The 52,874-nt window shown below is 42.4% G+C and overlaps 1 protein-coding gene across 3 annotated transcripts; it reads left to right on the forward strand.

Annotated features, from left to right (window-relative positions):
- The first annotated feature begins 3,764 nt into the window (after nucleotides 1–3,764).
- SSR1 (signal sequence receptor subunit 1) lies at nucleotides 3,765–44,412 on the forward strand. 3 transcript variants are annotated; one of them, XM_045497481.1, is made up of 10 exons: nucleotides 3,895–4,071; nucleotides 6,765–6,877; nucleotides 10,782–10,869; nucleotides 12,152–12,414; nucleotides 14,091–14,167; nucleotides 14,945–15,023; nucleotides 17,998–18,091; nucleotides 18,377–18,391; nucleotides 28,391–28,454; nucleotides 43,586–44,412. In XM_045497481.1, exons 1-10 carry the CDS (start codon nucleotides 3,993–3,995, stop codon nucleotides 43,608–43,610), a joined length of 897 nt encoding a protein of 298 aa, XP_045353437.1. In that variant the 5' UTR covers nucleotides 3,895–3,992; the 3' UTR covers nucleotides 43,611–44,412. The 3 variants fall into 3 exon arrangements, with proteins under 3 accessions (XP_045353439.1, XP_045353437.1, XP_045353438.1); XM_045497482.1 differs by lacking the exon at nucleotides 18,377–18,391; XM_045497483.1 differs by lacking the exons at nucleotides 18,377–18,391; nucleotides 43,586–44,412 and having other exon boundaries at nucleotides 3,765–4,071; nucleotides 28,391–30,765.
- Nucleotides 44,413–52,874: the final 8,462 nt, after the last annotated feature.

Here is a 52,874-nt window from a genome sequence, read left to right on the forward strand (position 1 = left end):
GCAGACACAGAATCTGAAGCAGGCTCCAGGCTCTGGGCTGTCAGCACAGAGCCCGATGTTGGGCTCAAACCCACAAACTGTGAGATCACGACCTGAGCCGAAGTCAGACGCTTAACTAACTGAGCCACCCAGGTGCCACAGAGCCACAACTCCTACGAAAGCTTTCCTTATTTTCTGTTTCTTTTTCCTGTCACGTCCCCTTTTCATAAGGAATTTCTTTCAGAGGTAAAGTATAGCACAAAAAGCCCAATTCTTTTCTTTAGCCCTTGCTAGGTGAAGTCTTTGCTTGCATGTAATGAACACAACATTTTTTTTGCTTGATGTTTTTTCATTTCCTATTAAGCCTACAATTAAACTTCAGTTGCAAATTTGTGGACAACAGATGTCACTGGTAACAATATAACAAATTCAACAAATATTTTCTGTGTTATCACAGAGTGTACTCTTCTGTAACCGTGACGCCTAGGCACACTGATCCCTGGCCTCAAGATGTTTAAAGACAAGACACATAATAAATTATATATTGTGTTGAAGGTAGTAAGCACTGTGAGTGAAGAATAGAGAGAAGGAAATAGGCAGTGGGGGAGAGGGGGAGGGAAGGCTGGAGGGTTGCGATTTTAAATTAGGAGGTGAAGGTAGGCCCTCGAGGTAACAGCTGAGCAAGAGTTTAAGGGACAGGAGGAAGTTCCTCAGCTATGTGGTAACCTGGAGAAATATAACAAAGAACAAAAACTGGTGCTTAATGAGCCCATTTGCCAAAGAGGCTGAAGGAACACTTCAGTAATCAGAGGAAGAGAAGGCTCTGCTTTTGCAAATTCTAAGGGAATACAATGACCAAAGGAGAAAATCAACTGTGGATCTGCCTGAGCTGTAGGAAGAGAATAACCAGGATGTGGTATATTCCTGGAAAATGAGTATCTTCAGACAGATAGGTGCAGAGGTGAGAGAAAAAGAGAACGTGGGGAAATATTTGGAAAGACCTAAATAAATTAGTAGATACTCTCTTTCTTTCTTTCTTTTTTTTTTTAATTAAGATTTTTAAAGTAATCTCAGTACCCAATATGGGGCTCAAACTCACAATCCCAAGATCAAGAGTCACACATGCTCTACTGACTGACCCAGCCAGGTGCCCTTAAATTAGGAGATAGATTCTTAATTCCATAAATCAAGGATTGGAACCAGCTAAGGGGAGAACTCTGGGTGGGCACTATGGGAAATCTGCTTATTATTGGGAGAACGTAGATCATAACACAGGATTTGTAAGCACCAAGATCAGGGTAAGTATTTTACTTCCCTGATCCACAGGCAACTACTTTTTATTTTTGATGTTTATTTATTTATTTTGTGAGATATAGAGAGCTCGCAGGGGAGGGGCAGAGAGAGGGAGACAGAGAATTCCAAGCAGGCTCCGCACCCTCAGCTTGGAGTCCAAGGCGGGGCTGGAACTCACAAACTGTGAGACTATAACCTGAACAGAAACCAAGAGTTGGATGCTCAACACTGAGCCACTCAGGCACCCCACCTACTGTTTATTTTAATACCAACTGGGCAGTCACACAGGTTTCTTTGTTTTCTGTTTGTATGTTTTTATTTTTCCTAAATTCTGCATGTAAGTCACTTCCAGGATAGGCACACTTTGTCTCTGATGAGTATTAGGTAGCTGGCTGCCTGAAGTTCAAGTCCCAAATAAAACCAATTAGTAATCATTTAATACCTGGTGTGGCAGTCCTAGTTTAAGACTGAACTAGATTATCCCCACCAGTTCAGGCTACTGTCTAAACACGTCCTGAGAACTGGAGACAGACCTACTAGGAATCTCGTTTGAGTTGTAATGAGAATCCTCCCCATGGGAAATCAGTCCTGTGAAGGGAAATGAGAGTCAGTGAGACATCCTTGGTCCAGTGAGGAGACAAGAGGTGATTTTGAGTACTGTACATAATGCCTATACCTTCTGTTATACGGCTCACATTGGATTCATTCTGGTACGAGGAGAGAGCAGCAAGTTAAATAGAAGGATTGTCAGAAACCTGTCACACATCAGGAACTCAGAAAAGGCCTGATTTGAAACTCAGGGAACAGAAGCTGCCTCACGGTTGGGAAGGACAGTCTTCCCGCGCCAGTAGAGTACTCACAAGGTTCAGCCATAAAGTGTTGACAGTGGCCTTGGTGGCGTTGGCAGAGTGGCAGCTTTGGCAGCCAAGCACAGAAATGGAGGCAGCAGCAGAGTGGGAGAATGCCCTCTCAGGGAGTGCCTCACTTCTGCCAGGTGCCTTAGCCATGTTAAAAAACCAAAATTGAACCAAGTAAATGTGAAGATCTAACTGGCTCTTTTAAGCGACTCATGAATTGGGCAGCATTTCACCTAGCAAGTAGAGGGCAGCTCCAAGGAGTTGTACAAAAGGGAAGGTTTTTATAGGAAGGAGGGTGGGGCCAGAAGTTATTAGCAAAAGAAAAGAAAGGGTTGTTTCAGGCCTGGTCACCTGCCCTTAGGGGGAAGGACAGGGTGTCTTATTAGGTTGATTACCTTACCTTCTTTTGGGAGATAGAAAAGGGCCCATGTGACTAGATGCCTCATTGATGCTGATCAGAAAATTCGTGACTGACTGGTTATGACTCTATTTCTGGGGGAAGTTGACACCGCAATTAAGTAGCATATCAAGTCCAGATTTGGTGTTTTGGCCTAAATGATGCCATTTTGGGCCTGTGATTTTCTTTGTAACAGCAGTGGCGGCAGTGGCACTGGTGGCCTGGTGGAGTGGAGTGGGGCTGAGCTGCTTGAGCTCAGCACAGTCAGGCTGTGATTTTAGTAGACAGAATTAATGGCAACAGCAGCCACAAACTGCTTTTACAGGGGCCCCAGGGCAAAGAGGCCTTGAGCAGAGCCAATGCAGGAGCAGAACAGCAGATGGTCCTAGGCCATGGAGCAGGAATCTGGACTCAGCCTGCCAGGTTCAAATCTTGCATCTGCCATTGACCAGCCTTTAAGCTCTGGGTAAATTACTAACCCTTCTGTGTCTCCATTTTCTTCTCAGTGAATAATATCCAGCTCATGGGGATTTTTAGAGATTACTGAGATTATAATGAAAGCACAGCTCTAGGAAATAGTGATTGGAAATAATAAGCAGGCAATAAAGGTTAACTTATTTGTTTCATCATCTATAGGACATCTCACACGGATTCCATCCAGTAATACTTCATATTCACATTGTTTAATTGCATGAAATACCAGATTATTGGTAACAACCCAACTAGATGAGGAAACTGAAGGACACTGAACAGCCATTGCTGCCTCTATTTTATATTTACCAAATGTTTACCATATGCCAGGCACTGTTGTAGGTGATTTATAATTCTGGAATGCCAAGTAAGAATTTAAGAACTGTCAAAAAAAAAAAAAAAAGAATTTAAGAACTGTCACTATTTAACCATAGATGAGGATGTGGGCAGAGAGGGGGCAAGATCTTTCAGTGTATATTTTAATACTTTTTGTTTTTTTTTTTTTTTAACAATTATATATTACAGAACATATTTCTGCTTTTCAGTGCCACATACGGGCACTTCATGTTTCTTGTAGCACTGTAATTTAAAATTATACGAAGACTATCGCGCGCTGGGCACCAGGCGGAACGTCACCCAAACGAAGTAACTACTTGCGACGCTAATTAATTGGGACCAACGGACAAGCAGGGTGGAGCGAGCAACAAACCACTGGTGGCCAGCCCGCGTCTAACGCGGGAGGCGGACTTTCTCGGGAACGTCACAGGCCGCCGGCAACCCGTCATGTGACTCCTGGGGCTGCCCGTGCTCCCCACCTTTCCGAGCCAAGAAGCCACGTTGGCGGCGTTCCTGGGCCAGAGGAGGGGGCGTGGCGAGGGCCCTTGCGTGATACGTGCCCCGCCCCCTGCCGGAGCCCGGATGAAGAGTAACGCCATTACCGCCGGAGCCGCGGAGAGCACTGGCGGGCGGTGACTGGTTACCGGACCGGCCGCGCCATGAGAGTCCTCTCCCGCCTGCTTCTGCTTCTCTTGCTTGTGTTTCCCGCCACCCTCTTGCTCCGAGGCGGCCCTGGAGGTGAGGCGAGGGAGTAGGTGGCGGGTCTTGGCCGGGAAGGAGACGAGACGCCACCGACCGCAAGTTTGAAGCTGGAGGCGGCAGCGGCTCCTGGGTCCGGCGTGCGTCCCGCCACCCTCTCCCTACCCCTTCCCCGACCCCCGGCCGGTAGTAGGGGGTCTCAGCGCGCGCGGGCTGAGTCCCGCTGGGGCCTCCGCCTCTTGCGTGCGGAGCGCGGGGCAGTGCCGGGCGACCTTGCTTGGTGGCCGCCCGCAGCCTTGGGCTTCTCCTCTGGCCCGGGACCTGCGCCTGCAGCTGTGGCCGGAGTTGGTGGGTCCTCGGCTTGGGGGAAGGAGGCGAAGGGGCAGTGGGCACAGCTGCACCCCGAGCGCGCTCTGCAGCCCGTTGTATTTCTTCTGGCCGCCTCCGCTCCACCCCCATCCGCTCTGGGCTGACGTGTCTTTAGCTTCCACGCTGGGAGCCCTCCATTCATTTGCTGAAACCCTTGGTCTCTACACACCTAAACTCTTAGAGCATCTTTTTTTCTGGCCATCTCCCTGTTTATCAGCACTCGGTCCGTCCGTGTTACCAGGAGTCTTCATTTCAGAAGAACTCCACATGTTCGCCTTCATTGTCCACCCCTTACTCCCAGGCCGAACGAGGAATTCCTATTACTTGAGCCCTCGGTTTTCTTCTCCTATCGTTTTTCTGTTAACTGTTTTTTGTTCTGTGGGAAACAGCGCTTTGCTCTTGGGGTGGGGGGTGGGGAATCTAATTCGACACGATACGTTTATTTCGGCTTATTCTTTCCAACAGTTAACCTGGTGTGGAAATAACTTAGCAGAACATTAATGATGTGGAAACTTGGCTTTTTGCCCTGGTTCTATCAGGAACTTCAGTTTTCTAATCTGTAAAATTCAGTCTGACTAAAAGATTACTAGAATTTCTTTCATTCTGTAAGTTCAAGCAAGCTGTGTGGCAAAATGAATGATAGTGCCAGGTACCCATGAGTGGTTTTGCAAAGAACAGTGAGGTGACTGGCTTCTATTTAGTGGATAGAAAACCAAGTGAGAGAATTACCCAAACCTGTTAATGAAATCATTTGCGGGTTTAAAGAGGGATTCTTTTCCTTTATGAGTGGCTTGCTGGTCTGTACTCACTTGGCTTTTTAAGGAAAATTAGGCGATTGTACTTGATTAGAATCTAGGTGTATTTTTTCAGATTTTAAAACATTTTCATCTTTAAGAAACATCAATTCAGTATCTAAAGCCAACTGGATATCTTTAAGCATTTTTTGTGAGGAATGGTCTTTCAAAGGATGTTTTCTCTCCATTTTTCCAATTGAAAATTGCTAGACTTTTAGGCACAAGATTGTTACTGGTTAACATTAATATCTACTGAAATGTAGGGTGCAAATTCATTATGTATATTGAGAAGTCTTGAAATTTAAGTACAGCTTAAAATTGTGTGAGCATAGGTATTTTTCTTACTGGTTTTAGAAAATGACTTGTAAATTATGAATGCACTATTTGAGTCTTTCTTCAGCAAACAGTAGAAGCTATTTTTCACAATGTGTTCGCAATGTGTGGATCAGTGTTCTTTAATATTTTAAATAAATCTTAACCAGTAAGAACTAAAGGAAGTGGAAAAAACTTAAAATGCATAGTCCTTAGTAAGTACTGTTTTTCTTGGGTATTGCAGCATCTACATATGCTTCCTTTCCCACATTTTTCCCTCTACTGAACTGCCACATCATCATTTTTTTTCTGAGGAAAGTTGGAAGAATCACTAGGACTTGGGAATTCTTTTTTGAGGTCTTGCCTGATATAGATTTAATGTGACTTATTTAGAGAACGTTTGTCTATAAAATTATAATTTCTTGGCCTTACAGTTATGCTTAATTTTTAAGTGTAGGGAAAATAAAAAAGTAGTTGAACATGTTTGAAGGTATATGCAGAAATAAATGCATGCTTTCAGGGCTATGAGCCCTGAAGTTATCAGTGCAGTTTTCATTAAATCATATGCATTTGATGCAAGCTAGTTTTTACCATGGATGCCATACAAATGTATGTTCCTTGAAATTACATGCTATCAAGTTCTAAAAGTTAGAACTCTAGTCAAGTTTAATAACAAATGTTTCTTGCCTAGTTATTGAGAGTGCTATTTTCCTTCAGACCTGAGCAGGGTTTTTGTTTGTATGGTTAATGACAGGGATTAAATTTTGGAGCTTTTTACATTTATCTTTGTATGTACGTATGTACGTATGTATTTATGAGAGCACTAGCGGGGGAGAGGATCAGAGGGAGAAGGAATCTCAGGCTTGATCCCATGACCCTGGGATCCTGACCTGATCTGAAATCAAGAGAGGCTCAACCGACTGAGCCACTCAGCCTCCTGGAGCTTCCTTAAAACAAACTTGCTTCAAGTTTTTTATTTGAGCCTCCAGCCATCTTTAGTTTCACCTTCATTTTCCTAACAATTAGATGCTTTTTAAAATTAAACAGCATTTCCCATTAAAATTAACATATAGTTGGTAAGACAGTCAATAAGATAAAATCATGAATCATCTAGATGCATTGTAATTTGTCATCATTCAAGTGAACTGAGAGATTGAGTTACTCCAAGGGGGAAAGTGTGTTGCCTATACCTGGGATTAAAAAACATTGGTTTGCCAGGGGTAAAGGTTAACTGTTTGTTTTGTATTTTATTGTTAGGCTCATTAGCTGAGGCTCAAGATCTTACAGAAGATGAAGAAACGGTAGAAGATTCAATAATTGAAGATGAAGATGATGAAGCAGAGGTGGAAGAAGATGAACCCACAGATTTGGTTAGTGTTCTATACAGTGTAACTCATGTATATGTCATTTCTAGAATTTATCCTTTTATAGACAAATTTGATATTAACATTCTTGCTTTTAGAGGCTTGTAAATGTGATCAAAGTGGATTGAAGTTGGGAGAATGGGGCCAGTCATTGAGGATGGATTATAAATATTTTCTTGCACAAGGAAGGAGACATGAAACAAAGAACAATTAAAGATCATATGATTGTGAGTCTATGAGGGTAATGGTATAGTGGGAATAGCACTGGACCAGTGTTGATAGATTTGGGATGCATAGTACTTAGCTTTTGGACCTTGAGTAGCTTTTCTCTCTGGATTTCATTTGCCTCTTCTTTCCTTCATTCAGTAAGCAACTATTTACTGAGTCCCTACTATGTGCTAGGCACTGTTCTTGGTGTGAGGATAGACCAGATATTTTCTCTGCTATCGTGGAGTTTCTGTTTTTGGGGCGGTATGTGTGTATTTTGCTGGCAGGAAGTGAGGAGCGGGCAGTAAACAGTATATAAAATGTGTCCTGTGAAGAGGAAGGGGTTTAGAGAAGATGTCTTGAAAGTCCTCTAGTTCTGAGACTTACTCTAAAATTATAGTATGGCAGTAAGAATGTTAGGCTAAAATCAAGATTATTGCTGCATGCTTCTAGCTAATTTCATTTCCTCTCTTGGACTACTATAATTTATCCTACACGTTTTTTTTTTCCTTTACTACTTTTAAACCCCAAAATTGGTCCTCTTCACAGTCTTAGCAACACATTGCCTTCAGTGTCAGAAAGCGAAGGCTATCAGGTGCAAACGCTGTCAAATTTTCTACTTCTAAATATGTTACTCACTTGTTCTTTCTACATTTTCCTTAAAAATTAGTTGTCTTTACTGTCTTCTAAGGCTAGCCCTACCACCTGTGTTCTTGTCCCCCTGTCGTCCTGTGGGATTTTGTATTATTCTGTAATTTCACATGTTGATCCTATTTAGTGACTTGATTCTTTCAAACTGTATATGCATATACAGTACTTACATACTCCACTTTGTATTCTCCACTTTAAGTTGCTACACATTTTATCTTTACCAGCACATTTCTTGAGAGAGTAAATGTATAGTTTTACTATGTATCTAGTAAAACTGTTCTTGCTAAGTCACTACTGACCTAATTGTGAAATTCCTGGTCTGTTTTTCATTGTTTTCCTGTTCAAACTCTTAGCATTTGCAGAGTAGAGTATCCCTTTCTTCAGTCCCTTCATGTTGGCTTCTGTGGTACCGTCCCCCTTTAGTTTCCTCTGCCCATCTTCTGCTGCTTGGTCTTTCCACTATCTTCTCTCCCCTGCTTATCCCCATAATGTTAATGAAACCTGTGGTTTCAGGGCTCCTGGGTGGCTCAGTTGGTTGAGTGTCCAACTTCAGCCTAGGTCATGATCTCATGGTTTGTGGGTTCGAGCCCTATGTAGGGCTCTGCACTGATAGCTTGGACCCTAGAGCCTGTTTCGCATTCTGCCTCCCTGTCTCTCTGCCCCTCCCCACTTGTGCGTGCACTCTCAAAAATAAATAAATAAACATTAAAAAAAACCCCTGTGGTTTCAACCAACACCATCTTTAACTGACAACCTTCAGACCTTGTCTCTAACCACTTACCTTACTGAACTCCATACCTTTATTTCCAGCTCTTTGCCAGTTAGCGCCATCTGGATATTCCATTAGTACCTCAAATTTTATTTATTTATTTATTTTTTAAAATATTTATTTATTTATTTTTGAGAGAGAGAGAGAGAGAGAGACAGAGAGACAGAGTGTGAGTAAGGGTAGGGGCAGAGAGAGGGAGACACAGAATCTGAAGCCGGCTCCAGGCTCTGAGCTGATAGTACAGAGCCCAATGCAGGGCTCCAACCCACAAACCGTGAAATTGTGACCTGAGCCGAAGTCGGAAGCCCAATCAGCTAGCCACCAGTGCGCCCCTTAGTACCTCAGATTTTATATGTCCAAAATGGAATTCAGCTTTTAGCATTCATCCCACCTCCATAAATTATTTACTGTTTTGATATGGCTCAGTGATTCAAGCTCTTGCCTTATTACTTCCATTTCTTTTTATCCCACAACCCATTAAATCATACCGTCAGGGTGATTTGTCTTAACTTTCTCTAGCATACCCTTTCCTCCTTAATACAGTTTTAGGGTTCCTGCCTTCTTGTCTCTGGTCTCTTTTCTCAAAGGTGGAAATTCACTAACTCTTACTAAATTAGTGGTATCATTAAGGATACTTAAAATATAACATTATACAATTGCATAGTCATCAAACAAATTTTTGAGTGCCTTCTCTTGAGTACTAGCTGGCTGTGGAGAATTTTTTTTAAAGTGTAAGACAGTCTTTGCCCTTGACGTCTGTCTATTGGGGGAGGGAGTGTTTTACTTTTATAAATGGAAGGCAAAATGCCAGTAAACAGTGGTGCCCTTAAGCATCTCAATTTATTAAGGGCCTGAATATTTCAAATATATGAATATCTTTGTAATTCTCATTGATGCTTGGAGAAGGACTGCACTGAGGATTAAAATTGTAAATTAAAATTAGTTCATATTTTCTATCACCTTTGTTGAGACCTAATTTACGTATCATGGTAGTCTCTTTTAAACATGCAATTCAGTGATCTTTAGTAAATACTAAGATGAGCAGTTCTGAGTTTTAGGACATTTCCATCATCCCAATATGATCCTTCTTTTCCTTTCCTTTTCCCTTTTCCTTTTTCCCTTTTCCCTTTTCCCTTTTTCCTTTCCTTTCCTTTCCTTTCCTTTCCTTTCCTTTCCTTTCCTTTCCTTTCCTTTCCTTTTCTTTTCCCTTTTCCTTTCTTTTCTTTTCTTTACCATTTTTACCAAGTTGTGTGATGTCTTCTCAGAGGAAAATTGTTCTCTTAATCAGGATAGAAATCACTGCAAGGGTGAGGACAGGGTGCTCGAGAACAGAAGTTTGACAAAAGGGCTACAGGCCAAGTCTAGTGGTCTTTATTCTTTTACATAATTGTCTGTGGCTGCGTTTATGCTGCAGCCTCAGAGTTGAGTAGTTGCCCGAGGGACCTCATGGTTCTCAAAAGCCAAAAATACTTGATATCTGGGTCCATGGGTTGGTGCCACTTTCAGAGTATTGTTTCCTCCACCCATGTTGTGGGAGGATGGGGCAGGTAGCTGGGGAAGACTAAGTTTGAGACTTTTTCCTATAAGGTAGTATTCCTGGTATTTAAATTAAGGGGGAAAATGAATACTATTTGTTTTAACTAGAATGTAAAATGTTCCTTTGACAGACACATTTTAAGCTTTTTTCAAACTTTACAAAGTTTACCAACCCATGCTTTAGAACCTTGAAGCTTGAAGTGTGGTTTGAGTACTTGCAGCCTTGGCATTTCCTGGGTGCTTTTAGAAATACAGAATTTCTGGGGTGCCTGGGTGGCTCAGTCAGTTAAGAGTATGACTTTGGCTCAGGTCATGATCTCGCAGTTTGAGCTCAAGCCCTACAAGCTGTGCTGACAGCTCTGAGCCTGGAGCTTGCTTCTGTTTCTGTGTCTTCCTCTCTCTGCCCCTCCCCTGCTTATGCTCTGTCTCTGAAAAATAAATAAATTTAAAAAATTTTTTTGGGGGAAAAAAAAAAAAAAAGAAATACTGAATTTCCAGCTTTCCCTAGAGTTATATCAGATCTGCGTAAAATCTCCAGGGGATTGGTATGCACTTTACTTTTTGAGATGTAAATTTTATTTTAACTGATGAGATACACTGAAATTCATTCACTACTAATCCCAAGAAAGCCTCGGAGAAGCAGTCTTTTGTGCTAAATCTAGTGAAGTCATTTTTTTAAAGTCATTATTTAATTTTTTAATGATGTATTTTTACCCCAGAATTACTTTTTAATGTTGTTTTTCTTAGGCTGAAGATAAAGAAGAAGAAGATGTATCTGGCGAACCTGAAGCTTCACCAAGTGCAGATACAACAATCTTGTTTGTGAAAGGAGAAGGTAATAGAGAAATGTTAGTTTTAATTCAGACATAGGAATTTTTCAGATGACAAGCTCACTTTATTTGGGAAGCAGAGATGCTTAAGATCTTTATTATTTTCCTCTCTTAGATTACAAATAAGTATGTAAATACATATTTCCAAACAAGTTTTCCTATATGTGTGAATAGCCATATCTGTAAGGTAGTATTCTTGGCATTTAAACTAAGGGGGAAAATTAATACTATCCATTTTAACTAGAAGTTAAATGTCCTTTTGAAAGCTACTGTTTTAAAACTTTTTTCAAACTGCCACAGTAAACTAACTCATATCTTGAGTGTAAATATTAGTGAAATATTAAATCTGTACTATTAGGCCTTGATTAGAGCCTAGGTTTCAGTAAAAGAAAATACATACAATGTCTTAGGTTTATTGAGGGCTATATGGCAGACACTGTTCTCAGTACTTTGTGTGTATTATTTAATCCATATGAGGATAGTTACTACTGTTCAGTAGAGAGTCTAGAGAGGTGAGGAACTTGTCCAGGATGACTCAGCTGGTAAATAGATTGTGAAGACAGACCCAGATTTGTCTGTCCCAAAGCCTCTGCTAAACTGGGTGAAACTCAGCTCTGTAGACCACAATGTAATCATTGAAGACTTCTTTTTTGAAATTATTAATTATCTTGGTCTTCTCAAGTTTTGTTTTATTCTCACCTACATTCCAATTTTATGCCTCCAACAGGTATGATATGAATCAGAGATTCCCCCCTTCTCCTTTTTTTGTAGCTGTTTCCTGGGGTCTCACCTTCAAATTTGTGTTTTGAGTGGTTGCTCAAAGTGGATATGGGTTACCTGGTTCGTTTTTGTTTTTTTCTCAGTATTTTAACAGATACTACAATTTTCAGGTGAATCTTAGGCCTATCTTTCTGTCATTCTTCTGTTATTTGCACAGATAATAGATACTGAGTTGAAGGTGATTTCAAGACAGATAGTCACACGGCAGCATAATCTTAACTGCTAAAAGTACACATCTCTTTCTTAGACCACATGATGTGCAAGTGATGTAGTCTGACATTGAGATACTCCATTCAGTTCTTAAGTTGGAACGCTGGAGCACAGACAAGGGTTGCAGTTTGTACATCAACTGTAATCTGTTACTAGTTAGTAGGGGGCTAGAGTGAGCTACTAAAAAAGATTCTGAAACCAGGTCCACGTGTAGGAGAGGGTGCCCATATCCTTATAATGTCTCTTCGTGTCCTTTGAATGTTTTCTAATCTTCTGGTTTCTTTTTTTGTTTCTTAGATTTTCCAGCAAATAACATTGTGAAATTCCTAGTAGGCTTTACAAACAAGGGTACAGAAGATTTCATCGTTGAGTCTTTAGATGCCTCGTTCCGTTATCCTCAGGACTACCAGTTTTATATCCAGAATTTCACAGCTCTTCCTCTGAACACTGTAGTACCGCCCCAGAGACAGGCGACTTTTGAGTACTCCTTCATTCCTGCAGAGCCCATGGGTGGACGACCCTTTGGTCTAGTCATCAATCTAAACTACAAAGATCTGAACGTAAGGCCTTCTAAACCTTTTTTTTTTTTTTTTTTAAGTTAGAGATGGAGGAGGACAGTTGACATTGTTTAATGAATACTCTTATTCATCTAAGTGCCTGTTTTGTAGTTGGAACTGTGATGGGCAAGAGGGAGGCAAAAATAAATTACACATGTTTGTCTTCAAGTCTAGAATCCAGTGGGGGCAGATGGATGTAAACAGGTGATATCACAGCATTTATAAATGATGCATAGTGAGGGATGGGTGTAAAGTGCTGTAGTATGAAAGTGGATGTGACTTGAGCTAGATGTTAAAAGGAAAAGGAGCAGTAAGCCACACAGTGGAGTCTACTTCGTATTCAGATGTTAATATGTGTTAAGTAATCTATTTTGTACTTCCTTTTATTGCTTGCATTTTGCCCATTTTACTGCTTTTATTTGTAAGTGAAGGTCTTTCTGTAACTTTTTCCATCATTTTATCCCCTCATAGATAAAAACATAACCAAATATTTTTAGGATAGTTAGAGCAGTGAGGTTTATGGTTTATGAGAACCAATAGTCTAATATGCTCTGTTGTCTTTTTTGTGGTTTTTAATATACACATTGTATATCCAAAGAATTAATGAGAGAAGGCCGCTAGAATTTTACTGCTGAGAGTTGACTTCTAGGTGCCAACTATTATGTCCTTTAGATGAGAGCACATCTAAACCATTCCCTTCTCAAAGTTTTCAAAGAGGGAAATTTCATCCTCTCCTGGAAGCTTACTCAACCTTTTCATCGCATAGTGTCAACATGTTCACTCATGTCTGAGATCAATTTCTCATGCTGCCATTAAGTTTTCTGTTTTTCTTTAAATTACTTAGTGGGAAGGGTTTTTCATCTTTCAAAATAGTGTATTAAGCTTCCTCAACTTCATAGTTAAACAGTTTGAATAATTATATATTTTGTCTTGTTTTTGAGCACACACGTATATAGTTTCAGTTCCAGTTTGAATGTTAGTTTGTATCCTCAATGTATTCTGATTGCTGGAATTGTCATTGGAGCAATGTGGATGGAAAAATCTTGAAGTAAAACTTAAATAATTACAGTTTAGCAATAAGTGACAATTTTGAGAAAGTAATGCCTTGTTGTGAAGCATCAAATGCTGAAAACATCTAAGTATTGTCCCAGTGACTATGATGAATTTGAAAACTGAAGTGTGAAACTGACAAAATTATTCCAAGACCACAACATAAACATGCTTTGATACTGCAGATCATGTTTATTGTAAATTGATTTCCAATTCATTGTGAATTTAGAGCATGGATTTGACTTCTGTTCAAATCTAGTTCTTAAAGTCCGCTACTCTACATTTTCATGCTGTTCCCTTCTTTGGAGGATTCTGTACAACAGAAGTTACGGCTTCTAGTTAATGGGTGTTCTGTGGGGTTTTTTTTTTCTTTCTGCACATTTGTCTCCTTTTTACTTTACTTCCCTGTTTTCTCACACCTTTCCCCTTCTCTGCCCTCATGAAAGTGGAGGACAACTTTAGCAAGGTTTTTTATTTTGTAGAAGAAAGTAATACAATGTTGAGTCTCTGACATTGAGCTAAGTGATGAGAAAGCTGTTTCTTTATCTCTTGGGGATTCTTCTAAGAAATTGTACAACCTTTTATTTTTTCAATGAATTTCACATTTTTGTGATTTATTTTATTAATAGGGCAATGTATTCCAAGATGCTGTCTTCAATCAAACAGTTACGATTATTGAAAGAGAGGATGGATTAGATGGAGAAACGTAAGTGAAAGTTGCAATGTGTAGGTAGATCTTGATCTCACATGTCAGGCCTGGAAAGCTTGCTCCTGTCAACATTTGTTTTAATAGCGAAAATGGACCTATAAATTTTGTGAAATCTATATCTTAGGTGGTTCTTGTAACTGTTAACAGAGAGGAAGGATGGTTGAAACTGATAAAAAAAACTTTTAAAAAAGATAGCTGGCTTTCTGAACATCCCCTCTCCTAAATTCTTTTCTACCCCATGCTCATAAGCTGGTCACCAGCCTCATCTAAGTTACATACCTCTTAAATTGCTATTAAAAATATAAATTAGAAGATGTTATTATCTTGGAAACTGTGTTCTTCATGAATAATGATGAGTCATTTATACCGTATACATATATGTAATTGAGCAAAAGCAATTTTTAAATCAAATTATGTGAAATAATATTTGAGGGAGACAAAAGCTAATGTAATTATTTTAACTAACTGAGCTTGAGCTTGAGTATGACAAATAATAAAGTAATTTTATTTATTTTAGATCAGATACTTGGTTTTTTTTTTTGACTAATTGTTCTTAAAGATAAAAGTAAATTTGTGGAACTTACTACCTAGATATAAATTGAATATAAAATATTTTCTTCCTTTGCTCTGTAAGTTATTTGGAAAACTTATATTGTGTTAGAATTACAACTGTAATTAGTTGTGCTATTGTTTGAGGTAAAGCAGAATTCTAGTTTTAATTAGTTGTGTTTCTTATGAATTAAAGCCAGTTTGTTTTTTCTCCTTTTATATCAGAATCTTTATGTATATGTTCCTTGCTGGTCTTGGGCTGTTGGTGGTTGTTGGCCTTCATCAACTCCTAGAGTCTAGAAAGGTAATTCTAGATGAATGACTCTTACAGTCATACATCAAAAGTTGTTATATACTGAGCATATTCTAGTTATTTGTGGCTTCTTGCTATCATTCTAAGTTTGTGTATTTACAGGTTTGTTGCACCTTAAAAAAATTTTTTTTTATTGTTTATTTTTTGAGAGCAAGCACGAGTGGGGGAGGGGCCGAGAGACGACAGGAGAGAGAGAATCCCAGGCAGGCTCTGCACTGTCAGCACAGAGCCCGATGTGGGGCTCGAACTCAAAAACTATGACCTGAGCTGAGATCAAGAGTCAGGTGCTTAACCAACTGAACCACCCAGGCATCCCTGTTGTACCTTTTTAAAATAAAACTGGGGCACCTGGGTGGCTCATTTAAGTGTCTGACTCTTGATTTTGGCTCAGGTTACCATCTCATGGTTCTTTGTGAGATTGAGCCCCATGTCTGGCTCTGCACTGGCAGAGCCTGCTCGGAATTCTCTCTGTCTCCCTTTCTGTCCCTCCCCTGCTCACATGTGCCCTCTCTCTTTTTCTGTCTCAAAATAAACATTAAAAAAAAATAAACTGAAGATGAGACCTTGGATATGTGACTGATTTGTTTAGACTTTCATATACATACAATTAGCATCTTTGGCTACACCCTCCAGAATGATCTTTACCTTCTTATTGTAATTCTAAATCATGCTAGAATTTTATTCTTTAAACTCAGTAAGATTTCATTGTTCTGTTTACTATGCTTTTTCATGGATTTGTTACTTGTGAGCAACACAGATTTTAGATTTGCTTTAATACTCTTAACTGTAAGGATAGCAATTACCTAAGTCTTTTCATTTGAAAAAGGAAGAATGAATTTGGCTGTATTCTGTCTAGCTTCTGCTTTCTTGTTAAGGTACTAAAGTGGCAACACTGAAGCGCCTGCTATAATCTTGGTTTCTCTTTCTCTGGATACAGTAGCTAATTCCATCACTGTATCTTTAGCTCCCTGTCCTCCCTGCAAAAAACCAGAGCAACCCATATTATTGCTCTCAATGGAAAGTATAACACGATTTGTGTCAGAGACAGTAAGTACTTGCTCTTTAAAAGAAATACTGGGGCGCCTGGGTGATGCAGTCGGTTAAGCGACCAACTTGATCTCGGCTCAGGTCACAATCTCACGGTTCATGAGTTCGAACCCTGCATCAAGCATCTGAGCTGATGGCACAGAGCCTGCTTGGGGTTCTGTCTCTTCTCTCTGTCCCTCCCCTACTTGTACACTCCAACACACACGTTTTCTCTCTTAGTGAATAAACTTGAAAAAAATAAAATGTTCTTTATTTTAAAAATAATAAAAAAAAATAAAAGAAATACTTGGAGGGCACCTGGGTGACTTATTTGGTTAAGCTTGGCTCAGGTCATGATCTCATGGTTGTGGGTACTGTGTCGGACGCAGTGCCTGCTTTGGAATCTCTGTCTCCTCCTCTATCTGCCCCTTCCCCCCTCCCCCCCCAAACAAACATTTAGGATAAAAAATAGAAGAGAAATACACAGGGCACCTGGGTGGCTCAGTCAGTTAAGCGTCTGACTCTTGATTTCAGCTCAGGTCATGATCTCGTGGTTTTAAGAGTTTGAGCTCCACGTTGAGCTCCATGTTGGCCATGTAGAACCTGCTTGGGATTTTCTCTCTCTTCCTCTCTCTCTGCCCCTCCTGTGAGCTCTCGCTCTCTCAAATAAATAAACTTAAAAAAAAAAAGAGATGGGGCCCCTGGGTGGCTCAGTCAGTTAAGCACCTGACTTCAGCTCAGGTCATGATCTCACGGTTCACGAGAGCACAGCTCACGCTGGGCTGTGTGCTGACAGCTCAGCCTGGAGCCTGCTTCAGATTCTGTCTCCCTCTCTCTCTGCCCTCCTCTGCCCACACTCTGTCTCTCTGTCTCTCAAAAATGAATAAATGTTAAAAAAAAAGTTTTTTTTTTTTTTAAAGAGAAATACTTAGTGCTCAAGTGTTAATTTCCATAACTTTCTTTCCCACGTTTTCATGATAGCATTTTTGCTATAAATTTGTGTATTAGCTATAATGGCATCTTTAATTTTTTTTTTTTATTTGGATGAAGCCATTTTTTAGTTACCTTTCTGTGTATATAGTCTGGTTTCTGGACTGTATAACTAATACTCTTATGTAAATGGCTAGGTTTTTTTGTTTGTTTTAAGAGCAAGACTAAAGAAGGAATTGAATCACTTTCTTCTAAACAGTTTTGCTGTAAGTACTCCAGGGACAAAGTTTGAGGTTGTTGGCTTAAATGAGATTTTATGTTCTTGTTTTACCTGTGCCGTCTGTTTAAAAACTGTGTTTGGGTAACAATGCAGCAATCTGCCTGCCTACATTGAATGTTTTAGTAATTATCTTGAATTTTGTTTGATGTAGAAAACTTATTCTTTAAAGTTCGTTTCCCAAAGAGAAAGAAAAATTGTATAAATAGAAGTTCTTGTTTGGTCCACCAGTTGTATAACAACATATGAAGCTTTATAGCAGAGGAAAAGGTTTTCAAAACCTGAAAACAAATTAATTGTTGCAAAGATTTATTACTTATGATTTATTCTTTTTTTTTTTAATGTTTTATTTATTTTTGAGAGAGTGTACACACACACATGGGCAGAGGAGGGGCAGAGTGAGAGGGAGACGGGATCTGAAGAGGGCTCTGTGCTGACAGCAGAGAGCCCTATGCAGGGCTTGAACTCACAAACTGCGATTGTGACCTGAGCCGAAGTCAAACACTTAACCCATTGAGCCACCCAAGCCCCCCCCCCCCCCCCCTTATTGTTTATTCTTTATAATTAGTGTTAGACATGACTTTTCTCTTTTATTAATAAAATACTTAAGTAAGGGTATGTTTTTTAAACTATTTAAGATATATAAATTAGGTAACTTAATAGGTCTTTTTAAAATTACTGTGAACAACATAATAGAACTTCTTTAAAATGATGTTTTTATGCTTTTTTTAGCGCAAGAGACCCATACAGAAGGTAGAAATGGGTACATCAAGTCAGAATGATGTTGACATGAGTTGGATTCCTCAGGAAACTTTGAATCAGATCAGTAAGTACTCTTATAAATGTGGCTGGAAATTTTTTCTCTTAAATGGAAATCAAATTAAGTATTTTAGATTTAAAAACACTTGGTCAATTCTACTTAACACTCATCTTTTCCATTGTTTGTATAGAATCTAGTATAATATGATTAGTAAACACTTAAAAATTTTTTTTCTGAGTAGTATTTTTATGCTTTAATTTAGAATGCTTCCATATCTGCAGTTTAATCTACAAATGTGTGAATTCTCTGTATTCCTAATCTTTTCCTATCTCTTTTTTTCTGTTGCTTCAGTGCAGAGTAGAAGAGGTGAGGCAATTAATTTTTTTAATGGTGTTTGCTATGTATAGTTTTGGGGAGGTTGTATAGCATATGAATACAGTACATTTAATGAGTAATGGAACAGTTTTTTATAGCACTATATTTATTAGAAAAACTACCCACTGCAGTTTGAAAGAATAAACCTAAAATATTGCTTGGTGGTTTACCTAACATATTTCAGCTTTATCACATATGCAATTAGTTAAAATATTAATCTTTATAGATATTTTTTCTTCAGCTGTAAATGGGCTTTTAAAAAAAATTTATTGTAAAAGTAGTATGGCTTCATATTAAGAACATTATAATAATAGGGGCATCTGGGTGGCTCAGTTGGTTAAGCATCTGACTCTTGATTTCGGCTCTGCTCATGATCTCACGGTTGGTGAGTTTGAGCTTCACATCGGGCCCTGCAATGTGGAGCCTGCTTGGGATTCTCTCTCTCCCCACCCCCCTGTGCCCCTACCCTGCTCACGTTCTTTCAAAATAAATAAACTTAAGAAATTAAAACAAAACAAAAACAGTACAGAATGAAAAACTGAGATCACCTTCTCACTCCACTAATTTCTTTTTCTTTTTCTACAAGTAATTGTTATTCTAAGTATTTTCTGTACATTTACCAGTGCATATGGCTATTGTTTCTGTGAATATTGTACACAGATGGCATAATGCTACGTGCACTGTACTAGAATCCCAAGTTTTCGTATGTTGGATATTTTTTTTATGATACTTATTTACCTCATTGTTTTTAACAGCTGGATAGTATTCCTTTATATAAATGTGTCATGATAAATTAAACTTGTTCTCTGTTGAAGGATGTTTTAATTCCAGATTTTCATTCTTAATTTAAAACTATAATGAATATTTTTATAAAAATTTATGGGATAATTTATCATTTTTTTTTTAATTGAGGTAATTGACATACAACATTATATTAGATTCAGATGTACAATGTAGTGATTCACTATTTGTATATATTGTGAAATGATCACAGTAAGTCTTGTTACTGGCCCCACACAGTTAAAAGTCTTTTTTTTCTTGTGATAAGAACTTTTAAGATGTTTAAATATACAATACAGTATTAACAACTGTAGACACTGTGGTATCCGTTATACCCCCATAACTTATTTTATAAAGCTGAAAGTTTGTGCCTTTTGACCCTCTTCTCCTTTCACCGACCCCGCTATCTGGGATAGATAATTCCTTAAAAGTAGAATAGTTAGGTCTAAGATTATATACATTTTTTTTAATGGAAAAAGCTCTTTCCCTCTCAAAAGATAGCATCCATTTATGTTCTCAGCAGTGTACAACATTGCCTGTTTCTTTTCTACTCTCATGAGTCTTTCTCAGGCATTAAGTATTATCAAATGTTTTAATCTGGTGGTATGATACAAAATGGGATCATTGTTTTTCATTGACAATTAAGAATGAGATTTGAGGGGCACCTGGGTGGCTCAGTCGGTTAAGCGTCTGACTTCGGCTCAGGTCATGATCTCACAGTTAGTGAGTTCGAGCCCTGCATCAGGCTTTGTGCTAACAGCTCAGAGCCTGGAACCTGCTTCAGATTCTGTGTCTCCCTCTCTCTCTCTGCCCCTCCCTGCTCGCTCTCGCACGCTGTCTCTCTCTCTCCCTCTCTCTCTCTCTCTCTCTCTCTCTCTCAAAAATGATAAATAAACATTAAAAAAATTAATAAAAATTAAAAAGTAAGATTTCACTTCTTTATACATATATAGCCACTTATTTTTTTTGTGAATGAGCTGTTTGTGTCCTTCCTGGATTTACAAATTGAATTGTTTTCATGTGTATTACTTTCAGGGAACGTTCTCTATTGAAACATAATTATGGTAGGGTAGGTGCTTTATTAAAAGTGGGTACAAAGTAACAGCATAGGAGGGGCTTTCATTCTCTAGGAGAGAGTAGGAGAATCATTCATGAAAGTTGACTTTTGACCAACCAGAGTCTTGAGTTAGATGAGAAGGAATCTTCAGAGTTTTATGTGCTATACCAGGGATTTGGCTTTTCTTCTTGGTAAAAGTCAGCCATCAGATACTTTGAAGCAGAGAAATAAACATTTATATTTTTAAAAGAAATTGTAATAGTTTTGTGGTGTATAGTTTAGCAAGCAGGAACTACTAGAAGTAGGGATACCGGTTAGGTGAATTCCGTAAAACATCTGAGAAATCCTTAGGGCCTAAGCTAAAGCAGTAGTGATGCAGAGTAAAATAAACTGGAAAGATGTTTCAGAATTGGAGGGAATTGGCCTTTGGGTGACTTTTTGGATGTTTTAGGGAGGAAGGAGGAAAAAGTACTTGTGAGTTTTAGGCATCTGGGTGGAAGATGATCCCATTAATGTTAGGGAATGTAGGAAGAGCAGCGAACATGCATGAGGGGTGAGGAGTTGGAACTAGATCTGTTGAGTGTGAAAGCCAAGATAAGGATATCCAGTAAGCTATTTGAAAGTTGTATTTAGAGCACAGGTGGATCAAGATTTGGAGATGATGATGGGTGCCTGGCTGGCTCAATAGGTGGAGCATGTAGCTCTTGATCTCAGGGTTGTAAGTTTGAGCCTCATGTTGGGTGTAGAGATTACTTAAAAATCTTAAGATAGGTGCCTGGGTGGCTCAGTCTGTTAAACATTCTACTCCTGATTTCTGCTCAGGCCATGATCTCATGGTTCCTGAGTTCAAGCCCTGCAACAGGCTCAGCACTCTCAGTGCTGAGCCTGCTTGGGATTCCCTCTTCCTCCCTCTCCCTCTCGTCTCTCTCTCCCTCTTGTCTCTCTCTCCCTCTCCCTCTCATCCCCCTCGTCTCCTCCTCGTCCCCCCCTCGTTCCCCCCTCATCCCCCACCTCATCCCCCCCTCGCCCCCCTTGCCCCCCTCACCCCCCTCGCCTCCCTCCCCCTCTCAAAAATGAGTAAACTTGAAAATAAAGTCTTAGAAAAAAGATTTGAAGTCATTGAATATATAGCATAGGTGGTAGCTGAGGTCCCATGAAATAATGTCTTTAAATTTAAATAAATCTTTAGATAATCTTTTCTCTTTAAGGACAAATTTTCCCCATTATCCTGACGTTCGTTATAGCAAAAGATGGAATTGGGTTGTACAGTAGACTGTGGTATCTTTATAATGCATCAGAATTACTTGTAAAGTCTGGTATGTTAAAATACAGGCTCTTCAAAAGTAATTAAATTTTAAGTGTCTTACATGGAATTAGCTGAAACTAATTTGAAAAGTATTAAAAGTTATAATTAAAAACTAAAGTCACCGTAACAGCTGTGGAGCCACCTCTCCAAAAGAATTCTTTCATGACAAATAGATTGGGAGAGTTAGTTTTATAATATCTTTCTTCCTGACATTATTATTCATGAGCTTTAAAGCTGAGAATGATTATACTTCAAATCATTGATAATTGTATTTTAATCAGCAAGTGTCAAGTATTTAGTCTTTCACAATACTCTGCTAGGTCATGAGTGGTATGTTGAAAAGAATATTACTGTTTTTTCAGAAGTTTACATTTCTACTTGAAAATAAAGCACACGTATGAAATATTTGAGTAATCCAAGGTAGTATATGATATGTGCTAGAAGGAGTTACATGGTACGGACAACTTACAAGTTAGGAAAGAGGACCATATTAGAATCTAGGGAAACCTTGTTGAAGGAAAGAATTGAACTGTTGAGTGCCTCCTTGTACCAGGCATTCATCTGCAAGGTGAGGTGCTATCCCTCTATTTACTGATGAGACACTGTTACTGAGGAAAAGTAACCTGCCAAGATCCACAGCTGGATTTGTCTCATTCTGAAGCCCACGTACTTTTTCAGGAAGACTTAATACTCAAAGATGGGTAGAGTTGGGACGTCTAGGTGGCTCAGTTAAGCATCCAACTTCAGCTCATGATCTCACGGTTTGTGAGTTCAAGCCCCAACTGTGCTGACAGCTCAGAGGCTGGAGCCTGCTCTGGATTCTGTGTCTGCTTCTCTCTTTGCCCCCCCCCCCACTGCTTGTGCACGTTTTTTCTCTCTCTTTTTCTAAAAAATAAACACTAGAGAAAAATATTAAAGATAAATATATAAATAAAAATTAAAAAGGTGGGTAGAGTTAAAGTCACTAAATATTTTTTAGTACTTGTCTTTCTTCCTCAAAATCTGATTGTCCAGCTGAGTTTGTTTTAGGACCATGTCTTACTACCAAAAGACACTTGTATTATTCCTTCTCTTTTTCTTTTATTTATTTCTAAAAACAAAAATAACCCTTTTTAGTGTTTTTTTTTTTAAGTTTTCATTGTTGTTTTTGGGGGTTTGTTTGTTTGTTTGTTTACTAATTACTAATTTCTACACCCAACATGAGACTTGAACTCACGACTCAGATCAAGAATTGCATGTTCTTCTGACTGAGCCAGCCCAGGGCATCCCAATTATTTGCCCTTTTAGAGTGCAGGTTGTTTTTTTGTTTGTTTGTTTTCTATACAGATACAGTGACACACACTACCTCAAAAAGAGTTTCAATTTGCAAAGAAATAACCTTTTTCTGACAGAAATAACATCACATTTAAAGAATTATGAATTACTTTATTAATAATCATGTTGAAATTTCTTCAGTTGTTTCAAAAATACCTTTTATAGCTGGTTTTCCAATATAGGATGATGCATTGCATCTGTTTGTTCTGTTTCTTAAGTCCTTTTTAATTTATTGCAGCTCAAGAGATGGCCGCTTGTCCTCTGGAAAAGGACTTCTCACACTTTATTTATTTATTTATTTATTTATTATTTTTTTTAAATTTTTTTTTCAACGTTTATTCATTTATTTTTGGGACAGAGAGAGACAGAGCATGAACGGGGGAGGGGCAGAGAGAGAGGGAGACACAGAATCGGAAACAGGCTCCAGGCTCTGAGCCATCAGCCCAGAGCCCGACGCGGGGCTCGAACTCACGGACCGCGAGATCGTGACCTGGCTGAAGTCGGACGCTTAACTGACTGCGCCACCCAGGCGCCCCCTCACACTTTATTTTTTAAAAATTTTTAAAGTTTATTTATTTTGAGAGAGAGAGAGTAAGCGTGTGAGCAGGGGAGGGGCAGAGAGAGAGAGAGAGGGAGAGAGAGAATCCCAAGCAGACTCCATGCTGTCAGCCCAAAGCCAGGGCTTCCCAAATTTTGTGTGCAAGATCACTTGAAAATCTTATGCAGTTTTGGATTCAATTGTTGTAGGGTGGGGCCTAAATGTCAGTGTTCTAATAGGCTCCCAGATGATGCCAGTGCTGCTGACCCATTGATCACACTGAGGGAATGAGACTCTAAAAAATCCCTTGTTCCAGATTTCTCTGATTGTTTTCTCCTGGTGTGTTTTAGCTAACATTTCTTTTAACTTGGAAGACTAATCTATAGGTTTGAAATCATTTTTGGCTGATATGTCATAACTTAAAAGTACTTTTCCCTGTATCACATCAAGAAACCGTATCTGATTAGTGATGCTAAACTGAGCACTAGATTAGGGTGGTAGCCACATGATCGTTCCATGTAACCAGGATCGGGTAGGTCTTTTTTGCTTGCAACCTAGAAGTTACCTGTATACTATCACTTTGACATGCACCTTGACACGCACCAATGTCCAGTTCTCTAAACCATTCACCATTTGATATTCCTTTCCTGAATCAGTAATGTTTAAAAAGTTGTGATGATTTTTAATTGAAATTTGTTTAATTTCTACTAACTGCTATTGTTTTGTAAAGTAAAGCTTTCTTTCATCAACTGGGACTTTTTGGTTACCTTAAAAGGACAATTCCTATTGAAAAAGCAGGCTAAATGCTTAATTCTTATCTTTATTTTCCAATTTTCAAAGAGTTGGTTTAAAAGCCACCCAAATGGTGACAGATGAGTTTTTCCTAATTCTCTCCTTTTGGACTATCATGTATAGACTCGGTTTTTCATAGAATCTGTGGATTTTAGTCAACTGTATTCTTTTTGATGCTCAAGTTATTAAAGAGTTTTGACTACTGGTTGCCTTTTTGAACTACCTCCAGTCTTACCCTTTTGAACTTTGAATGATCCCTTACTTGTTGGCTCAAGAAGATAATCTAGACATTTTGTACTTTCTCTACCTTAGGCATGGAGCAAGCTGTTTCTCCAAGGACCCCTGGATGATACTTAAAAATGAAAATCTGGACATTAGGGATGTCCTTGACATTGGATGACATGGTTTCTAGGCCCATTCTGTGAACTGAGCTAGAAAATATCTATTTTTTCAAATCCCCAAATCATATTGATATTTTCAGTTCAATTTTTAATAGTATTTTTACTTAATTTTGTATGCTTGTATTTCTCTTATACTTGGTTCCTTACAGCAATAGTTCTCAAACTGTAGCCCTCCCCAGAACCACCTGAATTGCCTCTTCCCCTTGCTAGGCCCCACCCCCTAGAGTTTCCAATTGAGTAGGTCTGGGGTGAGGCCCAAGAATTTGCATATCTGTATTTTCAGGTGACTTTAAAGCTACTGGTCCAGACCATACTTTGAGAGCCACTCTTAGAACATGCTTTTCTCATACTTTGAGAGCCACTCTTAGAACATGCGTTTCTCAGAGTAAAGGGGTTGAGACAAATGGAAGATACTTTAGGTTGAAAAAATAGCCATTTCTTTCAGAGATGGTACATGTACTTTGCATATTTGAGGATAAAATGGAGAACACCAAGAGAAACTTTGAAGATCATGGAGCAGGAGGTGTGCATGGAAGCAGAAGGTCTCTCAAGCATTGAGGAATTACCTTTGGGGAGTGGTAGTGTGAGGGCAGGCAAGTGTAAGGGGCCAGCATTTATTTTGGAAGATTTTTCTCCATCTCACCAGGACATAAAGGAAAGAGGGGTGTGGTTTTAAACAATTTGAGCCTGTTCCTAATAAGGTTTTTTTTTTCTTTCTAATTTTTTTAACGTTTATTCATTTTTGAGAGAGCACGAGTAGGGGAGTGGCAGAGAGAGAGGGAGACACAGAATTGGAAGCAGGCTCCAGGCTCTGAGCTGTCAGCACAGAGCCTGATGAGGGGCTGGAATCCAGAAACTGCAAAATCATGACCTGAGTTGGATCATCCTGAGTTGGATGGTTAACCAACTGAGCCACTCAGGTGCCCCTAGTAAGTTTTTTTATGAAGGGCAGGGTGGGCATTTTCAGATCGGGCCCATTTACTGAATATCATTAACATTAATTTTAGTGTTTTTTGTTTTTTCAGTTAACTGATTTTTTCATATACTTTAGGTTTTACTCTTAAAAGCTAAAATATTTTTATCTTAAATATTTTGTTGGATTTTTAAAAATAGTTTTTTAGGGTTTTGGGTAGGGAGGGTTGTAAGAGGGGGGTGTTTTTTCTTTGATGGCTGAAAAGCATCATTATACACATTAGTTATTGTTTTTTAGTGAAGTAAAATGCTGCTCTCTAGGCCATTGAGGTATTTGGAGCCATTTTCCCAAAAGCTGAATGTTTTTAGGCCACTATCTTAACTCTGTTTCTCATTTATATGCTTCTTTTTAAATTTTTCGTTAATGTTATTCATTTTTGAGAGAAGGCAGGTGGGGGAGGGGCAGAGAGAGAGAGGAAGACACAGAATTCAAAGCAGGCTCCAGGCTCTGAGCTGTCAGCACAGCCCAACGCGGGGCTCAAACCCACAAATGGTTTGATTATGACCGTAGCTGAAGTCGGATGCTTAACAAACTGAGCCACCTAGGCACCCTCTCATTTATCTGCCTCTTAACTTTGATGTGCTAGGTAGGTGATGGAGGTCTTTAGACTTGAGACTCCATTAAGCTGAGTTGGCTGCCTTACTGGAGTCAGATTGTTGTGTGTTGAAATAGGCATTGCAGTTCCTCTGAGGCACTTTTTCCTGTATTCTCATATTTAAAACCCTGCTCTAGGTGGTTGAAATTGTTGGAAGTCAGTAATCACCACTTCACATCTGCATAGTAACAGCTGTATTTGCACAGATGGCTGTTAGATTCTAAAGTACTTTTTGAATCCTCAAATGTCACATTCAGCATATTGTTTATTTTAAAATATTATCTAGGGGTTCGTGGGTGGCTCAGTTCTTTAAGCATCTGACTTCAGCTCAGGTCATGATCTCACAGTTCATGAGTTCAAGCCCCACGTCGGGGTATGTGCTGACAACTCAGAGCCTGGAGCCTGCTTCAGATTCATATTCTCTCTCTCTCTCTCTCTCTCTCTCTCTCTCTCTCTCTCCCTCCCTCCCTCCCTCTCTTCCTCTCTCTCTCTCCCCCCCGCCACTCTCTCTCTCTTTCTCCCTCCCCTGCTCGCACTCTGTCTCTCTCTCAAAAATAAATTTAAAAAAGAAACATAAAATATTATCTAGTAATTGGTCAGTTGTCTGAAGGCAGTAGTTTAGTCTGACCTTTCTGAAATCTGATGAAAGTTGTAGACTTCTTCAGAAAAATGCTTCTGTGCTCAGTTTTAGGTGAGTTGAGCCTCCCCAAATGCATCATTAACTAACCTGTTTTAATAAAGTACTGAGATCAGTTTTCACGGGATTTGTAGACTCAGTCTTAATATTTCATAGTCATTAACATTTAAGCACATTTTAGAAAAAATTTAGTTGCTAAATATTCTCGATAAACATTTACTATATATTTTTAAAATATGGTTATGGTGATCTGGTAATTTTAGAAAATAAAAATTAAGATATTGTAGGTGGATTTTTTTTTTCATACCATTCTTCATGAGATGCTTACAAATGAACCCCATACTTTGGTGTTAAATACCTTTTTTTTTTTTTTTAAGCTGTAAAAATAATTATAATTTGTAACATATTCCCCAAAGAGCTTATCTTCCTAATATGTAAAGGGCTCCTAGAAAATAAAAAGGGTAGTGGTCAGAGAGAAGACAGCTTTTTAAAAAAAATTTTTTTTTTTCAACGTTTATTTTATTTTTGGGACAGAGAGAGACAGAGTATGAACGGGGGAGGGGCAGAGAGAGAGGGAGACACCGAATCGGAAACAGGCTCCAGGCTCTGAGCCATCAGCCCAGAGCCTGACGCGGGGCTTGAACTCACGGACCGCGAGATGGTGACCTGGCTGAAGTCGGACGCCCAACCGACTGCGCCACCCAGGCGCCCCAAGACAGCTTTTTTAAAGAAACATAGGTGATGCTTACTGGTTGGACATAGAGAGACACCACCAATTTAGCTATTGTTTAGTAGACTCCGCTAAGAATCTAATGTAAGAGATAAAGAGAGGGATGCCTGGGTGGCTTAGTCAGTTAAGTGTCCAACTCTTGATTCTGGTTCAGGTCATGATCTCACAGTTTGTGAGTTCTAGCCCTGCATCAGGCTCTGCACTGGCAGTGTGAAGCCTGCTTGGGCTTCCGTCTTTCCCTCTCTCTCTGCCCCCACCCCCCCCAATGTGCACACCTGCTCTCAAAGTAAATTAACATTGTAAAAAAGGAGATAAAGAGAAAAAAGTACAAAGATAATACTTAGGTCTGCATGATGGTTTTGGTATTGATCATCTGTCTAAAAATTTCCTTTAATCTGCTGCTGCTTCCAGGAAAATGTATGAAATTGCCAAAAATTATGCAAACTGCATGGCTGCATTTATAAATATTAATTTGTAACCAATATACATGTTTTTGAGCTGCAAACTTCATACCTCTTATAGTACTTCTAAAGTGTTTACTTATGCATGTATAAGCACATTCATTGTAGAGTTTAAGAAGATTATACTTGGTGGCTTCAGTATTCTAGTAACCAAGATTAGGTCTTTTCCCATCCTGATTTCGTGAAGTTTTGTTTTAATTGAGTTACTTCTTGAAGGATTATCTTAAAGGTTATTTTAAAAACCTATACTAGATAAGAAGCATTTATTATTAGGGTATTTTTGCATGTGTGTGTGTGTTTTCTTTTTTTAACTTAGTGGTAAAGCTGAAGGAAAATGCTTTTTAAAGGTCTTTTGAATCCATTGTACTTAAAATAAGCGAGTTAAAAACTTTCTCTTTTCTTCCAGATAAAGCTTCACCAAGAAGGTTGCCCAGGAAACGGGCACAGAAGAGATCAGTGGGATCTGATGAGTAAATGTTCCTTTGTGCAACAATTCAGTCTTTACTTAACCTGCCCTAATGTTTTTCGGCCTGATGGGAATTAGTGCAGAGAAGCCATATCACCATAGAAGGCAACTACTACTTATGTGTGGACTGAGCAATCAGAGTCTGTGGCGATAATATTACTGAAAATGCACTGCATTCATTTTTCTAAAGTAACAAATTTGGTTTTTTTTAAGCCATTAAAATCTATGTGTGTGCGTGTGTATGTATGTGAGCAGTTGGTCTTACCAGAATCATTGTTGAACTACCTGAAGCATGCCTTTAGAATACTGAATATAATGATGTTGTCTCTTTTTGACATTTTCTGATATTTCCCCCCAAAACTTAATGAATATTTGTCCAATATGATTGTAGATGTCCTGCTTTTAGACTGTTTTAAAGGAAACTTTTTTAGAATTGCTCAAATCCCAGTTGATGGCACAAATTACTGTTTTGTTCTTGTTGCTGTTTTACAACTAGTATTCTAAAGGCACACACAGGAGTAGCTGCTTTTTAGCAATAGAATTGTTTTGGTATTTTTGCTGCTGTTTACTATAATGCGCACCTTCAGAAAACTTCCCAAATGAGTCCAAGGAATTTGGGGATTTCTAGCAACAAAATTGTGAAGCATGAGAAATCTGCTGATTTTGATATATAAAACCAGCCCCACCCTCTTTTTGTTTTTGTTTTTGTTTTTACAAAAAAAATGGTACATTTGTGGGAACTGCGTTGTGTTATCCATCGTTTTCTCTCTGACCCAGGAGGTAGCTCTGCAGTGATTTTAGACCTCCTTAAGTTGTCATTTTGTTTTTTTAAGAGATCATTTTTTCCCCCTTAATTAGAAGTATCTTGCTTTTAGAAAAATTGCCTTGGTCTACAGACTAAGCAAAAAGTCAGTTTATAGGGGCAGAGATATATTACAAGTAATACTAATCTGTTAAAAAAAGATGAGTTGGATATTTTTTTAAGTAGCTAACCAGTTGGTTCTTATCTAATCTTTTGGGTATTTTGGTTGTTCAGAAGCATTTATTTTTTTTAGTTAATCTAAAGAATTCCAAAGTTTTAAGCACTTAAGATCTCAACCAAAATTAATCTGGACTTCATAAAACCCTATTAGAGTCACTCTTGTCATAGGTAGTAAATAAAGTTTGGCATTATTGTCAGACTGGAAAAAGGGTAAAGTAAAATAGATGAACAAATAAGAGGCTTTTCCTCTCTGTCTTTAAGCCATAATCTCCCATGTATATTTCGTAAGGAAATGGTAAATGAAATTCTAGTGGCCGTTTAATTCCTGATCGGTCTTTATTACAATGAACTGACCTCTCCTCCCCTCTTCGTTATAATCCCCACTCACGTCCATGCAAAACAACAGCAAAACAAGACACACAGACAAAAAAATCTTTCCAGGTTCTTTAAGTATTTAAACATCTGAGCCAAAGCCAGAATAGAATAGATGTTACTGTATAGTTGTTAATCACTTTGCAAGTAGGGGCTAAGGTGTCAAATTATCTATATTGGCATTGCTGAACTATAAACTTTCTATACCTGTAATATAAAGTGTTTGAGTTTTTAATTGGGCTGTATGATCAATAGCTTATTTTGAAAAAGCTCTATGAGCTGTAAAAACTGCATGTTTTTTGTTTAATGTAATATAGGAGACCCTCCACCTTCTCAAGGAATATATTCCAAAACATTGTTTTGTGAATTTCTAAGTTTGTGAAACTACTAGAACATAATGCGGTGAGGTGTAATTACAAAATTTAAATGACTTCTAGAGAGTTTTATTGACTACTTGGTGATACTTAGGCAGTGGCAAAGCTACACTGAGTTACAGATGCCAGCCCTTCGGCCTCCTAAGTAATTTGCCTTACATACTAGCCTTTCCACTGCTGAGGTTCCGATCAGTGCCTCAGAAATCATTTGTCATGTTTCATTTTTTAGCATAGATTGGGAACAGTTGAAATCCTTTAAATCCTCAGCTGCCAGGGGTCTTCTATAGTATCAGTATGTGTTTAGCAGAAACTAACTCCATAATGAATGGAATTCAATTCCACACATGGTTTGTTCAAGCACACTTAATAAGTAGCCTATTTTTTAAATGTCTTTTTTAAATGTAAATATTTGGATGAAGTTTTTAAAGTTTGTTTTGATATATTCATTTGCTACACCAACCATGGTTTCAGAATTCACCTTTTGAGCAAATTGGTTTCAGAATCTGTAAAATGAACCAAGAATCTTGTATATCAAACCTGTTACCCAGACATGTGAGAATAATGTGTTCATAAAGCATGGATCTCGCTTTGGTTGTATAGCTTCATTCATTCATTTCATGGTCTCACATAGCGACTTTTAAGACTTCCTCCTGCCTTCTTGAACCCTCTGAGGTGTTGTCTGAGGAGGGGCGGGGTGGGGCGGGAATGGGACCTGCAAGGTCCTGAGGAAGATAGAACTCAGAAGAAAAGGAACATGGGCTTGGTTTTAGTGAAGTTTTTAATTTCATACAAGCTTCAGAAAATAGTGACTTTGATAGGGGGAAAAGGCAAATTCAGATCTTAAAACATTAAAAAGTCCACTGCCTTAAGAATGTATTTGCAGTGCATCAGCCTGTACTTGTATTTGCCTCTGTTAAGGAATAGTTAATGGTGAAAATGTGGCATGGAAATCTTTAATGACTGTTACTTTGGAGGTATAGTAGTAGGTAAATGTAATAATATGCAAGTCTCATATAGCATTCATCTTTTGTGGAAGAAAAAAGGTACTTGGTTAGTGCATTTAAATAATGCAGTTTGTTTTTTTTAACCTTGAACTTGGCAATACACATCATCTCTCACCAAGATTTTGGTAGGTTACAGTCCTTGGGTTTTCAGTCTTCATTTTAGTTCCAAAATTATATTTTAGCTTAAATTTAAAAATTTAAATCTGTATTTTCAAATATACTTGAAGTAATTTGCCACACTTTTGGACCACATCACTTATAGCTGTAAAATCAGTACATTTGCTCTAATTTTACTAAATAAAATCCTACTTGGAACATCTCCACCTTAGTGAAGAGCAGCCTGACATGTCAACCCCTTACTCTTAATTAGCATAAGTGGAATAGGATATTGGGAAGGAAGAAGAAAACTTACCTGACCTGCAGACATCTCAACAGTTTCTTTAGGGGCTCTTATGAACTTTACCAGTTAGTATTTGTAGGATTTTTTTTTTTTTTCATTTATACAAAAGCCTGAACTTTTGTAGTAACTAATTATGTAACCTGGAGTTTGCCCTTTTTTACATTTTGGAATTATCTGGGAATATGGCTCTGAAGCTCAGGTACCATTTAATGTAGCTGCTTTTTTAAAGGCAGTAGGAAAGGAATTCACTTATTAAACATCAGTGATGGACTGTCCTCTTGGGCCTTTCCATTCATCATCTAATAAACCTTCAGAACAACTCCCTGAGGGAAGATGATTCTCATTTTTATAGAGGGGGAAAAACCAAAACCTGAATTTAAGTAGCTTGCTCAAGGCATTATGTATTGAATTTAGATTCAGAACTTTTTCTGAAACTCCCACATTCTTTCCCGACCCATGTTTAAGACAATTTTATAAAACCAAGCATTTGGGCAGATTCAGCAACCAGAAAGTTCCAAAAAACTCAATACTGAATGTATTATGTCTATGCTTGTACTATACTATAGTATATAAATGCCATTCAACTCTAGAACCCTGTAAAACCCCAGAGTCTTCTCAGCTGTTATATGTTGATTTGTGCATTAGTTTGTGATGTTTTAGAAATTTTTTATATGATGATTCAGTTATTCACAATACCCTATTTAATCTTAGTTAATGACACCTCTTAAATGTACTCCTGAGTAACAAAATCATGGTCTTTAAAAACGTTTTCTTTAAGATAGATTTGACGGGATTTTCAAGTTTTAAGGGGTTTTAAGGGGGTTCATCTTTGTGTAAAGAGATGAGGATGAGGGGCACGTGTGTGTTTCAGTCAATTAAGTGTCTCTTGATTTCGGCTCAGATCATGATCTCACAGTTTTGAGATAGAGTCCCCACATCAGGTTCCTAGGTGGACAGTGGAGCCTAACTTAAGATTCTCTCGCTGCACCTCACCTACTTGCATGCATGTACTCTCAAAACAAAACAAACAAACAAATGAAAGTGAAGTACAGTTGACCTTTGACTAATGGGTTTGAAAGGTAGGGTCCACTTATATGTGGATTTTTTTCAATAAATAGTGCCGTAAATGTATTTCCTCTTATGGTTTTCTGTAAAAAATTTTTTTAATGTTTTATTTTTGAGAGAGACAGCGTATGAGTGGGGCAGGGGCAGAGAGGGAGGCACAGAATCTGAAGTAGGCTCCAGGCTCTGAGCTGTCAGCAGAGAGCCTGACATGGGGCTTGAACCCACAAACTGAGATCATGAGCTAGAGTCAGATGCTTAACTGAGCCATCCAGGCGCCCCTCCTCTTATGATTTTCTTAACCTTTTTTCTAAAGCTTTATTATAGGGATATAGTATGTAATATACAAATATGTGTTAATTGACTATATTATTGGTAAGGGTTCTGGTCAGCAGTAGGCTGACTTAATTTTGGCAGATATTTTGGAGTTAAGTTTTTGGAATTACTCAAAAGGTATATGTGAATTTTTTAATGCATGGGAATTGGCAACCCAAACCCTGCATTCAGGGGTGAACTATTCATTCTTGGGTTATATAAGTACACAAAATTGGGATTGTAGGTTAGGCTTGTGTCTTCTATCTATTCAAGTAGGGATTTTGCTTAGTGGGCATCATGGAGCATTAAAAAGAAAATCCCATGTCCTCTAGAAAACATGAAGGACAGCCCGTTTGTAGACTTCTGTTGTAGTACCTATGTCAGTTTATCACTGTGTTGCTTCTCCCTCTGCTAGACTGAGTTCCGCATCTTGTTTGCCTTTTATCCCCAATTTCTAGCTTGCAGTTGTCATGTGGAAACCACAAGGTTTAAAGAAAGTATGAGGAAGTGTGGGCCAATTTTCATTTGTCAACTCTTCCATGGGATTGTGTTCAGAGGTATTTCTAGTGATAACCCAATATCATTGGCAATTGTCAGGTTGAACAAGGACAGATGGTATGGTATGCTAGCATTGGGATTAGGGTGTGGTCCACCATGGCCACTAGCCAATGGTGGCCTTGAGAAAGCAGCTCATCTCTGAAGTCTTGATGTGTTCTTTTTAAATTGAGAGATACTTGAAGTGTCAGTCCCAAATTGTCTGATTGTGTTACCTACGAACCCTTACTTAATACAGTATTATTAAATGATTCTTCGTAAATTTTGTTGACTTAGCAAAATGAAAAAGAACTAAGGTACAGAATGGACCGCCTAGAGGCTGCCTGAGGTTCGAATCCTAGCTCTGTCTTAATTGGAGCAAGTCGTATCACCTCATTGGCTTCAGTTTTGGGTACCGACCTTTTGGAGTTGTTTAGCAGTTCAGAACAACATAGCCTGGCACACCAGAAGCTATGGAAGTGATTGCTGCTGCTGTTGCAAAGCGCCACGCTGTAACGTCCCATGACGCGTATGCGCGGTGGTGTACCTGGCACTTTTTGGACTTCTCTGTGGAGTAATATAGTTAAATCTGTATGGGAAAGCTAAATCCTGGTGGTTTTTTAAGCTAAAGAGTGAAAGTCTTAGGACGGACATGTAATGTGGCCAGCGCTCCACATTTAACAGTGAACCAGAGTAGTGGGGCTGGCACTGGGAGTGCTGTTGTAATCTCTTAGAGCCTGCACATCAAGCTGAGAATTCTGTCTTTCAGAACCCTTGGAGTGGCTACAGGTTTTCCAGTGGTGGCAGTGCTTTTCAAAACATTTTTGAAAGCCCTCAGAATTTCTTTGAGCTTCACACTGAGCCACCCAAAGAAAATCAGTCGTGTTTGTGTATCTTCAGAAATCTATTTGATCATCCGTTTTACATTTGTCAAAATAGGTGCTCAGGCTCTAAAAGCATTTTAGAAAGGGGTAGGAGAAATATTTTAGTCAAGAATAGTATTCAGATTGAGCAAGTATATATATATATAAAATATATATATATATATACACTCACACATATATATACACACACATATGTATGTATATATGCACACATGTATATATGTGTGTACATATATATATGTATATACACACACACCCATATATATATACACACATCAAACATCTGTGTTCTTCTATACATTCTTAATACAACTATCCTAGATAACTGCATTATCTGTGATGAAACCACTTCAAGTTGCCCACAGGCACCCATGGTGCAGATTTGGCCCATTGCTATCTCTAGCTTTACTGGGACAAGATCCGTGAATACTCAGACAGGGAGCACGTTCACATTCATGCACAAAATATGCTTACCTGTGTTCTAGTTTCATTGCTTAGGATTGGCTTGATAGTTTCTCTGAGGTTAGATATGTTCTGTGTTTTTTTGTGCTGTCACAGCCAGAAGTCAAGATGGATTTATAAATACTCTGGACAGTGGCTCTTTTAAAAAGACCTGTAGAAGATTTAAAGCAGTTGGTTCTCAGTACACTTGAAAACAGGACTTCATCCCTTGAACTCTTCCGGGCAGTTGATGACTGGAGTCCTATGTATTTTAAGGTCTTGAATTTAATGTCTCAAAACTGTTCATAATCAAGTGAACTTTCCATGGCTTAGAAATACTGGTTGTGTATTTGAATTCGCCCCTACAAGCTGCTGGCACTCTGTGTCTTCACTAAGTGGGAAAATAAGATCTAGAGGGGGCTGTTGGCTGCCTGTCCTGAAGCCGTCCGCAGAGCCCTTCCTAGAGTATTCTCATTTCCAGGACCACCGGTAAGATCCTGTGACCCATGGGGCACTACAGTGACTTTTCACATGGCTGATGGCCTGATAGATCTGGTTTCGAGGAGGAATCCTGGATGGGCGCTGTCTTGGTTATCTGTGCAGTGAAGACTTTACTGTGCTGATGCTGTCTACACAAGGTGCCCAGAACTGTTATGGGACCTTACTCAACTGTCACCAGTCCCATTTCTCAGATTCTTGAGACTTCTATTTCCAGATGTGCACCTCCTTTCCCATTGTCCTCACCATCTCTGACTTTTTTCTTTTTGTGCCCACCTATACAGAAACCCTCCTGTCTTAAGTCTTTTGCAGGATTCTCTTGCCCCTCGACCTGCATTGCTGTTTATGTTGTTTTCTCTCTTCGTCAAAGTATCTCTTAAGCTATTGGCTTCTTTTTCTTCATTAGGCTTTCAGTCTTTTACATTTCATTCAATTTAGCTTCTGTCCCCACAAACCTGCTTTCAGGATCTCATGGTTCCCTACTTGCCAGCCTTCTGCAACTCAGTTCTCTGGCCTCCACTTGTGCATTTAACCCACTGGCCACCAGGCCCCCCTGCCAATTCCCCTTAGTTCCCGTGATGCTCTTACCTCCTTTACATATCACCGCTGACTAACCCCAACCTCTGGTCATTGTTCTCTCTGTACTGGCTTTGAATAGCTTTATCTGCTAACTGTGTTTATTATCTCAATCCCCAGCTATTTTCCTGGTGCCCTCCTGCCTGTGATTTCCTGTTCACTTAAACTTTTTATTGTAACCCTGAACAAACATGTCACATGTTTATTTCCCTGCGTGAATCTCCCCTAACTTCTCACCATTCTCTAGTAACACGACTCTCATTTATCCAGTATTAAATCTTAAAAAGTCCGAGTATAGTCATTTGCACATAAGTATTTAATAAGTTCTTAACTAATTTTAGCTCTGCTATGAATTAGATTACAATTCTGCTTCAAAATCTAACAATTTAAGAACTTCAAAGAAATCTGAACTCATTCATTATAGGCAAAACTACTTCTGGTTCAAAATATTTATTTTAATATTTCCTAATTCATTGCAGGAGGTCTTGGGTTTAGTATTTTAATTCCAGTGCTTTCAGACTTGGAAATGTGATTTCTAGCAGTGTATTTTAATCAGGTTATTTATGACACAACTTTCTTCTGCAGTGTGAGATTTTATTTGGTGACTGTATCTAAGATGTTATCTGGCTGTCTTTTAGGACTCTTCAGTGAAAGTTGGCCTGATTAAACCATAACATTCTTGTGCAGCTTTGAGAACGTTCCTGCTGTATGAGTATCTCTTACCACAGTTTTTCCAGTTTGGTAAATTCAAGAACACCCTTTTTCTTTGTTATTTCCATTGGTCTAACCTACCGCCCAAACCGTCTGCTGCATCTTCTAAAATTTACATATCCCTTCATTAAAGCTGATCTTGAAAGTATTTGTATGCAGTAAAAATGTTTCCTAAAGTGCCACTCTTAACGATGAGAAGCACAAAGTGAATCTAAAACATTAAGCAAAAAAAGGAAAACTACAATATTGATCTTAATTACCCCCTGGAATTCGTAAGAAAAAAAAAAAGGTTCACACATTGTCTGCATTTAAAATTCCGACATTTCAAGTAACCAAGTCTTCTTTTAGAATAAAGATGATTTAGGGTGAGTTTTGTGCTATTTGTCAGTGAGTTGACTGTTCAGGTGGTGGATGTAAAACCCACCCCCCACCACTCTCACATATTGAGAGTTTGGGTTCCCAGTAATTGTACAGACTGCATCCTCTGACCTTTTAGACATTTTTTAAGCAAGCAGAGATGCATCTTTGATTTAGCTTACTCAGCACCTATCGATGAGTCAGTACCTAGAATTTCCTTTTCAAGATTTTATTATAAGTGGCAGAACTGAATTAATGTGTTCTTCATGGAAAAAGTATGGAGATCTCCAAAAAACTTTGGAAATTTAGTGTTTGTAACTATGTCATGTTTTTTAGTCTTTGCTGCTGAAAGGGAAAAAAAAATGAAGAATCAAAATATTAGGACAGTAAGAAACCAGCATTTTAGTTTCTTGTCCACAATGCTTAAAACACTCTGTATTCTATAAATTTCAGATTAGTCCAAAGTCTAAAGAGCAGTATACACACAGAATGCTAAAGTAGTTTTTGTGGTAGGGTGATAGACTTTTTTTTTTTCCTTTTCAAGATGTTTGTAATATGCTTATATTTTATAATGGAAGAAATAAGTGTTAAATTTATCGGAGCCTCCTACACTGAGTATAATAATCACAATGGTTGTGGGCAGTTTTGCTGTAGCTCATAAAATGAGCCCATTTTTAAAACTTGGATGTATGGTCACTTTATATATTCAAAAAAATTAAGATAGATTATTGATGGAAAATCCTTGAGAGTATTTTTCATTTTTTCCTTAAAGGAACCAAAGCTTCCCATGTGTTATTTTTCGAATTTAATAAACAACCTCTGTAGCCAGGTTTGTGCCAGGCACTGAGTGCTGGCGCTCTTCCCCCACACCTTGTCCGCCAATCCCTGTGCCCATGATGGCCCAGTGATTCCAGTCCGGCCCCTTGTCTGGACTCCAGTCCCACTGAAGTTGGAGCATGGAGACCCACCGTCGTCCACAGGCGCTCTGGTATTCCCTTGCCTCTCACATCTCTTCTTCTTCCCTCTGGCCCCCAGCCTTGGCAGGTCTCGAGCCCACACATTGTCCTTGATTCTCCTTGCCGGCTAGCCTTCACTGACCTGCTTACCTCATCCAAGGCCTCTGCTCAAGCACCTGCATCACACCACTGTTTATTGTCCGTATTCCCTCACCACTATCTGAGATTACCTTGTTCTTCCATTATCTGTCACCCCCTTTGGAAATGGAAAGTTTTGTGACAGCAGGAATTTTATTTAACTTAACCGGATCACCAAGGCTTAAACCATTACTAACACATGATAAGTGTTTGAATATATATGGATTATTTAATTATCACACAGCCATACAGTGAAGTAGGTATATCCTCATTTTGCAAGTGAGGGACCTGAATACACAAGTAACTTACTAAAAATCACTCAACTATTAAGTGACAAAGCTGAGATCAGAATACAGGTGTGTCTGTGTCCAGAACCTTCACAGGATCTCCCTCATGATATGGAAGTTTTCCAGGTGGGAGTCTGGTCACCATTCACTGGAAACTCAGCAGAAAATAGGTTGAATTGCTGTGCTTTGGATTCACACATGCCCAAGTCTTGGCTTCCCTCTGTGCACATACGCACCAGACTTCCAGGCTCACATGGCAGACGACTGTACCCTGGAGGATTCTAGAGAATAAGAGGCTGAAACGGCCTCTTCGTTGTACATTTCAGCCCCGCAAGGAAGCGTTTACCAAAACAAAAAAAGGAAACTGGCAAGCAAGTGCCCAAGAGTTGCTAAAGTGTGGTTGATACGAAATCCTGTAGGTGAGTTCTAGAAAAAAGGAAGTGAAAAAATAGGGAAGCTGTGGCTTCAAAATGAAGTCAGTTCCCAAATTGTGACTGAATTGTAACCTTAAATGTGTTTTTTTTGTTGTTAAATGCATAATGACAAACTTAGTAAATTATACCAAGTTGAGACAGCTAAGTAGCTATCATAGGTGCACAGAGGCTGCCCACTAGCCATTATAGGATCACCGTAAGGAAAGAGACCAAAGAATACGAGCAGTGTAAGCCCCCTTCAGGTAGTGTTTCAAGTCAAGAGACTAGCTGTGTTAAGATAGATATAGATACATTTTTTTAATTACTAAATTTGTAATAGGAATAATTGTGTGTTTTGGGTTTCATAATTTATTATTTTTTAAGTTTTTTTTTGAGAGAGGGAGAGGGAGAGAGAGAATGAACGGGGGAGGGCCAGAGGGCAAGCGAGAGAATCCCAAGCAGGCTCCACACAGTCAATGTGCAAAGCCCAACTCGGGGCTCAATTCCACAAACCGTGAGATTGTAACCTGAGCTGAAATCAAGAGTCGGATGCTCAACCAACTGGGCCACCCAGATGCCCTTGGGTTTCATAATTTTAAATCAGTAGTACTCTTCTTTTAGAATCCTGTTATTCCCAGGTTACCTTGATACCTGTCTGCGTGGGTGTGTTTTGCTGCCCTCTGCTGCCAGCAGTTGGTACAACAGTGAAGTGTTGACTCCCAGGGCTACCCCTTAACATTGCTAGAAAGGTGAAGGATTGGGAAGACAAGTCTGTGTTAGGAATTTTTCTCTCCTAAAGCAAACTACGGTTTCAACCAATGCAGCCCAACCAGCCTATGCATGCCTCTGCTCCCCACAACTAACCCCCAAAACTAAACATCAAAGTGAGAAATGGTGCTTTTGCTAAGATGTCAATGAAATGATTTGGATTTTTAAGTTATTTGAAGGATCACATCAGTAGAAAGGTGAATGCTGTAAAAGACACCCCTCCAGCCAACCACACCCAGAATGTGTTCTCTAGATTAATCTTAACCTTCCAAGAGCCAACCACCCCTCTGCTTTGCCTCCATCATGTACACACACACACACACACACACGTTTACTTCAGATGAACTAACCAAATATTTTCACTTGTTGGACATGAGTGCAGTGTGATGGTTAATAGCTATTGAAACTAGATTTTGCTTGACTCAAGGCTCACCCACTTAGTGGCTGGATAACCTTAGACTTGCCACTTAACTGGTCTCAGCCTGTTTCTTCTGTAAAATGGGAATAGTAACTGGAGTTATTAGTCACTAATATTCAGTGAATATTTATAAAGCCCTCACTATATGTCAAGTGTTGCATTGAACTTATTAAAATAACTGCATGTAAAGAAAGCTTATCTCAAAGCCTGGTCCAGAGTAACCTAATTTTCACCAGTAAGAAGTAGGTTTCTTTTCCTCATAAGTAATTTTTGTGTGTCAGCAGCTACAAAACCATCCTGTGAAATTCTAAAGCGTGGTGCTCTTCCTATTTTCTGTACTTAACAGAGCCTCATATGTTATTACAGTTAGAAAGAATCTTATGAGTTATCTGGTCTAGCTTTTGTCCAGTCCAAGACTCTCTTCTGTGACCCCCTGTATGGACACCTCCACTGGGCCAGGCACCCATTCCCATCCTTGGACAGCTCCCCTATTAGACAATTCTTTCTTGAACACAAATTGCCTCCTTGTGGTCTGTGTCCCAGTTTTCTCCAGATCATCTTAGAAAAAATCTGCTTGCTTTCTCTCATGACAGTCCTTCATATATTTGAAGAGACCTATCACTCTTACTTTGTAGGCTAAAGTAAAAAGTAATAATAACCACCTCAGCCTACATGGATTTTTCTTTCTAAAATATTCCCATTATTTTTTTTTTTCCAAGGGAACACTATTAAGATGATGGAAAACACCTAGCCACTTAGTCATACATACTGTATTGAGTAGTGTAATTTAAGGGTCCAAAATAATTATTTGCAACTAACGTTGGAAATAATTGCCATTTGTTCCCTCCCTGCAAAATGCATTACTGCAGCAGTTATTTGCTCTCAGGCAGCATTCATGAATGCAGTTGCCCATAAGATTGGATGGAGGAGGCTTGCTTAAAGCACAGTGTTCAGGGCACCGTCCCCAGAGCTTCTGACTTGAGTTCTGGGCTGGGGCCCAGTAATCTGCATTTTAATAAGCATACCCAGTGCTCCCACATGCTACAGTGTGCCCCCAGGAGAGCCTGGCGTCCCACCCGAAGCACTACCTGGTGCAAAGGAAGGAGCCCATCTTCTCTGCTGGCCCCCGGGGAGCCCCTAACTAGCCGAAGGGCAGGGCAGCACCTGCACCACAGACGGGGATGGGTTGGGTTGCTGGGCTCTGGGGACCCTCCTTCTGCTTGTACAGGAATGGGGCTGCTTTGCTTGCCTTTTCCTATTGTTCCTGCCCTCTTCTGGGATGCCCCAGAGGCCAGCTAAAGGCAGTGGTGGCGGCTGACCCTTTGAGCACTTCCTGTGATCCAGAGACTCTTCTAAGCATTTTACTTGTGTTCACTCATTTAATGGCCAGGGCCCCCCGCCCTATGAGAAAGGCTCTAATACCATCGTGGTACAGCCAAGGAAACGGAGGCCTCGAGCGATAAGGCAGATTGCCCACTGTCATTACCCTGCTTTAGAGATAGTAAGGCCATCCAGGATCTGGACCCAGACAGTGTGACTCCAGGAGCCCTGGCCCAAGGCACCGGGACCCCTCCCGGGGCTGTCAGACCCATCCTCCCAAACACTGATGTCCCAAAGCCACCTCAAACTCAATCTGGGAATTGGTCACTTTTCTCCCTAGGTCACTCCTTCAGTGTTTCCTGCCTCCGTTGGTGCGGTCACTGCCACGGGAAACCCCCGTTTTACAGGTCCCCCTCCTTCCTACCTCTTACCAGTCTCTGCTCAGCTCACTTCCTGCATTTGACAAGTACAGCTGGCCCACCGGGGCGTGGTGCTGGCTGTCACCTGTCATTGCTGGGGCAGCTCAGACCCCACGTCCCACTGCCAGCCCGGTCCCCTTCAAACCCACCACCACCCACACGCTGCCCTGTGCTCATCACAGATTGGCTTCCCGATCCTGTCGCTCTCCCCTGCTTAAAACCTTGCGGCGTCTCCCCACAGCCTGCAGGACGAAGACCAAATCCTCCACCGTTTGCCTCCCCCGGACCTCGGAGCTGATGTCTCACTAGTCCCCACGTTGAAACCGTTCCCCCGCTGAGCTGCCTGTCCTCTGCGCACAGCACCCTGTTGCCACCGTCCAGCCCTCTCCCTAGATGGAGGACCCTGACACTCTGCCCCTATCTGCTGGCCGAGCACCTCGCTTGCGGGTAACCTTTCATTCTGATACAGTTTCAAACTTCCAGAAAAGTTGCAACATAGCCCAAATTCCCTCTACTCTTAACCCTCATGCTGATCATTACTCGTTAACATTTTGCCACATATACACATACACGTACACGCTGACCTATTTGAGGATGAACTGCAGACATGATTCCCCTTTGCCCCTGAACACACCCGTGTTTATGTCCGAAAGACAAACGCACTCTCTTATATAACCAAATTACAGTGGTCGGAGTCCGGGAGTTTAACACTGATGCGAGGTTTTCTAATCCACAGGCTGTGGTCGGGTTTCACTAATTGTCTCAGTGATGGTCATCACGGCTGCATTTTTTTTCTGGTCCAGGAGCCAGTCTAGGATCACCCGTTACATTTAGTTGTCAGGTCTCCTTAGTTTCTTTTAACCTGAAACACTCCCTCAGTGTCTCAGGACTGAAAAAAGCATGTTTAAGGAGTCAGGCAGGTTGCTTTGCAGAGTGTCCCCCAGCTAGAGCTCATGTGCTATTTCCTTGCCCTCAGATTCATATTACGCCTTTCTGGCAGGAACAGCACAGAAGTGATGAGGAGCCCTGCTCAGTGCCGTGAGCCAAGAGGCACCTGCTTCTGCTGTTTTGTCATTAACCGTTGTTGATACTGATGACCTGGGAGACGTGGGGGTCTCATTTAGTTTGTCAACCTCGGTTTTCACGTCACCTCTTCAAAGGAAGCTTTCTTAGCCTCCCGCACCCCTCTTCCAGGCACCCACAGGTCTGGGGGCACTGTTCCTATCACGCCATTCTCAGCGACTCGATCTAATCCTGGTGGTTGTGTTCCTGTGTCCCCCACTCTGCTGCAAGCTCTGTGAGAGCAGGGACCACATCTTGTTCGCCAGGGCAGCCCCCACTCCCAGTTCAGGGCCTTGCACGTAGTAGGTGCTTCATACATAATGCTGAGTGAATGAAAGAGTGCGTGAGACTATCCTTGAGCAGGTTCAGTCACAAAGCAAACCCCCACCCAGCTCTCTCCGGATCAGGCTTTGTGGCTTTTTCTGCTTTACTCGTGGAGCATGGCTAAGTTTTTTTTTTTTTATTTCTTTTTATGCCGGGTTCTTGCTGAAAGCATGAAAGTCTTGACTAAAGTGCAATAAAGAGGCACCGTGTTTATCCTTCCCTTGGGGAGTCACAGGATGGACCGATTTTAGAAACTTCGAAACCCAGTTTAAGGTTTTCCCATTTGCTTCTTCTTGGCGTGTGGGAGGGCCAGGGTGGGGGAGATTCTCTGGGTCTTTTCTCATGTGAAATATTTGGACCCGAAAGAGCAGCACGAAGCATCTTTGGTGGGCAGGGGGGCCCACAGCCCCGTGGCCTCTGTCCAGCCACACCAGCCACGCACCGCACCCCGGGTCGGGAAGTGATTCAAGGGCTGTCCCGAAGCCTCTCAGGAGGTCACTCTCTCCCTTTGTTGTTTCAGACGCAGGAGGAGGGAGACGCACTGATGTTGTCATCAGACCTCTCCCGAAGCTTCTGCCATCTCATGGTCTCCAGGGGCTGGGGCTACGGCTCCCCCCAAGCCTGCTGCAAGGAAACCCCACCCCCCCGGACGTGCGGTTCCTGGAGACCGGCCATCCTCTCTGCACCGTTTTGCTATTTGTGAAACCTAGGACAGCACCAGCCCCCTCAGCTGGATCCTCCCCTGGCTCCCGCGGAAAAGCCACCGCTGGGAATGGCTGTGCGACCAGGGCTTTGTGGCTTTTGAGTAACAGCTGTCGTGCGTTGTTTCTGGGTGGACGTGTCCTAGTCCATCAGGCCTCCCCTGCCAGCAGGTAGGATGGGGATGTGGGGACCCGCCAACAGCGAGGACCGAGTGAACTGTATGCCCCAAGCAGTAGATTCATTCCGTTCAGCTTGCTCTTACCCCATTACGTAGATGGTGGCAAAGGTCAGGAGACAGGCGGCTCTGGGTGAAGGGACTTGGTTGCAACACACACCTTAGCAGCTTCCAGGTTCATCTTAGGGACATGTTCCGAGATGAGCTGGGCCGAGAGGGGCCTCAGAAGGAGTTGGGCAACCGTGGCACTCGCAGGGCCTCGGGAGAAGGAAGAGCTGAATAATGCTCCCCGTGATGGCAAGTGAGCAGGCCTTTTCTGTGAGTGGGGTCCTTCCTCCGCCTCTGAGCCCTGGCTTCTGTGTGCTGGTACTCATAATAGGCTCCCCAGGGCCCTTTCATTATGCTGACATGAATTAAGTTGAATTGCATTGAGTTGAATTGGACTGAAATAAATTGAATTGAAAGGCGTACAAACAAGTATGAATCTCTCGCTGAGTGCCAGGCCCCAGGGAATCACCAGAATCGTAATACAGTCCCGTCCACACCCACTGGGCCTTATAAGGACACTACCTCAGACTTGCAGCGGGGAACACGTTTGGGGGGCGGGGGAGGAGGAGAAGGGGCAGGGAGGGCGGTGGGGGAGGCTTCGAGAGGAGACGTTCTTTGAGCTGAGCCTTCAAGTGCAGAGTGGGGACTCTGGAGAGGAGGGAAAGGCAAGAAGGACGTTACAGACCGGGCAGGTAGCAGGAACAAAGCAACTTGTGTGTGAGGAACAGGGGGAGGTGGCGATGAAGCCAGTGACCATGATCCAGCCGAGAGATGACACAGAGTCACACAGAGAAAGTGCGGCTCAGATGTGGCCGGGGATCCTCGTGCATCCCAATCACCTAGAACATTCCGCACACTTAAAGTGGAGTTCCCAGGGGGCTGGCCCAGGAATCTGCATTTTTTAAACCACCTCTACAAGTGAATTCAGAGTTGGAGACTGGCCATCAGGGGGTGGAGGGGAGCCTCTGCCAGGTGATCAGGTCCTGTGTCAAGTGAGTGATCGGCACATTTCGTGCAAGTCAGAACCCCCGGAGGGCCCGTTAGCACACAGAACTGCTGGCCCCAGCCTCAGATCCTGAGTCAGCAGGTCTGGAGTGGGGGCCTGGGTATTCTCCTCATGGATATGCTGCCAGGGGGTGATGGGGATGCCACTAGGCAGCCAATCTGAGGAAACACCCCTCTGGGAACCCAACCGGACTGAAGGAAGCCCACCGACCCTTCTGCGGCTCTCAGGACTCAAGACAGTCATATTGGGACCACTTACGTTTGCCCATCCTCAGTTTCCAGCCATCTGTGACACAAGTGTGGTGCTTGGGCATGTGACATACCCAGTACTCACTGATCCCAGGGTGGGTGAGCCTGGGCCGAGCAGCCCAGCAGACCCAGCTGGGGCATCCTGGGGTCTGGTGCTCAAGGCCATGCCGTCCCCCAGGCTGGCCCTGCAGAGGCGCACGGCATTCCTAGGGATCCATGGGATACCTAGTTTCCTGCAACTGGAAGTGGTTCCGATTTCTCCAAGGTCACAGGTGAAATCCCCAGGTGTCCCTTGGAAGGGCTGTCAAGAGCAACTAGGGAAGAGCAACGTCCCATTGTAGATGCCAAATGCCTTATTCAAGGCCACACAGCTCAGGTTACCAGGGTGGGAGAGAGTACGGGGGAAACCCTCTTCTCCTTATTACCTCGCCATCCCCCACAGGGCTTCTGCCACCTAAATGCGCATGCATGCCGTCAGCATACATTTTACAGCTGAGGCACCCAGAGTTGAAAACTTTATTTAAATGAACAAATGTTGGGGCGCTTGGGTGGCTCAGTCGGTTAAGCATCCAACTTCAGCTCGGGTCGTGGTCTCGCGGTTTGTGAGTTTGAGCCCCGCATCAGGCCCTGCGCTGACAGCTCAGAGCCTGGAGCCTGTGTCTCCCTCTGTCTCCGCCCCTCCCCCGCTCACACTCTGTCTCTCCCTCTCTCTCAAAAATAAATAAACATCAAAAAAAAAATGTTTTTAATGAACAAATGTTCCCACCTACTCCAAAGAGAAGTCAAGTCACAGACGTCTAGTCCTAGGCCAGGGGAATCTCTTGCTTTTCCCAACAAAAGCAAAAACCAAACAGCACTTTCTTATTTGTCTGAATTCTACAACAATGTTTAATGAGATGTGGGGGGAAGGTGAGCGTCATGAATGCAGACCCAGCTTGGCATGGCAGGTGTCCAGCAGGGACACGTCTGTGCGACCCATGACTCATGGGGCACTGTCTCTGGAACCTGGTCCTGTGTTCACCTCCGGTGAATAGCAAGATAACTATGGTCATAGTAATGCTAGGACTAGTCCCTACCATCTCTCCAGAACTTACCATGTGCCTGACCCTCTTGCTACGTGCCTGGCAAGCAGGAGCTCCTGGACGCCATTTTGTTCCTTCTGCTTCAACCCTATAATCACTCACGTGTGCGTGGTATCAGATACACGCAGAAGATCGACCCAGGGCACCGTATGGGTCTGCCCATAAGCTGGGTGGCCTAAACAACGGAAATGTGGTTCCTCACAGTCCTGGGGGCTGGAAGTCCAAGATCAAGTGCTATCTCCTGAGGCTTCTGTCCTTGGCTTGCAGATGTCCATCTTCTCCCTGGGTCCTCACGTGGCCTTTCCTCCATGCACATGTATTCTTGGTGTCCACATGTCCAAATGCCCTCTTCTTATAAGGCCACCAGTCAGATTGGATGAGCACCCACCCTAATGGCCTCATTTTGCTTCAGTTACCTCTTCCAAGGTCCCCTCTTCAAATACAGTCACAGTCTGAGTACTAGGGATTGAGTTTGGGAGGGGGTACACTTGGGTGTGTGAATTCAGCTCATAACAGGCAGTATTTCCTTTCCTGTAATCTTGAGTATATAGGTGTTTAAGGGCTTTGAAAAATTAAGAAGTACTATCTCTCAAGCTTACACTGCCCTTCCTTACCTCACAACCCAGTTTATTTTACCTTCAGGTATATGTGTAATATTCGCAGCCTCCAAACTCTTGAAAACGTGTGAAGCCCCTTCCATTCTTAGAATTCTGAGCAGCTTCTTGGTAAGCCTGTCTCTAGTATCATTAAAAACCGAATTCTGGGCCCAGAGTCTCCCGGCTGTCCCCACCATGATGGTGTGATAGAATGTGGAGGATCTTGTCTAACAACCCCGGGACACAAGAGACCCATGACTCTCGTTGGCAAATGTTCCTCGCACAGCCGCTGGGCCTCAGGGATCTGTTGCCTCCCACGGACAGTCCAGGCGTGGGAAGAAGGGTTCACATCAGCTCATGGAGAGGTGAAGGGGTGTTCAGCAGAGCCCGTGACCCTTCCTAGGGCTTGGGGGGGCATCACCCAAGACGCCAACAGAGGAACTGCACCCTCAGAAATGACCCCGCTCCCCAACACAGGGTCCCTGCTGCCTCTTAGAAAATGAAAAACCTAGGGGCGCCTAGGTGGCTTAGTCGGTTGAGCAACCAACTCCTGATTTCAGCTTGGGTCCTGATCACGGTCATGAGATGGAGCCCTGCGTTGGGCCCTGCACTGAGCATGGAGCCTCTCTTTCTCTCTCTTTCCACTCCCCTCTGCCCCTTCCCTTGCTCATGCTCTCTCTCTCTCTCTCTCTCTGTCAAATAAAATTCAAAAATACCTTATCAGAGAATGAAAAAGTCCAGGACTCCCGTGTGGCTCAGTTGGTTAGACTCTTGATTTCAGCTCAGGTCATGATCTCATCATTCACGAGTTCGAGCCCCACATCGGGCTCTGTGCTGACAATGCAGAGCCTGCTTGGGATTCACTCTCCCTCTCTCTCTTTGCCCCTCCCCTGCTGCGCTCTCTATCTCGCTCAAAATAAATAAACATTTAAAAAAATGTAAACCCTAAAAAATGAAAAACCCTAAAGTGAATAGGTAATAGAGGATTTTCTACAACATGTAGAAGCACTTAGGTCAATTTATGGGGACTGTGAATCCTTTTCTCCAGAATCAGAAGTGAAAGTAAGGGTTTTCTTTTCCCATCTCTGTGAAATAACTATAGTTGCCATTGTCGGCATGGGAGCCCCTTGAAGGGGCTTCGTTGTCCCCATATAATCCCTGATACAGAAGACTGAGGTTCTATCACCACGAAGGCCTTAAGTACTCACAGAGGCCTGGGCAGTATCATTTTAGGGGGCTTGTACTTATTGGAAGTTCTGTATGCACCTTACATTCTGGGAAACAGGCATTTCATACCCGTTGTTGAGATAAGACATGAAGGTTCAGAGGACCCAAATCAAGTGCAGGTACGAGGCTTGGATTTGAACCTAGGGCTGTTCGGTTCCCAATCCCATAAGCTTTGCGCTGTGTCTCCCTGCAGGATGCCGGGAGATGGGTAGGTCCCAGCCTTCTGCATAGTGGAAAGCTTCAGGGAGCTTTTAAGATTCTCAGTGTTTCCCCGACCCCAGAGACTGATTAAACTGGCCTGGGGTGGGTGCCCGGTCACCCAGGATGTAAACAGTCCCCAGGGCATTCTAAAGAGCAGCCAAGGCAGAGAACAACTGTCTTCCAAGGAAAGCACTTGGGAAGGTCAAAGCTACAAAATGTGCAGTCGCGAGGTGAGTGGGAAGTCATTAACTGAAAACTTGCATGTCAACTTGGCTTGGGCTAAAGTCCTGCCACTCACTGGTCTGCGTTAGAGGTGAGGCCACACCTCACGTCCCCACCCACCACCCAGACCACACAGCACAAGACTGCGAATCAGGGCTTTGTTTCCTCTATGAAAACAGACATGGACTAGCTAAAATGTGTAGGGTGCATTTTGGAGGGGGCACAAAAAAGAATAATCGCCCCTGCCCTGCTCTTTCATGCTGAGGAGATACAGGTCAGCTTAAAAAAGTGAAAAAAAGGGGGCGTGGGTGGAGGGAGAAGGACAAATATATTCCATTATGTGATGAAAACCAAGTGAATGATCTTCGCAGAAGAGCTGAGTAGTCTGGGAGGGCCTCCAGGAGGGGGTGAGACTGAGGAGCAGAACTGTCAGGGGACGCGGTCGTTTGAGGGAGTGCTGGAGCAGGAGACCGCGGGTGGGTTGGTCAGGTTTGGGAAGTAACACTTCAGCGTCTTTTTCCAAGCCCACACAGGGCCGTTGGAGGTGTTGGGTCAGAAAGTCACTTGAGGAAGATTCACTGGGTGTGTACCAGCTTCACTTTGTCCTGGTGTCCCCTCCTCAGGGTCCTCTACAGCCACGCGCTGGGCCTCAGTGACAGGTGGGGCCTGGGAAGGAGAAGACAGGTGTTGCCTTGAAGGAACAGGTGGTTCTAAGCCCCCGTCTGAATCCCACTCTCCCCCATAAAGGCTGCAGTGTGAAGCGGGTTAACCTTTTCCCAGCCAGCACGCTGTGAAGAGTGTAGTGGTTTCTCTGCCCCGGGGCTAACCTGGTACTTCAACCCTCCCTCCTTTTTCTACCTGAGGGCAGGGCTGGGGGGGGGGGGGTGGGATGGTGGGCGCACCAGTTCTCACGACTGGCACCGAGGGGGCCAGAGCTGGCCAGCCTCTGCTTCCTAAGGCCTGTCTTCGGTGCCTTCCTCACAGGGCAGCTCCAGCCTGACACCTTCAGCTCTGCTGCCCTCCCCTCCCTTCCTCTCCCTGCGGGGTAGACCCTCCCCAGGCAGCTGGCTTTCTCAGGCTGACTCTCCCTTCTCCGGGAACATCCAAATACACAGGAGCTAGCCCTGTTCTGGGGCTGATCCAGGATCAACCCCTGACCCCACCAGGCCAATCAGATAAGCTTGCCTGGGAATTCAAGAGGTGGCAGGGAGGGACCCAGTGTCCCCAGGGGAGCCCTGCAGGTGGGAAGACCTGGACCCCGTGGACTTAAGTCAGCCTGCTGTTCTGCTTTTGAAAGAGACTAAGCTGCTCCCCCTCGCCCTTCCCTCCAGCCCTCCTGTTCTGCCAGCACATCTCTCCCTTTGGGGCCACCTGCCTCCTGGCCTGGCCTGTCCCCCAGACTCAGCCCTTAGTCCCTCCCCACCCTCCCAGCCCTGGGTGAATGCAGTCAGTGGCTTTGGTCACCAGCCTGAGGGCCCCCATTCCTGGACACTTTAAGATCGATAGAGGGCTGTGAGACCTGTCTCTAACGGAGCCATGTTTTGTGTCACAAAGCGAAGCAGCATGCTCACTGTTCACTGGAGTCCCTGTCACTGAGTCCCCCCAAGGCCACACTGTCCCCGGCTCCCACGCCACCCCTGCCCTCCACCTGGCTCTTTGAGACGGTCTCCGGCTTCGTGGAAACAAGGATGCCTTCCAAGGGGAATTTCTCAACTTTCCCCTCTCCCTGGTGGGGTTGGAGATCTGCATTTTCCTCTCCCCCAAGTCCCCATCTGTTCTTCAGAGCTTGGTCACCCGCCCTTTGTCTCTCCTTCTCCTGGGCTTTGGTCAACCACCAGGGAATTTCTTGCCTTATCAGTGAAAGCTACCCATCCCCCCACTCCCCACAAACACAACTTTTTTCCTTTATCCTTAAGTCTTCCCAGGACCCAGAAATCCCCTCTGGTGACAGTCTTATCTCACCCCTTCGCCTCTCTGCAAACTCTCTGTCTTCACACCTTCATCTCCACTGTGTGTCGTTCCTTCCCTGGGGCTCCCACCCCCCACCCCCCTCCTGCAGGGTGGCCCCATCCTCCTCTTCCAGGACTGGGCATGTTCCCCCTCCCTCCCTTTTTTCTAGACAGTGATGTTCTCACCCCTGCTTCTCTGAGCTCCTCTGGTGTCCTCTGTCTTTCTGGGTCTCTCTCCCTCTCTTTCTTCCCTTCCTCAGCTGTACCCTCAGCCCAGACACCCTGACTTGGATCCCCCTCAAGCTCTCTGCCTCCCCCTGGTGGCAGCCCCGAGTTCTCCTCTGGGGAACTTTCTGTCTCCCAGGCAGTTTAGGGGTATCTGACCTGGGAGGGCTCCAAGAATGTGATGTGACCCACCATGAGCCTGCAGCTCTGACCAGCCAACAAGAAGAAATCCTGGGGCCCTGGGGCATCTGGGTGGCTCAGTCGGTTAAGCACCCAACTACAGCTCAGGTCATGATCTCACAGCTCATGGGTTCAAGCCCCACATCGGGCTCTGTGCTGACAGCTCAGAGCCTGGAGCCTGCTTTTGGGTTTGGTGTCTCCCTCTCTCTCTGCCCCTCCCCCACTTGTTCTCTCTCTCTCTCTCTCTCAAAAGTAAGTGAACATTAAAAAAAGAAGAAGAAGAAATCCTGATTTCACTAACCAGAACTAGCAGCTGGGGTTGCTAAACTGTTGAATACAAGGGTGAGCCGCTGCCCTGGAGGGTGGGTGCAGGGTGGACCCTCCAAGACCACAAAATCTATAGGAAGAAAGCAGAACGGGGAGAAGAGGCAGGTGAATCTAACCACCTCCCTTGAGAACCTGGATCTGGCCGTGCCCACAGGCTGCTTGGGGACTTCTCACCCAGTCCCAGTCTTGCATAAGTTGGCCTGGTTGGATTTTTGTCACTTGCTGTCATGGCAGGCACCTCACACTGTCCACGACCCACCAGACCGGCTTCTCCTCATCTAGTTTCTCCGGCTTCATTCACAGCACCGTCTCCTCTGTGTGCCAATGATGACTCCAACATGCTGACCGCTGCCCTGTCAGGTCTCCCTCATGCATGATGCCAGGTGTCATCACTGCATTGTTTCAGGAATTTCCTCACCGGCTCCTTGTCTCTGCTCAACCCTATGCTCTGCAGCTTGGATGTTTCTAGAACACGGCCCTGATACACCAGCTGGTGTACCCACCGGCCTTCAATGACCCGCCTGTGACCAGAAGCTGGGCCCATTATGCAAACTCTGCTAATTCCCTCATTCATCACACACGCAGTCTTCACTGTCCTCTCAGTAGGGCGGGGAGTGTCCCCATCTACCCAGTTTAGCCCATCCGCCTCTGGCAGGCCCCTCACCCCTTCATTCACTTCTCCCTGCCCTGTCCCCAGGCCTCCCTGGCTGGCTCACTGCCACCACACCCTGCCTGCTGAAACCCTCCCAAGTGCCATTCTCCAGGGTCAGCAGCCAGAAGTGTCCCCCCTGCCTGAGCACCCACAGTGCCCTGCGCTCCTCCACCATGTGGCCACACCGGTCTCTGACAAGAGTTCCCTGCCTACCTCTTTCCCTCCTAGACTTCTGGAGAGCGGGGTCTGTCTCCCTTGCCTTGGGATCTCCTACCAGTACCTGCGACTCCTCGGTGCTCACAGATACTGGCTGAGGGAATGGCCACCGCTGACCACAAGGCCCCCTGGGCCCCAGCCCCCTCCCCGCCCTCCGGCCAGGACTCCTTCCAGGTAACTCCCTGGTTCTCCTGGGCCTCTTTCAGAGATGATCGCCAAACTCACCTCCAAGAAGCCAATCTGCAAACACTTATCTTGCTCTTTTCTTTTCCCCCAATTAAATAAAAAACTCTTAAAAAAAAAAAAAAAAGACAAGACAACGCAGAGGAAGAAGGAGGGAGGGATGACTAGGTAGACCCCTGAGGATTTCTCAGGCAATGAAACGACCCTGTATGATACTCTCACGGTGGATACATGTCATGATACATTTGCCCAAACCCTCAGAACAGACAAGCTGACGTGAGTTCTGGGGTGAAAGACGACAGACTCTGGGTGACGATGACCTGTTTTCCGTTGTAACAAATGCCAGGCCTGGTGGGTTGCTGATGGTGGGGGAGGCTGGGGCTGTGGGGGCAGAGAGTATACGGGAAATCCCTGCACCTTCCTCTGTGCTGCTGCGAACCCAACACTGCACTAAAAAAACAAAGTCATGGGGCGCCTGGGGGGCTCAGTCGGTTAAGTGTCAGACTTTAGCTCAGGTCATGATCTTGCGGTTCGTGAGTTCGAGCCCCGTGTCAGACTCTGTGCTGACAG

This window comes from Leopardus geoffroyi, chromosome B2 (assembly GCF_018350155.1).
Source record: "Leopardus geoffroyi isolate Oge1 chromosome B2, O.geoffroyi_Oge1_pat1.0, whole genome shotgun sequence".
In the NCBI taxonomy this organism is placed as follows: Eukaryota; Metazoa; Chordata; class Mammalia; order Carnivora; family Felidae; genus Leopardus; species Leopardus geoffroyi.

Coding starts and splice junctions, on each gene's coding strand:
- SSR1 (XM_045497481.1), top strand. CDS start 3,993: ATGAGAGTCCTCTCCCGCCTGCTTCTGCTTCTCTTGCTTGTGTTTCCC. Junction 10,870..12,151: donor CTTGTTTGTGAAAGGAGAAG/GTAATAGAGAAA, acceptor TTTGTTTCTTAG/ATTTTCCAGCAAATAACATT. Junction 14,168..14,944: donor GATGGATTAGATGGAGAAAC/GTAAGTGAAAGT, acceptor CTTTTATATCAG/AATCTTTATGTATATGTTCC.